The sequence below is a fragment of the Apium graveolens genome, chromosome 1 (genome assembly GCF_009905375.1).
Source record: "Apium graveolens cultivar Ventura chromosome 1, ASM990537v1, whole genome shotgun sequence".
Taxonomy (NCBI): domain Eukaryota; kingdom Viridiplantae; phylum Streptophyta; class Magnoliopsida; order Apiales; family Apiaceae; genus Apium; species Apium graveolens.
The window spans coordinates 114,749,920-114,822,008 of record NC_133647.1 but is presented as its reverse complement, the minus strand read 5'-3'; the positions used below and the strand labels follow the sequence as shown (position 1 = coordinate 114,822,008).

The window sequence follows — 72,089 nt, the reverse complement described above, 5'->3', positions numbered from 1 at the left end:
CACCTGCACACTCCCCTATTTGGTTTTGGTGGATTTTGCAACTGGCATCTTTTAAGAGATACCAGAGGGGGATTTATTTGATTTGGATTTAGAAATTTTTGCTGGTTTGGTAGCTTGGGTAGGCAACTGTTGGGTCATTGACACAGGTGCCATAGCTACACCGGAACTCAAAGAAACTTGTGAGGTTGGGATAGCAGGGATAGATGAACTTAACTCACTTACCTGAGGTGCTTCCATTACAGGGAAATAGAACAGTGGCACTTCCTTGTGATAATTGGCCCTGTTCAAATATCCAATGAGCCTTCTCTCTTGAACCCAACAATCTAATTTGTTGTTAGGGTTCTCAAGCACAATTTCCTCAGAGAGATGGTTAGCTAACATCATAAAGAATCTAGCATAATACACATTCTTACCTCTCTTATTTGACTCTCCTAGTTTGAATCCCAACTCAAATAAAATAAGGTCACTAAAATTATAGAACTTATCTGTAACTAGCATGTAGAGCATGTTAAGCATGGAGATATTGACTGAATCAAAATTACTGACTTTACCTGAAAAGACCTTTGTCACTACATCACACATAAAACTCCATTCTTTCCTAAGGTCCAGTCTCCTAATGTCACTCAATTTAGAGGTAGAAAGAGCATAGTTCATGGAATTAAGCATATTGATTATGTCAGTGTTAGTGTGTGGTGAGGTCACAGTGTTATCAGGAATCTTGAAACATGCTTTTATAACATCACTATTGATACATAATTCCTTACCTTTAATGGTGAGTGTGATTATCTTATTTGTTGAGTTGTATGTAGCAGTGGTCCACATCTCTTCAACAACTTCACAAAAGATTGTGGGTGATTCCAGCATGGCATAGCTAAGCTTGCAATTCTTCACAAAGTCCATCATCTTGTGATAGTCACCAGATTGCTGAATACCCTTATTTACTAGTGCAGTGAAATTGTTCTTCTCATAAATAAACCCAGTTTGAGACATAATCTTGACAACGGGCGCCATTGTTAGAGAATAAGAGCTTGAAGATAGAGGGTAAGTGCTTTGAAAGAGAAATAAATTGGAGCAGTTGATTTGAGAATGATAAAAGAAAAGCAATGGAAATGAAATAAGCTTTTATACTATCTTAAAAATAACTGTTAAAAATAATAAAATAAAATAAAGTAACCAATGAAAATTGCCTAAAATAGCCGTTTAAAAAATAAATTGTAAAAATTCCACCCATTATCCGTCGTGTTATGCTTACAAACTGTAAGTATACTCGATGGATAATGTTCAGGGAATTAACGGCTAAAATTAAGACAATTCGACGGATGAAGATAAACTGTTATCCGTCGAGTCATAAAATATTCCAAAAAATAATTGATTTTTATTAGCAACTTGTATACCGACGGATGATCAAACTCGATGGATAAAGATCATCCGTCGAGATGTAAATTTTAACTTAGCCAAAATTTCATCCAATACTGAAAAATCAATTAAATTTCTGGCTGCACTACAACTTGCAAATTATCTCATAAAGATTTAAGAATAATTAAGCATACCTAACTCACTTACCAACCTTGAAAAGGTGGATTCATCCAGTGGCTTGGTAAAAATATCTGCAAGCTGCTTCTCACTTGGAACAAAATGTAGTTCCACAGTATCATTCATTACATGTTCCCTTATGAAGTGGTACTTGATATCTATATGCTTTGTCCTTGAATGTTGTACTGGATTTTCAGTGATGGCAATTGCACTTATGTTGTCACAGAAAATAGGAATCCTTTCAACTTGCAAACCATAGTCTAGCAATTGATTTTTCATCCATAAAATCTGTGCACAACAACTGTCAGCAGCAATATATTCAGCTTCAGCTGTAAAAGTAGAAACTGAATTTTGCTTTTTACAGAACCAGGACACAAGCTTGTTTCCTAGAAATTGACAGGTTCCTGTTGTACTTTTTCTATCAATTCTACAACCTGCATAATCTGCATCTGAATAACCAGTTAGATCAAAACCAGAATCTCTAGGGTACCAAATGCCAAGTTTTGGTGTTCCCTTGAGATATCTGAAAATTCTCTTAATAGCTATTAAGTGAGATTCTCTAAGATCAGCCTGAAATCTAGCAAATAAACATGTAGCAAACATTATATCTGGCCTACTAGCTGTTAAGTACAGAAGTGAGCCAACCATACCCCTATAACTTGAAATATCCACAGACTTTTCAGTAGTGTTTAATTCAAGCTTAGTTGCAGTAGCCATGGGAGTTTTTGCAGATGTGCAATCCATTAGATCAAACTTCTTTAAAAGATCAAAAATGTATTTAATTTGACTAATGAATATTCCATCACTAACTTGCTTAACTTACAAACCAAGAAAGTAAGTTAGTTCTCTCGTCATACTCATTTCATACTTACTTTGCATCAATTTTGCAAACTTTTTGCAAAGTTTCTCATCTGTAGAGCCAAAAATAATATCATCTACATAAATTTGAACAAGTATACTAGAGCCATTAACATTTCTAAAGAATAAAGTTTTATCTACAGTACCTCTTGTGAAATGATTTTCCAAAAGGAACTTTGATAAAGTGTCATACCAGGCTCTAGGTGCTTGCTTCAGTCCATAAAGTGCTTTCAAAAGATAATAGACATGTTCTGGAAAATTTGGATCTTCAAAACCAGGAGGTTGACTGACATAGACTTCCTCCTCCAAATCTCCATTCAGAAATGCACTTTTAACATCCATTTGATAGACCTTGAAATTGGCATGGGCTACATAGGCTAAGAAGATTATGATGGCTTTAAGTCTTGCAACAGGAGCAAATATTTTATCAAAATCTATTCCTTCTTGTTGACAGTAGCCCTTAGCAACCAATCTAGCTTTGTTCCTGACCACTATGCCATTTTTATCCATCTTGTTTCTGAATACCCATTTGGTGTCTATTGGATTCTTTCCTTTAGGCTTGGGCACCAGCTTCCATACATTATTCCTTTCAAATTGGTTTAGCTCCTCTTGTATAGCTAAAATCCAATCAGGATCCAATAAAGCTTCTTCTACCTTCTTTGGTTCTTCCTTGGAAAGAAAGCTGTTGTATAGACATTCTTCTTGAGTTGCTCTCCTGGTTTGAACTCTAGAAGAAACATCACCAATTATTAGCTCAAAGGGGTGATCTTTTGTCCATTTTCTTTGTTGAGGTAGATTAGCTCTAGATGAAGAGGCCTCATTGTTGTCTTGATGTGTGATTGAGTCTTGATTGTTAGAAACTCCCCCTGAGTTTGTGGATCTTTGATTTGAGAAAGGGGAACTTTCTATAGGTGATCTATCCTGACTTCCTGCTCCTTTTGATAACCCAACGGATGGTGAATTTTAAGTACCGACGGATGAAGCAGGTTGCCTTCCGACGGATAAGGCAGATTGTCTCCCGACGGATGAAGCATTCTGTAATTCGACAGATGTTGAATTTTGTGCTTCATTGGTAGTAGATTTTTCTGCATTATCCTTTGATACTGTTTCTTGATCACTTTCATCATCACCGTCATCACTAACCATCTCCATATTATCGAATTTGAGGCTCTTATGGTAATCTCCATCTTGAAGTCCCTCAATCTTTTTAGCATCAAACACAGCATGTATTTATTCCACAACAATGTTGGTTCTTAGATTGTAGACCCTATATGCATCCCTTTTTGGCAGGCATCACACAATCCATCCTTAGAAAACTCCACTAGAGGAATGCCTCTAACCAGTTCTTTCTTTACTAGCTCATTCATGGTCTCGAAGTTTAAATGAGATAGCTTCTTGTGCCATAGCCAACTTTCATCCTGACTTGCTTTACTGAAAAGACAAGTAACAGATTTTGCATTAGATGAGTTGAAATCAGCTAGGTACACATTTCCTTTTCTCACACCAGTGAGAACCACTTTTTTGCTTCTTTTGTTAGTCACAACACAGGCTTCTGAGTTGAAAGTTATTGAGTTGCCTTTATCACAAAGCTGGCTGATACTCAACAAATTATGTTTGAGACCATCCACTAAGGCAACCTCCTCAATGATGACATTGTCCTTTGAAATCAAGCCATATCCCACAGTATAACCCTTGCTGTCATCTCCAAAAGTAATACTTGGGCCAGCTCTCTCCTTGAACTATGTGAGCAGGGTAGAATCACCAGTCATGTGTCTTGAACAACCACTATCCAAGTACCATAGATTCTTTCCGTTTCCCTGCACACATCAAAATCAAATCAAGTTGATTTTGGTACCCAAGTTTCCTTGGGTCCTGCCTTGTTAGCTTTCTTTTTCTGTTTCTTAGACTTTATCTCATTTGACTTGGTGATATCAGATTCATCCTTAGTCATTTGAGTTGGGCCTTTGAAACCATTCATTGTAACAGAATTATCATGCATATTATAATCAACAGGGAATGGCATGCTATTAGTGAACATGTTATTGCAGTAAGGCATGTTAAATGGCATTTGTGGCATACTAAATGCAGCATAATAAGGATTAGGTGTAAATGGCATATTAGCAAACTGTGCATTCATATTCTGTGCAGACATAGCATTCATAGGCATGGGAGGCATGGCATTCATGTTGGGAAAGTGAGGTGGCACAGACATGGAAGTAGGCATGGCAGATTTGCAATTAACAGACAAATGATTTACACTACCACACTTGACACAGATTTTTCTAGGAGCATATTTATCAGGTGTGTAGTTATTGTGTTTGTTAATCCCTACTTTACCATTTCTATTATTTTTCTTTTTAGCCTCTATTTTCACCTCAATCTTTTCAAGTCTGTCACTTAACTGTTTGACAGTCATGTGACCAACATTAGCCTTTTTCCCTTTCTTAACTTGACTCGATTCTTTTGAAACAAAGTTATTGGAAACAGATCCATATTTTTTATTCAACTTTACAAGTTTGGCTTTACTGATAGGCTTGTTAACAATCGACGGATGAGGATTTTCATCAGTCGACGGATAACCTTTTTGGTTATCCGATGGATGACCCTCATCATCCGTTGAGTCTACATCTGTTAGCACTCCATCCACCAAATTTGGTTCTAGTTTCTCCTTGTTCTTTTTCTAGGCTGCATCACAGAAGGACTCGATTATTTGAACTTTGGTGATTTGAGCATGGACATCTCTAGATGTTTTCCATGCCTTAATCACCTCCTGTTCACGCTCGAGCTGCTTCTTCAAAATTTCTTCTTTCTTCAAGGACTCAGTTAATTCCTCCTTGACAATCTTACACTCAATTCTTAATTTTTCAAAATAAATGAACTGAGACTCTAGCACATTATTTCTCTCACTCAAAAACAAATTGTTTTCTTTGATTTTAGCATTTTCTTTAGTAAGAGACTTAAGTTTAACACGCAAATGATATAACTCTGTAGACATGTCATTTATAGCATCATTACACTCAACTTTAGATAAATGTGCAAGGTTTGTAGTAATTACCTGATTACTTGAAGAACTTGTTTCTGTTTCATCAGACTTGGCCATTAGGGCTAGATTGACATAGCTGACATCTTCATCTTCATCCTGACCATCTGCTGCCCAGTCGTTTTCTTGTGTAATGAAAGCCCTTTCCTTTTGTTTGAGCAGCTCAAAGTATTTTTGCTTATAATCCACAGGCTTAAACTTTTTCTTGATTGAATCTGACTTTCTACACTCACTGACAAAGTGCCCTGCCAAGCCACATTTGAAACATTTGAATTTTGATTTATCCATCATGTTTCTATTTGGCTTGGATGCTCCAAAGTTCTTTTTGAACTTGAGCTTGGCAAATATTCTGGAAAGAAATGCTAAATGTTCATCAATGTCTTCCATGTCATCTTAGCTCAAAGACTCTTCACTTTCTACTACAAGCCCCTTGCCCTTGTTTTCACAGACCCTTGAAGTTGATTCAACAGCTTCCATCTTCATCTCCTTTTCCTTCTCTAACTCAGCAACTAGTGCAATGGACCCTCCTTTCTTCTTTCCTCTCTCCATCCTCTCATCTTGCTCTATTTCAAGCTCATATGTTTTCAGGATGACATACAGTCTCTCCAAAGTAAACTCCTTATAATCTTGTGAGTTTCTCAATGAGACTGTCATTGGTTTCCATTCCTTTGGAAGAGATCTAAGGAATTTCAGATTGGAGTCTTTTGTCTGATAGACCCTTCCATGTAACTTTAGAGCATTTAGCAGTTTTTGAAACCTACTAAAAATGTCAGTGAGTGACTCACTTTCTTCATTATGAAAATGCTCACATTGCTGAATCAGTAGTTGCATCTTGTTTTCTCTAACTTGCTCAGTGCCATCACAGATGATCTGTATTGTATCCCAAACATTCTTGGCAGTTTTGCAGTTGATAATGTTGTCAAACATATCACCATAACCTCCATTAAATACGATATTCATGGCCTTTTTATCCTTCCTGACTTGTTCAATGTCAGGATCAGACCATTCATGCATTGGCTTGGGGACAGATGGCTCATTTCCAGTTGCAGCTCTCATTGGTACATGAGGGCCTCTTTCTATGCAGTCCACATAGGCCTCTCTTGAGAAAGCAAATGAAGATGCATCTTTACCTTCCAATGATGGTAATTATCTTTATCCAGAAAAGGAATCTTGACTCCAACATCCTTCTTGTTCATCTTCGTAACACCCCCAAATCCGGGGTCGGGGATTTGGGTTGTCACGAGTTCCGTTTTCCTTATCAATACTTAATCTTAATAAATAATCAACTACTGCGTACTGTGACCCCACAATATACACACACAAACCACAAGTTACAGTCTCAGAGATGAATATCCAAAAATAATACAAGTCATTTTATTCCATAATTATAAACCATTTCACCATAAAAAGGGTTTCTGAATAATTTATATATTCTTTGCCATTATTACAATTCATAAATATACATAAGTCTGGCACAACAAAAGTTGAAAGCCTAGCCTACTGGTAGCTCCTACCTCAGCTACAACGGCATCAACGCCTGCAGGAAACTGCGGAACGTTTCCTATCCGCTCACGAATTGGGAGATTGGTCCTGTTCATCTTGTCTATCTGTTGTTGTGTGATGAAAGAAAAAAGCAAGGGTGAGCAACAAGCCCACCAAAATAATATGTATAATAATTAACAATATATGAGCATTCTCATAGTACTCATGAAAGTCTTGGTCAAGAAGAAATGAACCAAATTGATATCTTAACGCGACAAGTCGCAAAATATTCAGTATATATATACATATATACTACTCAAAATCTTTGAAATCCTCTGACATGTATAATGTACACAGAGTTCCAGTTTATAACTGTATAAAAATATCGTTGCAAGGTGATCTCATATATCTAACCTTGTCTCAACATTTTTGTGAAAATCTTTGTCATGCATAAGATAATCATTAACCAGATATAAGTTGAAAAGATGAAGTTACAAGATACTCCAATATACTTATATCTTTTCCGAATACTACTTGAACTACCACCGTTCAAGTTATAATTAGTTTCAAAAGTTAATCACATAGATGAGAATACAAGATAATATTTGAATAGATTCAATATTTGAAATATCATTCAAAAGAAATGAAGTTACGAGATACTTCATTAAGTCCCGATATATATCCATATATATCTCTCATACATTTTCTGAAAACCTCTGTCATGTAAAGTATGAACAAAGTTGTAATATCCAATGAATTTGGAAAGAAAAGAATTTTGGCATAAACCCGATATCTTGCTGATCAGGCAAATATACCAATAAATAACCTTTTCTACTAGTAGATGGATCAATCCCCCACCGGTCATCACCCTGGCCTCATTAGGACCTTGTGCTGGACCGCCACCCGGCCTCTTACGCGTTGATGGGCTGCCACCCAGCCACTTACACTTTGATAGACCGTACCCCGGGCTGTCGCTTATGCCGACTCAATTAGATGGACTTACTTCCCGAACGTTGGGTAAGTAATCAATTCATTTATCAAAACAGCAACATCGTTGCGAATATAAAATAAACCATAGAGCCGGATCCCTTAATTTAAAAGCGAGTATTTAAATCCCCTTCGAAAGGAAGATCTTAAATTCGAAAACGAGTTTTGGGATCCGCTCTAACTTTTAAAATCATTTTGAAGACTCGAAAACATTTTTAAGAATGTTTGGAGTAATGCTGATTTAATGAAATAAATCAGTCCCGATATATTAGAAAATATCTGAATATTATTATTTAAATAATATACCCATAAGGATAATCCTTATAAAAACAATTGTAGTAGAAGTTTTAAAAACTCATACTTGAAATGAATAACGAATAACCAAAGATATACTTATACGAAAGTGAGATCTTTATTTGAATAATCGAAAATAAGTTTGATTATCGAAACACTATTCTTTAATAAAATAAAGAATATTATTTAATAAAATAAGCGGAGTCATAAGTCCTTGAATGAATATTCAAAAATATTATTCATTAAATAAAGTAAGCGGAGTCATAAGTCCTCGAATGAATATTCAAAATAATATTCATTAAATAAAGTAAGCGGAGTCATAAGTCCTCGAATGAATATTCAAAATAATATTCATTAAATAAAGTAAGGGGAGTCATAAGTCCTCGAATGAATATTCAAAATAATATTCATTAAATAAAATAAAGTTATCGAATAAACCTTATTCGATTAATAGTTTTGAAAACTATATCAATATATATATATATAAATAAATATATATTATACTCGGGAACATCGACTCCCGGTTTAGAAAAATGTTCAACTTTGGGTCCCCTATACTAAGGGTATACGCAACTACTGCTTATCTCTAGCATTGGTATTATACAACTTATAAGCAATTGAATCAATAATTAGATATCAAGATTACGAAACAGACATGCATATATACCATATCACATGCTCCAATATATCGCAAGATTTGCTAATAACAATCATGCACTTATCACAAGACAATGTATATACATATATTTACATCACAATAACAGTATAACGGGTAGAAAACTTGCCTGAGTGTTCCCGGATAGAATTAAGCTTAGAGTGGGTCCGATAACCTATGAACAACAACATAAGTCGGAATTAAACCCCGGTTGCTTAAGAAACTAGAATTTAACCAATTGAACCTTAATGTTCGCTTATGGTCACTTCTACGCTTAACGAATCACATAAGTCATTCGAGTACCCTCGGCTCCACTATTTTTAAAAAATTAACCATTAAGAATTTTAAGGCAATTCTTTCGCGAGTACCCTACCAACTGCCTAATCCACTTTACATAATTGTTTCATACACCAATTAGTCATTTAAGGGCCTTAACCAAGGTTTCAAAGTAAGGCGAGGGGTAATGGTTCGTTCGCGAAACGCCGTTACTTAAAACGGTCGTTTGTCCTAAACCGTACATCGGATTTAAGCGAACCACATATCAAAACGAAGCTCGTAACATGAACTATCTAATCATGACAATGGTCAAAACCTAACAGTGAGTTCACGGGTCCTGATGTTAAGAACAAAAGCAGTCTAAGGTAAATCGGGCATTACGACGGCTATGTTTACGCGATTACCAAATTTGTACAAGTCCAATTCAATCGACAATCAATCCCACAATCATTAATACAACCAAACTCCATCCATACTCTACTACAACAGCCCCAACATCTCAAGATTTCCAATTTATACTACTCTCAATCATGAACTAAAAGCTTATACTTAAGTTTCATTAACTATAAACAAGATTCAATCATCCAAATTGCTACAAATCCAACCAAACTTTAAACACACAAGCATTGATAAGTGGCATTTTATACCACTTAGAACGTCTTAAAATGGCTTAAATTGGTGTCTTGAAATCAAGTATTTTGTGTATTTGATGCGTTTTTCTAGTGTTTATGCATTTCAGGGTTTTAGTTGCATTTCGGGGGAGGAATCATCAAGAATAAGCCTTGGCATGTGTTCACCATTGCGAGAGGAAAGAAACGGGCAGATTACGGCGAAGAAACAGAGCAAAATCAGATTTTTTCCAGTAGAGGTCTGAGCGCCCGCTCAGCATTGCTGAGCGGCCGCGCAGCAAGCTGAGCGCCCGCTCAGCTATGCTGAGCGGCCGCGCAGGGTCGGGAAAAAAGACAAATTATTTTAGGACTTCTACTTCTGTTTGGTTTCCACTTCTATGTAATATGAGTTTTATGGGACTATTATATAAGTAGATTTGAGACGTTTTCACAAGGGGGGATTAAAAAAGAAGATTGTGTTTTTACGCAAGAAGCGAAGGAGATAAGGAAGAAGACCGATTTAGCACACCGCAACAAAGAGGAAGCATATCTTCTTGTGATTCTTGTTTCGTTGTAACGTTGGATGCTAGTTTTCTTGCTTTGAACTTATTTACTCTTGTGACGTACTCTATTTTAATATAATTAGTTTAGTTATTATTTTCTTGTGTTTGTTTATCATGATTTCATATGAACCCATGATGACGATAAGTTCTATTATGGGCTAATCGTGATCTTGGGGTTGCAACGGATTTATTATGGAATTCTTAGTTAATCGTTTAATACTTTAGTGTGTGATGATTGCATGATATCTAGTATTGGTTGTGCATATTCGTCTTATGTGCGTCGCGAACATATAAGATAGGGTGTTAATCTCTTGTGAAGCGACGGTGGATCTTGAGATTTAGAACTTGCCATGCTAGCATAGGTTCATGTACGTTGTGCATGATTAGTGGGTAACTCTAACAGTTTTATTTGCCCTATATAATCAAAAGGAATAACTTGTGCTTAAATCGTTGTGTTGTCAATTTCTGTAGACATATAGGAACTCAACATAATTGATGACTATTCAACTTCTATCTTAATTGTGGATGCTTGGTAGAATGGTATTAGTACAATGAAAGTTGTCTTTTATCAGTTTCGTGTTATTCGATTAATATCATCAATGTCACATGCTAAAGGTAATAACAATGGCTATAGAAGGAAGTAATAATGAAGTTGTGATCTCATGAGTGTTTTATTATTGATAAATTGAAGTGTTAGTTAAGTGATTAATTAAGTAGTTAATTATAGTTAATATTTAATCAACAATTTTAAGTGTTAGTGTCTTAACATTGAGAAGTAATCATACATTGGTGAGTGAGTTTAATTAGACAATAATTTAGTCTGAGTCTCTGAGGGAACGAACTAGAAAATATTCTATATTACTTGCGAACGCGTATACTTGCGTGAATATTAGCGCGTGTTTTCGCCCTAACAAGTTTTTGGTGCCGCTGCCGGGGACTCGGCGTATTTGTTTAGTTTATGTACTTACCATCATTGGTCATTAGGACTCAGTGATTAGGACGTAGTAGTTACTTATTTTTTCCGGTTGTGTTTCAGGTACTTTAGTAAGCATTTATGCAAACTCGTTCTCGTGCTCGCAAGAGGATTTTAGATACAGTTGAGGAGACAGACGAAGTTCTTGATATTCCGGAGAAGTTAGATTTTGAGGATTCGGATTCAGGAACTGAGCAGAAAGAACCAGTAAACATGGGAGATCGTATTGTTCAAGCTGATCCAGCTCTTATGGATTTTTCTCGGCCTAAAATTGATGACATTCAGTCAAGCATCCTTCATCCGGCTATTCAAGCTAACACCTTTGAAATCAAGCCGGGCACTATTCAGATGGTGCAGAATTCTGTTTCTTTTGGAGGAGCGGCAATTGAAGACCCTAACATGCACATAAGGAATTTTGTCGAGATCTGCAGCACTTTTAAGTATAATGGCGTGACTGATGAGGCTATCAAGTTGAGGCTTTTCCCATTCTCACTGAGGGACAAGGCTAAAGACTGGTTACATTCTGAACTAGCTGGGTCCATCACTACGTGGCAAGATCTTGCGCAAAAGTTTCTGGTGAAGTTTTATCCGATGGCAAAGACTGCTGCTATGAGGAGTGCTCTTACTCAGTTTGCACAGCAACCTACAGAATCTATGTGCGAGGCTTGGGAACGTTACAAGGAAATGTTGAGAAAATGTCCACATCATGGAATGCCGGATTGGATGGTGATCACTGGTTTCTATAATGGTTTGGGGGCCCAATCTCGGCCCATGCTCGATGCAGCAGCTGGAGGCGCCTTATGGGCTAAAAGCTATACTGAGGTGTATAATCTCATAGAGACGATGGCTGCAAATGAGCATCAAAACCCAACTCAGAGGATGACGTCAGGCAAGGTAGCAGGTATTCTGGAAGTTGATGCAGCCACCGCTATTGCAGCCCAGCTCCAAGCGCTATCAATGAAGGTTGATTCTCTGGCTACATATGGAGTTAATCAAATAGCTATGGTTTGTGAGCTTTGTGCAGGTTCTCATGCTACGGATCAGTGTTCTCTTGTCAACGAACTGTTCAGTGTGTGAATAATTATCAGCGACAACAGCAGCCTGTGCCAGCGACCTATCATCCTAATAACAGAAATCATCCAAATTTCAGCTGGGGGAATAATCAGAATGCTATTCAGCCACCATATCAGCAAGGAGTGAGTAAACAGTTTAACCCGCCTGGATTCCAGCAACCACAGCAGTATGCTACAAGGCAATCATATCCTCAACAGGGAAGTACAGCTGCACCTACTAGTGCTGATTTTGAGGAACTTAAGCTGTTGTGCAAGAGTCAGGCAGTTTCTATCAAGACCTTGGAAAATCAAATCGGTCAATTAGCCAATGCAGTGCTCAATCGTCAACCTGGCACTCTTCCCAGTGACACGGAAATACCAGGCATGAAGGAAGCTAAAGAGCAAGTCAAGGCTATTACCTTAAGGTCTGGAAAAGTGGCTGATGCTGAAAAGGCAAAAGAAGTAGAAGCTGAAATTAGAGATGAAGAATCTAAGCAAAAGGAGAAAGCGGCGGAACCAAGGAAGACTACTGTTGAACACACTCTGCCTGAGGCTAATACAGGGGAGAAACAGCTCTATCCTCCACCACCTTTTCCTAAGAGATTGCAGCAACAAAAGCTGGATAGACAGTTCGGGAAGTTTCTGGAGGTGTTCAAGAAACTTCACATCAATATACCTTTCGCTGAGGCTCTGGAACAAATGCCTAGTTATGCGAAGTTTATGAAGACTATTCTTTCAAGGAAGGTGAAACTGGATGACCTTGAAACCGTTGCTCTCACGGAAGAATGCAGCACTGTTCTGCAGCAAAAGTTACCACCAAAACTGAAAGATCCAGGAAGCTTCACCATTCCTTGCACCATTGGCAATCTGACTTTTGACAAGTGCCTTTGTGATTTGGGAGCAAGCATTAATCTGATGCCGTTGTCGATCTTTAAAAAGCTGGATCTGCCTGATCCAAAACCCACATACATGTCGCTACAATTGGCTGACCGTTCCATTACTTACCCAAGGGGCATAGTTGAGGATGTGCTCGTCAAGGTGGATAAGCTCTTCTTTCCTGCAGATTTTGTTATTCTGGATTTTGAGGAAGATAAGAAGATTCCCATAATTTTGGGAAGGCCTTTCTTGGCTACTGGCCGTACCTTGATAGATGTGCAAAAAGGTGAACTTACTATGCAGGTCCAAGATCAGGATGTGACCTTCAACGTATTCAAGGCAATGAAATTCCCTACAGAAGATGAGGAGTGCTTAAAATTGGATGTGATTGATTCTGCGGTTACTTCGGAACTCGATCGCATCCTAATGTCTGATGCATTGGAAAAGGCCTTAGTGGGGGATTTTGACAGCGATGATGAAGATGGCAACGAGCAATTACAATATCTGAACGCTTCTCCCTGGAAGCGAAAGCTGGACATACCATTTGAATCTCTTGGTACTTCTGACCTTATGAATGCTGAAGGAAAGCTCAAACCATCAATAAAGGAAGCACCTACCTTGGAGCTCAAGCCATTACCTGAACACTTGAGGTATGCTTTTTTAGGTAATTCATCTACGTTACCTGTTATTATTTCATCTGACCTTTCAGGTAGTGAGGAAGACAAGCTCTTAAGGATTTTGAGAGAATTCAAATCGGCTATAGGATGGACCATAGCAGACATCAAGGGGATAAGTCCTTCATATTGTATGCATAAAGTTCTGCTAGAGGAAGGTAGTAAGCCAACTGTGGAACAGCAGGGAAGACTGAATCCCATCATGAAGGAAGTGGTGAAGAAAGAAATTCTGAAATGGCTGGATGCAGGCATCATTTATCCTATTTCTGACAGCTCGTGGGTGAGCCCCGTACAATGTGTACCTAAGAAAGGAGGTATCACTGTGGTCGCAAATGAAAAGAATGAGCTCATCCCTACTCGAACAGTTACAGGATGGAGAGTATGCATGGATTCTAGAAAATTGAACAAAGCCACAAGGAAGGATCACTTCCCTCTTCCACTTATTGATCAGATGCTTGACAGATTGGCGGGTCATGAGTATTTTTGTCTTCTGGATGGTTATTCTGGGTATAATCAGATTTGTATTGCACTAGAGGATCAGGAAAGGACTACCTTTACTTGTCCATTTGGCACGTTTGCTTTTCGCAGAGTTTCGTTTGGGTTATGTGGCGCCCCGGCCACTTTTCAGAGATGTATGATGGCTATATTCTCTGACATGATTGGAAATAACGTCGAAGTGTTCATGGATGACTTCTCCGTCTTTGGACACTCATATGATGAATGTTTGAATAATTTGCGCGCCGTACTCAAAAGATGCGTGGAAACTAATTTGGTGCTCAACTGGGAGAAATGTCATTTTATGGTGCGTGAAGGCATTATCCTTGGGCATAAGGTCTCTAGCAAGGGTCTGGAGGTGGACAAGGCCAAGGTGGGAGTCATTGAAAATCTTCCCCCACCTAATTCTGTGAAAGGAATCCGTAGTTTTCTTAGTCATGCGGGTTTTTATCGGCGATTCATCAAGGACTTTTCAAAGATATCTAAGCCGTTGTGCAATTTGCTTGAGAAAGATGTGCCTTTCAAATTTGATGATGAATGTTTGGCAGCATTCGAGACTCTCAAGAAGAGTTTGATCACTGCACCAGTTATTACAGCACCAGATTGGACAGAACCGTTTGAGATTATGTGTGATGCGAGTGATTATGCGGTAGGTGCAGTTCTGGGACAGCACAAGAAAAACCTCTTCCATGTGGTCTACTATGCGAGTAAGACTTTAAATGGTGCCCAATTGAACTACACCACTACTGAGAAGGAGCTTTTGGCTATAGTCTTTGGTTTTGAGAAATTTCGATCGTATCTACTTGGTACGAAAGTAACAGTATTCACTGATCATGCAGCTATTCGCTATCTAGTTTCCAAGAAGGATTCGAAGCCGAGACTCATTCGTTGGGTGCTTTTACTTCAGGAATTTGAGTTAGAGATCAAAGATAGAAAAGGTACTGAGAATCAAGTAGCTGACCATCTCTCTAGATTGGAGAATCCCGATTCTACTTCACAGGATAGGACGTTAATCAATGAATCTTTTCCAGATGAGCAGTTGTTTGCAATTCAGGAGGAAGAACCATGGTTTACAGATATTGTAAACTATCTCGTCAGCAATATAATGCCTCCTAATTTGACATCCGCTCAAAAGAAGAAGTTTCTGTATGAGGTGAAGTGGTATATGTGGGATGAACCATATTTTTTTAGACAGGGAGCTGACCAGATCATCAGGAGATGTATCCCGTTCTGTGAGACGGAGGGGATATTACGAGACTGCCATTCCACGGTTTATGGTGGACACTATGGTGGTGAGAAGACGGCAGCTCGTATTCTGCAAGCAGGTTTTTTCTGGCCTACTTTGTTCAAGGATGCACATCAGTTTGTTTTAAGGTGTGATCGTTGCCAAAGAGTGGGAAATTTGTCAAGGAAGGATGAGATGCCATTAAATGTGATGCTTGAAGTCGAGGCCTTTGATGTGTGGGGAATCGATTTCATGGGGCCTTTTATCTCGTCTTGCAATAATCAGTACATCTTGCTGGCAGTCGATTATGTCTCAAAATGGGTCGAAGTTAAAGCTTTACCGATAAATGATGCAAAGGCAGTGCTAAATTTTCTTCATAAGCAAATTTTCACAAGGTTTGGAACACCTCGGGTAATCATAAGTGATGAAGGATCGCATTTTTGCAATCGTAAGTTCACTTCTATGATGCAGCGTTATAATGTGAATCATCGAGTAGCTACTGCCTATCATCCGCAAACAAATGGTCAAGCGGAAGTGTCTAACAGAGAGATAAAGCGCATTCTAGAGAAGGTTGTTTGTCCGTCAAGGAAGGATTGGTCTTTAAAGCTCGATGAAGCTGTTTGGGCTTACAGAACAGCATACAAAACTCCACTTGGGATGTCACCGTTTCAGTTGGTGTACGGTAAGGGATGTCATCTACCTGCGGAGCTTGAGCATAAGTCCTACTGGGCATTGAAGAAGTTGAACCTGGATTTAGATGCAGCTGGTAAAAAAAGAATGCTTCAGCTTAATGAACTTGATGAATTTCGACTTCAAGCGTACGAGAATAACAAAATGTATAAGGAAAAGGTGAAGAGGTGGCACGATAGGAAGCTACATCCTAAGTTATTTGTGCCAGGGCAACAAGTTCTTTTATTCAACTCTCGGCTCCGACTTTTTCCTGGGAAGTTGAAATCAAGGTGGTCTGGACCTTTTATTATCAAAACTGTGTTTCCACATGGAGCGGTGGAAATTTTTGAGAATGATCTGGACCAAGCATTCAAGGTTAACGGTCAGCGGTTGAAGCACTACTATGGGGACATGGCAAACCGAGAAGTGGTTAGTGCCATTTTGTTGACTACTTGAGAAGGGTACGAAACGTCAAGCTAATGACGAAAAAGAAGCGCTGCGTGGGAGGCAACCCATGAATTGTTGTTACAGGAACCCTTAGAAGTTAATAACCTATCCAAAAACATAAAAAAAAATCAGAAAATAGGGGCTAAAAAAAAAAATTCCAGTGACCCCCTGAGCGCCCGCTCAGCTTTGCTGAGCGACCGCGCAGCAAGCTGAGCGCCCGCTCAGTTTTGCTGAGCGACCGCTCAGGGGTCGAGTACCAGAATTTTTTTTTACAGTTCAGAAAAAAAAACACAAAAACAGTTTTAGCCCATAAACCCACGAATTGTTCCCACTACCCCATCATTTTACCCCTTAATTCCCAAACTCTAATCTAATCCACACCCTATATATACATACACCTATCCTACATATCTCCCACAAAACTTCCTACACTTAAACCCTCTCACAAACATCAAAAATCAGTTCTTACATACTTTTATTCACGAATCAATGGCACCCAAGAGAGCACGCACTATTACCAGCAGCAGCACAGTTCCTACTGCTGATTCATCGAGGGGTACTGCTGCAAGGCCTCGGTTAACTGACAGAGCCGCGGAGGAGGAGTACACTAGGCTGTTGGGGAAGCCGATTCTGAAGGAGAGGGGGTTTTTACCATCGGGGAGGGATGGTGAGTTGCTGCCCATGATTGCAGAGAAGGGGTGGATAGCTTTTTGTGAGTCACCCGAAGCGGTACCGATGAGCGTTGTTTGTGAATTCTACGCGAACGCGAAGGCCGAAAAGAATGGGTTTTCTGTGGTCCGTGGGCTGACGGTTGATTATCATCCTGCGGCGATTCGCCGTGTGATTGGACAGCGAGAGAGGAAACCCGAGGAGGAGAACTGGAATGAAAAGACTGCTGAGGATTTTGACTTGGATTTGATTTGTGCGACTCTCTGTCGACCGGGCACAGTTTGGACCTTCAGGACCGGCACTAATGAGTATCGTCACTTTCTGGCGATCGCCATGAACAGGTATGCCCGTGCATGGAATGCATTTATTTGTGCTAATATTTTGCCTTCTTCGCATGCACACGAGGTCACAGTTGAGAGAGCACAGTTGTTGTGGGGAATTCTGAATGAGGAATACTATGTGGACCTTGGTGAGTTTATCTACCAAGGAATTCTGAAGTTTTTGAGGGGAGCGAAGCATATGAACATCCCTTATGCATCTACGGTTACGAAGCTATGCCGAGCAGTGGGAGTGAACTGGCCGGCTCATGAGCAGTTGCAGTTGCCAGCAGCTCCGATTGATTCTGGCACTCTGAATGGGATGCAGGAGTGGACCGATGGTGAGCCTGAGGAGCATGGGCTGGGTTATCGTCTTCCAGGAGGGCGTCCAGCACGAGGTGCTACTATGGCTAGGCCAGGACGTGATGAGGCTGGTTCTTCGAGAGCTCAGGAGGGTGCTGGGATGGTTGATGCCCAGTATAGGAGGCTTTCACGGAGGATGGATGCCATGTATGAGACGCAGAGCAGGTTTGCTCAGGAGCTCACTCTTGCGTTAGGGACTGCTTTTCGAGGCCTTGGAGCTGATATCCAGTGGCCAGTTTTTGGTGAGGACTCTGCATACCCGCCGCCTGATACTCCACCCACTGAGGGTGATGATGATGATGACTCCGAGTAGGTATACCCTGTGTTCCTTTCTACTACTTTCACTGAGGACAGTGAAGATTTTTAGTTTGGGGGTGGTAGTTAAGGAATATTGTGTGTGTGTCATATAGTTGCATATTCATGATAGTTTAGTTCATATAGTTGCATAATTTATGCCATATAGTTTTTTTTGTTATGAATGTCATGTAGCTCAAGCATTTACCATGATCCCTTTTGTAATGATTTATCGACTGAATTGTGATATTGATGCGAGTGTAGTGATAGCATTAAAGTGATATTAAGTCGTGTAGGTTGATATGCATGCTAGAAACAATTGTAAGTCCACTAAGTCTTAGAGAATGCGTAAGGGCTAGATTGTTGTTATGATTTGGTTGTTTTCAAGGTCAATCTACTTATTATGCTTAGAATTCGATTATAGGTTCTTAGTGATAAAGGCATGAAAAAGAAAAAAAAATTGGAGAAAAAAATATGGAAGTTGTTGCTAGTTGTGGCTAGGCGTCAAATGGCTAGTAGCCGGCTCACATATGGTGCGAGTAGTCTAGGGTTGAGCAAGATGGAGCGAAGCGCACTTGCTCAGAAGTTATAAAAAAAAAAAATTAGTTTATGCATAATTGATCAAGAGTGTGCTCTTTGGTATTCGAGTTATTAAGTTCTTAGGGGACTTTGTGCCTAGTGACCTAAGGCTTTTAGAGTCTGGGATCCGCTAACCTAATGCTCGTTACATGGATACCATTGTATAAGTCTTTTGTGGACCTCACTCATTGCACGGTCAAATAAGCATTTGAGTTGTAAATAAAAAGCACGATTCCGTAATAAGCTCCAGAGTTCTTGTAGTGTTGTATATCACTTTGTGCCTAGAATTTTTTATTCTTTGTATAATCGTAGGATTGCCTTGGGGATAGTCTAGTCATAGTAATTGGTCTAGTTCCGAAGCATATCTGTTAAGCATTTGCATACACCACGTTTCTGGCTGTATGTCCGTTTGCATGAGTTTATTGATCTTTAGTTGTCTAACTGCATTCGTTGAGATGTGGCAATTTGGTTGGTTAATTGTAATAAGGGGGATCGCTGCATTTTCATATAGATTGCATTCATGCATATTTTTATTTGTTTTTGAGTCTGTGACGCTTGAGGGCAAGCATCGATTTAAGTTTGGGGGTGTGATAAGTGGCATTTTATACCACTTAGAACGTCTTAAAATGGCTTAAATTGGTGTCTTGAAATCAAGTATTTTGTGTATTTGATGCGTTTTTCTAGTGTTTATGCATTTCAGGGTTTTAGTTGCATTTCGGGGGAGGAATCATCAAGAATAAGCCTTGGCATGTGTTCACCATTGCGAGAGGAAAGAAACGGGCAGATTACGGCGAAGAAACGGAGCAAAATCAGATTTTTTCCAGTAGAGGTCTGAGCGCCCGCTCAGCATTGCTGAGCGGCCGCGCAGCAAGCTGAGCGCCCGCTCAGCTATGCTGAGCGGCCGCGCAGGGTCGGGAAAAAAGACAAATTATTTTAGGACTTCTACTTCTGTTTGGTTTCCACTTCTATGTAATCTGAGTTTTATGGGACTATTATATAAGTAGATTTGAGACGTTTTCACAAGGGGGGATTAAAAAAGAAGATTGTGTTTTACGTAAGAAGTGAAGGAGATAAGGAAGAAGACCGATTTAGCACACCGCAACGAAGAGGAAGCATATCTTCTTGTGATTCTTGTTTCGTTGTAACGTTGGATGCTAGTTTTCTTGCTTTGAACTTATTTACTCTTGTGACGTACTCTATTTTAATATAATTAGTTTAGTTATTATTTTCTTGTGTTTGTTTATCATGATTTCATATGAACCCATGATGACGATAAGTTCTATTATGGGCTAATCGTGATCATGGGGTTGCAACGGATTTATTATGGAATTCTTAGTTAATCGTTTAATACTTTAGTGTGTGATGATTGCATGATATCTAGTATTGGTTGTGCGTATTCGTCTTATGTGCGTCGCGAACATATAAGATAGGGTGTTAATCTCTTGTGAAGCGACGGTGGATCTTAAGATTTAGAACTTGCCATGCTAGCATAGGTTCATGTACGTTGTGCATGATTAGTGGGTAACTCTAACAGTTTTATTTGCCCTATGTAATCAAAAGGAATAACTTGTGCTTAAATCGTTGTGTTGTCAATTTCTGTAGACATATAGGAACTCAACATAATTGATGACTATTCAACTTCTATCTTAATTGTGGATGCTTGGTAGAATGGTATTAGTACAATGAAAGTTGGCTTTTATCATTTTCGTGTTATTCGATTAATATCATCAATGTCACATGCTAAAGGTAATAACAATGGCTATAGAAGGAAGTAATAATGAAGTTGTGATCTCATGAGTGTTTTATTATTGATAAATTGAAGTGTTAGTTAAGTGATTAATTAAGTAGTTAATTATAGTTAATATTTAATCAACAATTTTAAGTGTTAGTGTCTTAACATTGAGAAGTAATCATACATTGGTGAGTGAGTTTAATTAGACAATAATTTAGTCTGAGTCTTTGAGGGAACGAACTAGAAAATATTCTATATTACTTGCGAACGCGTATACTTGCGTGAATATTAGCGCGTGTTTTCGCCTTAACAAGCATCATGCTTCTCATGAACTATATTAATCAAAACCACTCCTAAATATTCAAAGTAAAACTAGGGTTTGAAGTTTTATACCTTCCTTGAAGCTTTTAATCCATGAAAGATCCTTGGAATGCCCATGGAAGCCTTTATCTATGCTTAAGCTACCTTGACCTTACAAATAAAATAAAGAATCAAAAATTTGTTCTTGAAAGTTACTATTCACCCTAAACTAAAATGATTTATTTAAGATAGAAAACCTTTGATTCAAGCACTCAAACTACATGCTCTTCTTAGTTATGAAATATAGGATCGAAAGAAACAAACCTCTTGAATTATGATTGAGTGGAGCTTGGGTTTGGAAATTTTTCTTCTTGTTTTTCTTCAAAAAACCGTGAGCAAGGAGATGGGGGGAAGAGAAATGAATGTGTTTGCTTGGTTGCTTTGTTTTTGTTGTTAATTAACCTTTTACCATGGTAAAATTTGTGTGGCTTATAATCAACCAACAATTCCTTCCCATTGTGTCATACTTATGTCATCCTCTTATGTCATCTTCCCACACTTGTCTTCTTCTTGTTGGTGTGATGACATCATCATCACTAACCTCTTTGATTAACTCCTAATTACTTGGCTAATGATCGCTGATCTGTTATACGGTTCGCTTAACTTTCGTTTTTGTTTATCGTTTGAGGGATCATACCCGGGATCTTATTACTTGGGTTCGCTTAACCTTTCTCAATACATTATATTCCTTTTATGATCCTCTCTTATAATCCTTGAATTTAAATCATTTTTATCCTGTTACCTTATACTCAATTCTTTCGGTATCTGGTGGATTTTCGGGAAAAATCAAAGTGCTCGAATTTGGATTCTGACGATCTTTACATACACTTATATACCATATAGAGTACTAATAAGATCTCAGAATAACAATAAAAGAACCCCTACAAAGTGTGGTATGAAAAGTTTTCTTATTCAGCATAATCAGCAAAATCACTATTTATAAGGGTTATAAAAAGTTCAAAATTTTTGGGGTTATTACAGTCTCCCCTCCTTAAAAGGATTCCGTCCCGGAATCGGATAGAAAATGAATAGGGATGCTCTCTAAGCATTGCACTTTCTAACTCTCAAGTAAATTTTCCTACATTGTGGTTCTACCATCAAACTCTGACTAGTTTGATAACCCTTCTCCTAAGCACTTGTTCCTTTTCAATCTATAACCCTTCCTGGTTGCTCCATATAGGTTACGTCTGGTTGCATGTCTATGCGCTCATATGCTCCTATTTGTCTGGCATCTGAATTACACTTCCTTAACATTGATACGTGGAACATGTTATGAACTTGCTACAGGTTCGGGGGTAGGGCTAGCTCATATGCTAACTTCCCAATACATCTTAATATCTCCAAGGGTCCAACACTTCGTGGGCTTAGCTTTCCTTTCTTTCCGAACCACATCCATCTTTTCCATGGGAATACCTATAACAACACTAGGTCCCCTACTTCCTATTCCTTGTCCTTTCGTGTCAAATCAACATACTTCTTATGTCCATCTTGGGCTACTACCAGCCGTCCTCTGATTAGATCTATTATATCCTTGGTTCTTTGGACCGCTGCTGGTACGAGCATCTTGCGCTCTACAACTTCATCCTAACATAAGGGAGATCGACATTGTCTTCCCTCAAGGATCTCATAAGGCGACATCTCGATACCTGACATACGATCTATTGTCGTGAGAAAACTCAATCCGCGATAAATGGTCATTCCAAATTCTTTCAAGTCTATTACACAGACTCTCATAATAGCTTCTAACACTATAGCTTTTGCTTCTCAATACTCCTTCTTTTCTTGTTCGTAGTCATTACTATCTTCCGTACATAATACTATATTGGTTACACTTTTGCTTGTTAGTATTCTATAACCTTTTAATAACCGCGTCAACCTTAGTATCATGAACGCGTTAGATTCGGAAAACTACCGCGCTGATACTACTCCTTTCTAGCTGCTTCTATCTTCAAAAGCTTGGTCCTTCATATAGAAGTAAAAGAATTTATTGAGAGATCACTATGATCATGAACACTTGTTATATCGCATAGTTAGTACAGAAGGTGGCCAGCCTTTAGTACTTGACAAGCAATTAAACAACATATGGTATCCTACTAGGCTTCTATCACACATATAGATAGTCATTCGGCAATACCTCCCCTTCTGGAAGGGTTGTTCTTCTCAGCTTATACAAAATGAAAAGGAGAGAAAAGAATGAATTGAAGAGAATTGTATATATATAAAATATACTGCCATAAAATATCTGGCTTGGAATCTACCTCTGAACTATAGAGGTTTGTCATAGGAGAACAAAACATATACGTATATATATCAACATCAGGTATTATAGCATCGCATTTCATGTGCCAGAATATTTACTATTCCGTCCATCATTCCATGGACCCATGCTCTTGCTCGAGCTCATAAACACTCACTTTTTAAACTCCCTTGACATCGAAACTCGAATAAGGGATTTTGTTCTAGATATCATCGTTACTGGAATCCATTGCTACACCGCAACCTTCTTCGTATAGTAATACTACTCTTTATCGATAAGAAGGAATAAATATTCATAGGTAAATAATCGACTTAATTAGTCTATCAATGATAACTTATACATCACCACGACCCGATTAGTGGTACTCAATTTCAACATCCAAACCTGAATACAACTCTTACAGTTGTAATCAACTCATTACTCGCAGAATCATTGATGCATTACTATGGTCCATCGCTGACCTACTGTAGTCATTTGCTTTCCTCGAAATCTTAATATCTAATCATACGGAGTCTATATCTTCCGTATCAAAATCTTTTAAGGAGTTAACATAATCACCATTCATGATTCATGAAGAACACTCCAGATCCTGACGTACATTCATGACATGAAGCAGATAAAATTGCAGAAGAGTTTCAATCAAAGCAACGATAGCAGGTTAATACCATTCTTAATCATATGTCTTTATTAGGAGACATAAATCTCAAAGGTTCATTTAGACCTTTCGTAACATGGTCCTGGCTTATCTCAAGATAGTACCTTCTAAGATAGGTAGCCCGCTCATGGCGATTACACGAATTAAACCTTTACCAAACTACTACTATGGTTGGGTATTGCATAGTCATCAGAAGGAATGTCAATCTTCCAAACCATAATACAACCTTCACGGCTTCAACCATCATCACTGTATTCCTCTGGCACGAGCGCCTATAATTATCCTCTTACATTTAAAGTGTCGGCCACCTCTTTGGCCTTTCCTGATAGTAAACTTTTCTTACAATCAATGTCATTTTAACCACCTCCAACTAAATTTTCTACCTCATTTCAATCACTGTTTATGTGAAAATGCTTTTCTTAAATCCTAGTGAGAAAAAAAATCACCATTTTTCCATAAGTCATTGCCTTAGTCTTTAGATGTGAACATTGTCACGACTAACTCTCGATCATACTTAGGACGTCTCTTATCTTGGGTCCTTCTCATTTTCACCAATCTCGACCTTCATTGGGTCGATCTATACTTTCTTATGGTTCAACACGTGCCCACCTGGCATTATTATAATTTTGTCACATTTCCTTTATCAAAATTTCTATTCTTGAGAACTTTGAATATTACCTTTTTTTTCCTTGTAAAACCTCTAAGGTTATCCTCGAATCGTTCCTCCTGTATTCCCTAGATACAGGGCATATCAAAATACCATTTACTAATACTAGAACCATTGTCTATGTACTTCTGAAAAATTTCTCTACTGATCTTTAAAGGTTGTTGTTGCCTTAATCCTTCATTCCGTATTACCCAAACTCATAATGTCCCTATTAAGGGTGAAATGTCAACATTTATGCATTCTCCCATGGTTCATCTCAAGTTATTGAGGTTATATCCTTAATTCCACCTTTAAAAAGGTACTTACATCCTTCCATGGATAAATCAAGTCATATATCCCTGATAAGGGTATCTTATTCAATCATTTCCACCTCGATATTCCATACCAAATTTCATAATAGTATCCTTATCCAAAATGAGGTCAATCCATATGGCCTCCAAAAGACAATAATGGTTATCCACTTTTCTTGCCTGATTCGGTAATGATCATATGGATGTTCTGGAAGATATTGGTTGTGTTCAACGTGAACTTCTATTTACTAAATCGTCATTTACTTTTGTTGTTTGTCTCAACAGTCATCTCAATGATGAGATATCTTTTATACCTGGAGTCTCCCTTTCTGGGTATCAAGCCACATGTGTTACTTACACTTCACATTCTTGAAGGTCACTTCCTTCATCCAATTTCCTAATTTCTTACTTTCTTGCCTCCTCAGTCTATCCGCGTCTCATTGTTTATCATTCGAACTATCTCAAGGTTTCCTCGAATCCTCCCAACTTAAAGGGGGTACAATATATATATCTCTTATGCCTTCAACCATCAACTTTAACTCATGGTGAATCACCCTCCTCCTGATGATTACATACCTTTTTATTTCTATTACTATGAGTCTTTAGGGTTTCCTCATACCCAACTCCCTTATCATTCCTCAAACTCTATTGTCTTTATATTCCTTTCCACTTCAGTTTCTTTTTATTTTCCTTTCTCTTACAATCATTTCATGAACCAACACAACATAAGCATTGATTTCAAACATCCCGTCATTCTGGGATTCTAGTCCTCAGAACAAATCTTGACAACTTTTACAATCTTAGATTCATAATTTATCATACTTGTCCGCCTTTGTTTCGGCTCTAAAGCTTTTACACTATCTCCATAACCTTGGAAATTACTTTCCCGAAAACAATTGACTGAACTTTAATCAGTTTATTCTAACCTCTGGCTTCGTGCCTTTCTTGGTCTTTCACCAGCGGGTGGCCTCTCTCTTAGGAGGGTAAGTGACAAAAAAAGTCTTTTATGATTCGTCCATCATTTAGAATCTCAAATGATTCCTGTATTTTCTTTAGCCAGGCTCTCGCCTCTACTGGGTTCGCTTGTTCCTTGGAACTCTGAGAGCTTAGCGACTTAAAGGTCCTGAAAGAATTTCCCACCGCACTGTCTCCTCAGGGTGGTGGTTGGGGATAATAGTCTAAGTTCTCTTTAGACAGGTCCATGAATTTCTGTATAGGAGTACCGTCTTGGGTCTCCTTTCCTTACTCGACTTTCTGTTTCCTTAGTATGAAATGCTTCATCCTTCTCCCATACTTGGGGTTATCTTATACGTTAAAATCCTTGTTTTCCACTTCATTATGTTATGGGCTCCTTCTTTCTTAATGGCAACCTCCCTGACTATCACATTCGGGGTTTGCCCTAAATCTTATTCCTCGAGCTATGGATTTCATCTAAGATCCAGTCCTTAAGCTCTTAAACGTTTGGAACCCAAATTTTGTAGGAATACCTCGTTATTCCCTTATCATCTTTCTTGGTATTAATCTCTTCTCCAGTCATTGACTTTCTACCTTCATTCATCACTTTTTCTTGGCACAATATGATCTTTTTCGATAATTCGGGCTGTATTGCAATCTCAAACAGCGTTTCGGTACCGGCTCCGGTTACCTTCACTTCTATTTCCATTTTCTCAAAATCTCTTATCAACTCTCCCAAAGATATTTTCATCTTGAGTCTCTCCTTTATACTAAGGGTATTAGCCACCATTTTGGCTTTCCCTGGATGATAAAGAATCTCATAATCGTAATCCTTGATTAGCTCTAACCACCTCCTCGGGCGCATGTTGAGCTCTTTCTGCGTGAAAATGTACTAGAGCACTTATGGCTTGTGTAAATCTCGCACTTCTCTCCATACAAGTAGTGCCTCCAATCTTTAGGGCAAAACTATTTCCACGAGCCCAAGCTCATGGGTGGGGATATCGAATTTTATATTTCCTTAATTGTCTTGACGCGTACGCGATTACCTTGTTGTGCTGTATAAGAAGCACCCTAATTCCTTATGTGAAGCGTCACTACAATTCACAAAATCTCCTTTTTCATCCGATAACGGCAACATAGGGGCCGCCACCAACCTTTGCTTTAGTTGTTAAAAGCTTTTCTCGTATTTCTCTGTCCATTCAAACTTCTCAGTCTTACGAGTAAGCCGCGTTAAAGGGGCTACTATCTTTACAAACTTGAATGAACCTCCGGTAGTGACCAGCCAATCCTACCTCTGGTAGTCGCCCTGACCATGGTCATCAATTCCTCAATGGTCCTTTATTCATTCTTGTCAGGATCCTCCACGGAATCCTTCTCAGCAATAATCCCTTCTAGGACAACATCTTTAACCGCTACATCCTCAATATGAACATCATCCGGTCCCGTGTTAGGACGCTCTATCGAATCCACAATCTGATCTCCAATAATTAATAAAACATCATCGCGTTGTTGCTCCTCAACCTCAGGGTTCGGAGTCCCGCTACCATATACGATAATAAACTACGCTTTTATCATGATATTTATAAGGGTTCCCATAAGGGTTTTAACTGTCAGTACTACGTTAGGTACTCCGACTATGAACTTGGAAAGAGTTCTTATTTATCTTAGTGAACTTATTATTTTAACGTCACTTCCTCTCTGAGGTTTATAACGCTTAGCTCTGATACCATTTCTGTAACACCCCCAAATCCGGGGTCGGGGATTTGGGTTGTCACGAGTTCCGTTTCCCTTATCAATACTTAATCTTAATAAACAATCAACTACTGCGTACTGTGACCCCACAATATACACACACACACCACAAGTTATAGTCTCAGAGATGAATATCCAAAAATAACACAAGTCATTTTATTCCACAATTATAAACCATTTCATCATAAAAAGGGTTTCTGAATAATTTACATATTCTTTGCCATTATTACAATTCATAAATATACATAAGTCTGGCACAACAAAAGTTGAAAGCCTAGCCTACTGGTAGCTCCTACCTCAGCTACAACGGCATCAACGCCTACAGGAAACTGCGAAACGTTTCCTATCCGCTCACGAATTGGGAGCTTGGTCCTGTTCATCTTGTCTATCTGTTGTTGTGTGATGAAAGAAGAAAGCAAGGGTGAGCAACAAGCCCACCGAAATAATATATATAATAATTAACAATATATGAGCATTCTCATAGTACTCATAAAAGTCTTGGTCAAGAAGAAATGAACCAAGTTGATATCTTAACGCGACAAGTCGCAAAATATTCAGTATATATATATACATATATACTACTCAAAATCTTTGAAATCCTCTGACATGTATAATGTACACAGAGTTCCAGTTTATAACTGTATAAAAATATCGTTGCAAGGTGATCTCATATATCTAACCTTGTCTCCGTTTTTGTGAAAATCTTTATCATGCATAAGATAATCATTAACCAAATATAAGTTGAAAAGATGAAGTTACAAGATACTCCAATATACTTATATCTTTTCCGAATACTACTTGAACTACCACCGTTCAAGATATAATTAGTTTCAAAAGTTCATCACATAGATGAGAATACAAGATAAGATTTGAATAGATTCAATCTTTGAAATATCATTCAAAAGAAATGAAGTTACGAGATACTTCATTAAGTCCCGATATATATCCATATATATCTCTAATACATTTCCTGAAAATCTCTATCATGTAAAGTATGAACAGAGTTGTAATATCCAATAAATTTGGAAAGAAAAGAATTTTGGCATAAACCCGATATCTTGCTGATCAGGCAAAGATACCAATAAGTAACCTTTTCTACTAGTAGATGGATGAATCCCCCACCGGTCATTACCCTGGCCTCATTAGGACCTTGTGCTGGACCGCCACCCGGCCTCTTACGCGTTGATGGGCTGCAACCCAGCCACTTACACTTTGATAGACCGTACCCCGGCCTGTCGCTTATGTCGACTCAATTAGATGGACTTACTTCCCGAACGTTGGGTAAGTAATCAATTCATTTATCAAAACAGCAACATCGTTGCGAATATAAAATACACCACAGAGCCGGATCCCTTAATTTAAAAGCGAGTTTTTAAATCCCCTTCGAAAGGAAGATCTTAAATTTGAAAACGAGTTTTGGGATCCGCTCTAACTTTTAAAATCATTTTGAAGACTCGAAAACATTTTTAAGAATGTTTGGGGTAATGCTGATTTAATGAAATAAATTAGTCCCGATATATTAGAAAATATCTGAATATTATTATTTAAATAATATACCCATAAGGATAATCCTTATAAAAATAATTGAAGTAGAAGTTTTAAAAACTCATACTTGAAATGAATAACGAATAACCAAAGATATACTTATACGAAAGTAAGATCTTTATTTGAATAATCGAAAATAAGTTTGATTATCGAAACACTATTCTTTAATAAAATAAAGAATATTATTTAATAAAATAAGCGGAGTCATAAGTCCTTGATTGAATATTCAAAAATAATATTCATTAAATAAAGTAAGTGGAGTCATAAGTCCTCAAATGAATTTTCAAAATAATATTCATTAAATAAAGTAAGCGGAGTCATAAGTCCTCGAATGAATATTCAAAATAATATTCATTAAATAAAATAAAGTTATCGAATAAACCTTATTCGATTAATAGTTTTGAAAACTATATCAATATATATATATAAATAAATATATATTATACTCGGGAACATCGACTCCCGGTTTAGAAAAATGTTCAACTTTGGGTCCCCTATACTAAGGGTATACGCAACTACTGCTTATCTCTAGCATAGGTATTATGCAACTTATAAGCAATTGAATCAACAATTAGATATCAAGATTATGAAACAGACATGCATATATACCATATCACATGCTCCAATATATCGCAAGATTTGCTAATAACAATCATGCACTTATCACAAGATAATGCATATACATATATTTACATCACAACAACAGTATAACGGGTAGAAAACTTGCCTGAGTGTTCCCGGATAGACTTAAGCTTAGAGTGAGTCTGATAACCTATGAACAACAACATAAGTCGGAATTAAACCCCGGTCGCTTAAGAAACTAGACTTTAACCAATTGAACCTTAATGTTCGCTTATGGTCACTTCTACTCTTAACGAATCACATAAGTCGTTCGAGTACCCTCGGCTCCACTATTTTTAATAAATTAACCATTAAGAATTTTAAGGCTATTCTTTCGCGAGTACCCTACCAACTGCCTAATCCATTTTACATAATTGTTTCATACTCCAATTAGTCATTTAAGGGCCTTAACCAAGGTTTCAAAGTAAGGCGAGGGGTAATGGTTCGTTCGCGAAACGCCGTTACTTAAAACGGTCGTTTCTCCTAAACCGTACATCGGATTTAAGTGAACCACATATCAAAACGAAGCTCGTAACATGAACTATCTAATCATGGCAATGGTCGAATCCTAACAGTGAGTTCACGGGTCCTGATGTTAAGAACAAAAGCAGTCTAAGGTAAATCGGGCATTACGACGGCTATGTTTACGCGATTACCAAATTTGTACAACTCCAATTCAATCCACAATCAATCCCACAATCATTACTACAACCAAACTCCATCCATACTCTACTACAACAGCCCCAACATCTCAAGATTTCCAATTTATACTACTCTTAATCATGAACTAAAAGCTTATACTAGAGTTTCATTAACTATAAACAAGATTCAATCATCCAAATTGCTACAAACCCAACCAAACTTTAAACACACAAGCATTATGCTTCTCATGAACTATATTAATCAAAACCACTCCTAAATATTCAAAGTAAAACTAGGGTTTGAAGTTTTATACCTTCCTTGAAGCTTTTAATCCATGAAAGATCCTTGGAATGCCCATGGAAGCCTTTATCTATGCTTAAGCTACCTTGACCTTACAAATAAAATCAAGAATAAAAAATTTGTTCTTGAAAGTTACTATTCACCCTAAACTAAAATGATTTGTTTGAGATAGAAAACCTTTGATTCAAGCACTCAAACTACTTGCTCTTCTTAGTTATGAAATATAGGATCAAAAGAAACAAACCTCTTGAATTATGATTGAGTGGAGCTTGGGTTTGGAAATTTTTCTTCTTGTTTTTCTTCAAAAAACCGTGAGCAAGGAGATGGGGGGAAGAGAAATGAATGTGTTTGCTTGGTTGCTTTGTTTTGTTGTTAATTAACCTTTTACCATGGTAAAATTTGTGTGGCTTATAATCAACCAACAATTCCTTCCCATTGTATCATGCTTATGTCATCCTCTTATGTCATCTTCCCACACTTGTCTTCTTCTTGTTGGTGTGATGACATCATCATCACTAACCTCTTTGATTAACTCCTAATTACTTGGCTAATGATCGCTGATCTGTTATACGGTTCGCTTAACTTTCGTTTTTGTTTATCGTTTGAGGGATCATACCCGGGATCTTATTACTTGGGTTCGCTTAACCTTTCTCAATACATTATATTCCTTTTATGATCCTCTCTTATAATCCTTGAATTTAAATCATTTTTATCCTGTTACCTTATACTCAATTCTTTCGGTATCTGGTGGATTTTCAGGAAAAATCAAAGTGTTCGAATTTGGATTCTGACGATCTTTACATACACTTATATACCATATAGAGTACTAATAAGATCTCAGAATAACAATAAAAGAACCCCTACAAAGTGTGGTATGAAAAGTTTTCTTATTCAGCATAATCAGCAAAATCACTATTCATAAGGGTTACAAAAAGTTCAAAATTTTTGGGGTTATTACAATCTTGCTGTATTGTTTTGATCTTTAAACTCTTGGTTCTTCAAGAGCTTGCTCTGATACCAATTGTTAGTCCCTTAACAATATAACAGAATTACAGAAGGGGGGTTGAATGGAATTCTTGAAACTTTTTCTTGAATAAAAATTGTTCTAACTCAATTATATATATCAGTGTGAATTGATTAACAGAATGCGGAATAATCACTTGAAATGAATCAAAACACAAGTAATTAAAAACATTAGTCTTTAAAAACTTTCTGGTGGATTTGAATGATTCCACCAGAGATATATAATATATATCGAGAGAACTCTATATGCAAAAAGCTCACAGCTGCTTGCAAAATGATAACACTAAGAATGAGAGAAATGCTAAGAATGCAGCTTACAAATGTTTCTCTCTTTGTTGCTTAGTTCCTTAGTTTATATTCTATTTGCTGTTTCTTGGTTTATATATCACCAAGATTACAAAGTAATTAGAAAGGATAATAAAACAAAAACTATCAAGTTTAATATAATGCTACTTCATTACTCTATTCCAGCATCTTTGAATATCTTCATAATAGCATGGAAATGGCAATGCTTCTTTGTTCTCGAAAACCTAGTTGAATAGGCTACCACATTCCATTTGCATACACTCGAAGCATGTGACTGTATTGTCACTGTCAACAGATATTTGAATTCTTTATCCGTCGGGTTCAAGATCATCCGTCGAGTTAATGATCATCCGTCGGGTTGTTGATCATCTGTCGAATTCATAGTTGTTTATCCGTCGGGTAGCAATCAGGCACTAGACTTCATTTCATCTATGCAGAATTACAAGACATCATTTATGTACAATTAATCAACCTATTCTGCATATCTAGTTAAAGTCAACATGACTTAAGTACTACTACAGATTCTAAACAATGTGTATGCAGAAACGTGCTACAGACTTATTGTTATATAAGCTACTCACTCGATGGATAATAAATCATCATCCGTCGGAACGATATTGAGTCATCCGTCGGGACTATAATCCTTATCCGTCGAGTGCTACAAAATTCACTAAGTAAAATATACCAAGGTATTTTGTTAAAGAAATCATCAAATTCACAACATATACACAACAGAGCGAATCTATTAGAGGTTACGCCAGAATTTAGAAACCAGGATAAAATCACCGTGTGGTATTTTCTTTCCTTGCACTTTATTTATACATATTCTTTAACTTCCGTGTCCAAACCAAATTTCGTGCTCAAACCTAACGTAAAAATTTGAGTGGGACGTGTGGAATATATATTTAGAAAAACAAATACAAAAAATTGTTTGGGTGTTAGATATATTTACACATCCTATAAAATATTGACAAAAATATCTTGAATCTATCAAAAGGGAGTGCAAATTTATTCAACTAGTTACCATTGTTAAGATCGACAATTTTTTTTAAAGAATCTGAAAGTGGCCGTTGATGAAAACTAACGGAGCACGATAGGTTGCGTTGCTAGAGTTTTGCCTCTGTAACTCCATGGCCACATTGAGCTGTCTTTTCTTGGAAGTTTCCACATTACACTATCACATATTCTAATGATTTTTCTTATATCTTGTATGCATCAAACAATGTACACACCGGCGGCCGATTTGACTTTCTTGTGCTTTGTACAAGTTCGTGTTTCGAAGATTCTGCACATGGTTGACTGTTTTTTGATACTACAAATATATAAAATGAAAAACATGCAAGTATGATCATCCGGCTAAAATAAACATGATGCTTCGCAATATCTTTGATCTTCACGAACTCAAGATTCAGCACCGTATTTCCTTCATCTTCATTTTGCATTTCTCTATCTTCTCATGTGATGCTCAAATTTCTTTTAACTACACTACATTCAATCCAACACACCAAGGGGATAATTTATGATGGCGATGCTGCACCTTCTGATCCCGTAATCCAGTTAACTCTAAACCATAATGATGAACGTATGAATAATAGTGCTGGTCGAGTCACATATATTGACACGATGCAGCTCTCGAACAACGGGAGTGTTGCAGATTTCTCAACCTATTTTTCATTTAAAATCAATTCACAAGGTCGGGCTAATCTCTCCGATGGGATTACAATTTTCATTGTGCCGGTTGGTTTTGCCATGCCTAGTGTTCAGGAAGGCGCTGGCCTTGGTCTTGTAAGTGGTGACAATGTACTTAACTCGTCGTTGAATCAGTTTGTAGCAGTGGAGTTTGATACGTACAAAAATTATTGGGACCCGACATTTGATCATGTTGGTATTAATATCAACTCAATGGCCTCTGTTAAAACAAAGCGATGGGGAAGTCGTATTCTAGATGGACAAATCAATGAAGCGTGGATCAGTTACAACTCCACTGCCAAGAACTTGACTGTTTTCTTCACATCTTTTTCTAAGAATAAAACTTCCATAAAATGTCTCTGGCATGAAGTTGATTTGAGCTTATACTTACCCGAAAATGTTAGTTTTGGTTTCTCAGGTGCAACAGGACACCGCTTTTGGGAAATACATACAATTCATTCGTGGAATTTTACCTCAAGCATTCATATCAATCCGCTGAACACTAAGCCATTAAGGCCAGGAAAGAAAAACAGTAAAAAGTTAGTAGTAGGGCTTGTTGTAGGTGGCTCGGCTTGCATTTTGGTCATAGGGATGAGCTTTCTTTTGTTCAGGTTCAAAAGGGAAGGAAAAGCAGTTAAAGAAGAAGGAAAGGATGTTTCGTTGGTTAATTATGAATTTGAAAATAAAGCTGGACCAAAGAAGTATTCATATGAAACTTTGTCTACTGCAACAAAGAACTTTGCAGAATCAGAAAAGGTCGGACAAGGGGGTTTTGGAGGTGTTTATAAAGGCTTCTTGAGTCATTTAGACTCTTATGTTGCTGTCAAAAGGATATCAAAGGGATCCAAACAAGGAATAAAGGAGTATGCATCAGAAGTAAAGATTATCAGTCAATTAAGACACAGGAATTTAGTTAAGCTGATCGGTTGGTGTCACGAAGAAAAGGAACTTCTACTTGTTTACGAGTTCATGCCTAATGGTAGCTTAGATTCTCATATATTCAAGGACAACATATTCTTGACATGGATGTTAAGGTATAACATTGTACGGGGATTGGCATCATCTTTGCTCTATCTACACGAGGAATGGGAACAATGTGTCTTGCATCGGGACATTAAAACAAGTAATGTCATGTTGGATTCTAGTTTCAAAGTCAAACTTGGGGATTTTGGGTTAGCTAGACTTGTGGACCATGGAAAAGAAATGAGAACAACAGTTGTAGCCGGAACAATGGGATACATGGCACCAGAGTATGTCATGACAAGCAAAGCCAGTAAAGAAACAGATGTTTATAGCTTTGGAATTGTTGCTTTAGAAATAGCCTCGGGAAGAAGACCAGTTAATCCAAAGGTAGTACTGGTTGAGTTTGTATGGTCGCTTTATGGACAAGGAAAGATTGTTGAAGCTGCTGATCATAAACCCTCTATGGAGTTTGATGAGAAACAACCGGAAGGCTTAGGCCTTGCTCCCGAGTTTTAATTAGGGAAGGAAGTAAGTGATAGGGAGGTAAAGTACTTTCATCCCAAAAATGGGATGAAATTTTTGAAGGTAAAGTATGTAAAATGTACATTCATGACCATTTACTTTCGTTTCTTTTAGGAACTCGGGAGCACGATTAGAAATGAAAGTGAAACTATTTTACTTACCTTGTACTTGCTTTCCACCCTTTTAATGATTGTCGGGCTATGGTGTGCTCACCCTGATTACCAACTCCGACCTACAATAAGGCAAGCGATTCAAGTACTGAATTTCGAAGCTCCACTTCCTAGTCTTGCATCTACCATGCCTAAGCTTAATCATTTAACAGTTCCACCAAGTACATGCTTTAACTCTCATACAGGGTCATCAGGCGTGGTAAGCAACGAGGAATGTCAAGTCATTCTTTAATTTGTCATTCTAGCTCACTCTTTTTCAAGAAAATAGAAAATATACAATTGGTTGAACCTGAATTTGTGTAAAAAAGAACATGGTTGTTTTGCTTTATTTTACTTTCAATATCCATGTTTCGTTAACAAGTAAATCAATCACTTGTTTGTCTCTTAGATTAGATTATTTTTAGGTCATTACTTCTTTCTTCCGATATAACTTGACCCAAAGAAGTGAAATTTCAGTAATCATATTTTTTTCGGTTTAAGATGATTAAGGCAAGTGTGATTGAGTGGTAAAATTTGTATTGGCTGAGATTTTTTGTGTAGGGTCGATAATTATTAATGAGTTTCCCATCAATATTTTGTGAACATCTCATTAATGAGGCATGTGTATGTATACCAAAAAAATCCTTAATATATTTTGCAATTATAATTAACTAAATCCAATTTTGTATATTCTATATGAAAAAATCGTGTTGTCAATATGATACTCCTCCGTCCCATTTTAATACCTCATTTTGCAAAATAAAAATTTACCAAAACTTTTGTTATATTCTTTAACTCATACAAATTTTATAATTTCAATATTAACTAAATTAATCTTCCTCATAAATATTCTTGCATATAATTTGGAAATATGCAATATTTTATAACTTTTGTATGTGTATATATACACTTACTTATTGGAGTAAAGCTAGTTGGAATTATAAAAAATTTATAAATAAAAAAACATACAATTTATATTTTAATTCATAAAAAGAAATTGACGAGTAAACCCCATAAAAAAGATTATGCACTTTTTTATTTAAAATTTGCAAAGCTGACTGTTAAAACGGGACAAAAGAGCAGTAAATTGTATGTAACTAAAATTACTACATCAGTATTAGTTTTAACTAGAGCTTTGCAAATTAGAAAAATGATTGAAACTTTTGTTCACATGTGTACAATTACCAAGACTACATCAGTATACATATAGACACTGGTAGAAAACAAAGAGGCAATTCGAAAGTTGAAAGAGCCACTTGTATTTATTGCAAGAGTTAACAATTAAACTACTAGTAATCCCTATAAAAAAAACTACGGTAGGTGTTTTACTTTCTTAAGCCTGAGTGTTCTATTTATGAAGTTATACCATATTTCACAAAGTATAGAGATTAAACTACAGATATGGGACTGTTTGGGTTATTCTATTTTGTGTTGAAATGCATCAAACTTCTTGCCTGGTAATAATTTTTCAATGTCGTTTACATTTTCTTTTATTTAATTTATTTAAATATTATCAGTTTTTAGTATGTTTGTACTTGAACATGCAAGTGCATGCATATCATAGTTTTATGTTGATTTTTGGGTTTCTTGTTGATTAAAACTTGCAGGCCTTCCCTTGCTCTGGGCTATCCTCTGTAAGTATTTTCAGGACTTCCTTAATATTGATAGACATGGTACATTGGTATTAGAGTATTTTAAACAATTCTCTTATGCGAAGGCCTCTTGGTCTTGCGGTAACCCTCGCTTCCTTTACGGGAAGTCAAGAGTTCAAATCATGTCAAAGATGTTATAGTCATATAGAACTATATTTACCCTTGCTTATCTAATTTGACTTGATGTGGTGTTTGACAGATGTGCTTCAATACAGGCAATAGAGACAAATTCTAATTATCACATGAGGAAAATGGTTAACTATTGGATTCTATTTTCTTTGATTTGTCTTTTTGAGCATACTTTCAGTGGACTTCTCCAGTGGTAATATGTTGTTATCTTTTGAAATCTTATTGTTTTCATACCTACATTATTACAAATGAAATAAAGAATCAAATGTGAATACTTGAAGTTACTCATATTTTTCAGTCTTAACTATATTGAAATTTGGGTGCTTAATATAAACTCAGGACTTAGGCTTACCTTTTCCTATTTGTGCTTAATATTCTTCTTGTCGTATCTATTTGTGTCAGGCTTCCAGTGTGGTCTTATGCAAAGCTATTAGCTATCTTTTGGTTAGTAATACCCTGCTTCGACGGTGCCATTATTGCCTACGATACTCTTGTTAGTCCATGCATATCTGCACAGCTACTTCAAGTTGTTCTCGATCTGTTAAATAAGAATCAGAATCTCTCTATCGAGGGAGAACCCTTTCTAGCTTTGGAGAAACTTATCTCTCTCAAGGTAATATCTAATTTCGGTTTCTAAAGAAATATTCTGCTCATGTGTTAGAATTCTTTACTTGTATTCTAATAACACAAGTATTTCAATCAGGTCATTGCATACATATACAATGTTTGATTATGCTCTTTCATAGGAATAACATCTCTCTCATTTCCTTATCATGTTTTTCCGCGTTTAAAACAGCCAAAAAATATAGAGCCAACATTTGCTGAAGCTGATATCAAACAAGTGGAAAGTCTGATTGAAAGTGCACCAGCGCCAGAAAACAAGGTCAGTTTTCTTATAATTTTACCGGTCTATCCATTTCGAAGTATAAGGTCACTAATGATTGCTAGATAGATTCGAGGCATTTTCAATTAACATTAACGGGTTGAGTTGTAGATGGTATTCCTTGTTGGATCCTTTGTGACGTTCGTTAGTGTCACTAATTGGATTTGGATTCCATTAGGATTGATTGTGGAAATACATTATTACCTGTTGCAATTGCTTTAGTAACTTCATATTTTTAGTTTCTGGTCAAGAACTAAATTCTTGACATGACATTTACATGAGTAATGTGCTCAATGAACAAGGAGTACTATGTAACTTAATTGTATATAGAACTAAGACCTGAACAAATATGTGCATCACCCAAATGAAAGAACCAAATTTCTTGGATGATGTATACATTTTAATGCTGCAGCTAGTTTTATCTCTCTATAGTAGTTTGATTTTTGGTTGCCTTTCTTCATCAGCTTCTTCCACTTTGCGCTAACTTCTCCCTTCCTTGCCAAATCTTTTCTCTCAGACTACAGCGAAGCTGAATGCTAATGTCGAAGTTAATAATATGACATTACCATCACCTCTGGAAGATAATGTACAGAGGGAGTGGACTTGTGCGGTGTGTTTAGTAACTACTACTAGCAAGGCAACACTGAATTCACATCTTCTAGGAAGGAAACACAGGACCCGATGCGAGGAATTAAAAGCAGGAAAGCAGACAACCGAGAAAGTAGTAACTGTTGGTGGACCAAACAGAGCGAGGTACTGCACAATATGTCAGGTAAAAGCTCAGAGCGAGGCAACATGGAACTCACATGTTCAAAGCAAGAAACACAAGTCTAAGTGCATGGAGTTGAAAGCAATAGTGAAAGAAGCAAAGAATAATAACTTCTTGAGTACTGCAACAAAGTCATATCAAGCTAATGAAGCTTCAAAGAAAGCATCGTCTCATGGTGGACCAAACAACAAAATTACCAGTGCTAATACAGATCCCAAGAGAACATCATCTGATGGCGGAGTAAATTACAGGTTTGGTTGTGATATATGTGAGGTGACGGTACAGAGCGAGGTGACGTTGAAGTCACATCTTCAGGGGAGAAAACAGAAGTCTAAATCTGAAGAGCTAAAGGCAAGAGAGATGACAGAGAAAGATGTAAATGAAAGTTTGAAGGCCATCACCACATCATCTGCGCCATCAACTGATGAAAAGAATGGGGGCCTAAACAATTCAGAAGTTCAGAAAATCAACAAACTCCACGAGAACCAATATAACAGCAACAAATTGCAGCAACAAGATGGCCCCCTTCCAATCTCCTATTTGTCCATTTTAGCGAGGAACCTATCCGTATGACCTTGAAATGAAGCTCGTAACTGTCAGGAGCACAAGGTTCTACAGCAACTCAGGTCATTCAGAACAATATATGGGTGGTGTTTGTTGAAAAGTATATTAGTTTTTGAAGAAATTACATTCACAATTCAAATGAAATCTCTACTGTTTTTTGAAAGTAAACCAAATGCATTTATTCCCCTTGAAATTTACTCTGATTAACCACAGACCATGAAGATATCTGCTAGACTGGAGTTTTTTTTCTTGTCCAAGCTTAAAACATAAGAAACTTAATTTGCAGCCCCTTCATTAGATTAAAACAATCTTTAGTTGCAAGATAATGTGTCATCAGGTTGACTTGTTTCTTTATATATCAACTGAAATTCAGTATACTTATCCCCGCTTAATTTGAGACGTTTTTAGCAATTTTCGATAATCTTTTGTCACAACAAAGGCATGAACTCATGATTCATCACCATACTTTTTGTAATCGTTTTGCATTTCTCTGTACATGTGATGCCTTGTAAGTCAGGAAATGTGATGCCTTGTAAGTCAGGAAAAGATCCTCAACACTCCTCGAATCAATTTGTGTTTTGATATTATTAGCTTATATTAGTGCGCTGCATCCTTGTTTTAATTATTAATATTTTAACATGTTTTTAACTATACTTTTTATTTAAAAAAAAAGAAGCAAATTTATAGTATTTTCATCAAAATTAGTATTTATAAACCTCAAGAGTTAAAATCAGAAGGCACAACTGGGAGTGATCCATGTAATATCCGGGATATATCGTGTAATTATGTTGTTAATAAATGATTAATATATGTGTTCAGTATCCATTATGTGAATTAATTGTTAAGTGTTATCTGTGTTTGGATATTTAAAAATAATATTAATTGAGTATTTTAATTTTTATATGTCTAAAATAAAATATAGATAATTCTCATATCTTCCTAATTATTTTTAAGTTGATTTATGGATTTATAAGGATCATATGAAATTTATAAAATCTTTTTCTGAGTATTTAAAATCTATTTTATAAAAACGGGAACCAACCGACGTTATCCGTTGTTACGTTTTTGGAACCCGAAACTCTTCCGAGAACTCCTTCCTAACCTAATTGTAATATTCCGAGCATATTCCATGTTTCGACTTTTTCGATCTGGCGTACGGTTTGTTCTGCGCGGGTCCCGGCGCAACATTTTCGATACTATATTCGTTTCGGTAAATCAATAAAACCCGTATTTTCGATAAACGAGAGCTTTTTATTAAACTATCTCAATTATCACCTTGTAGTACGTGTAACCAGGCGCTGAGACCAAGACCGTAGTACAAATTGTACTGGTTTGGATAATTATCCCGAAAACCGATACAGTTTGGATCAGTTTTTATAAATAAACGTACCGTTTTATATCTGGAATGATCCAACGGGATACTAATTTTCCGTAATTATAAATAGTCTTTTCCCGTATTTTATTTCGTATCAAAATCATTTGCAGATAGTAATTATAAATTTTTCCAGAGAAAAACCCTAATTACATAAACTGTTCTAAGAATTAAACCGTAAAACGAACGCGTTACCGATTTCTATTTTCAAAGCTTGAGTACTCAATCCAAAGGTTTTGAAGTGTTCTTACAGATTCTGAGCTTCGTTTTAGTGCAGAAATCAAGGGTATTTTTCTATATTTTTATTTATTTTCGAATTAATTTTATTAAAAATATGAATTTCTGTTCGGATGATTGTTTGTATGATTTGATGATTGCATGTTGTAGAGCTTGTTTTCCTGATGATTTTGATATATTATACGTCTAATTTGGAGTTCAATAACATGTTCAAATTTGAGTTTTATTTTCGAATTTTAAAATTAGGGTTTATAACCCGTATGAATATTCTTAATTGAAATTTGAGGGTTTCTTATTTTGGAATAGATTGATGTTGTGGTATAGTGGGTTGTGTTCTCTGTAAAATTTGCAATCCAGCCGTACAAGTTTCATGAATCAACGAGGTCTGTAGAGAAGGTAGTTGTGATTTTAAAGTTACGTCGAGTTCGCCGGAAACCGGCGAACTTCCCGGCCATTTTCCGGCCAACTCAGGGATTGTTAAGATGAATTGATTGCATGGTTGTGTTCCTGGTGTTGTGTAGATGTGATCTGGAGGTGGTGGTGGCCTGAGCATCCCTGGATCGTGTTCTCCGGCGAGACAGGGTGTTTTCCGGCGACCCCCCTAGAAAATTACAGTTTGGTACCTGAACTTTTGGGGACGATGCAGTTTGATCCCTGAAGTTTCCAGAGTTTGCAAATTTAGGATTCCTGTTTACAAATTATTTAAAAATCATATTTCCTATTTATTTTTATTATAAAAATTCGTTTTTAATTTCTGAAAATTTCAAAAATTATTATTTTAATTCCGAAAATTATTTTTAATTCAAAAATAAATCTGAATTAATTAGTTAATTAATTTCAGTTAATTTTTAATTGATTAATTGGTCAATTAATTCGAAAATTAATTGATTAATTAATTTAATTAATTATTAATTGATTTTAATTAATTATTTAATTAGATTTAATTATTTAATAATGATTTAAAAATTCCGAAAAATAATTTCAAACTTTAAAATATTAATCTAAATTATTTCCAAGGCTAGATAATTATTATAAAATTATTTTGAAGCTAGAATTGGCCAACCAAACCCTATTTATTTTTGCCGAAATTGATCCAACGACCCGTTTTAATTCAGAAAAATATTTTAAAAATCATTTTAAATACCTGAAAGCCTGTTTATGACCCGAGACTTATTTATAAATGATATATCATTGATTATGTGACGTGTTATGTGTTATATGTGACTTGTTGGTTGACTGTCGGTCTGTATATTCGATGTTTACTGGTTTATTGCGTAACTTTCAATCCGATAATCGGATTTGGGTAAAACGAAGGGTAAATAGGAGTATGTGTTGAATAGAATCATATGAGTTGAATATTGATAGATGCTTATGATATGTGAGCAGAAGAGGCAAGACGTAGGAAAGGGAAACAGGTAGTTGAGGAGTAAGACGATTATGATTGGAAGCGAGTGCAGTGTAGTAAGCTAATACCAGACAAGTGTTCTGAACTTTCTCGAGATATTGTTGTGATTGATATTCCTGTTTTATATTGCAAGTGCTTGGAAGCACTAAACCCTAAACTTTGATTCCAGTTATTGATCTTGAGCCGTAAACCTGATTCTTTTTAGACCATCAATTGTTGTATACCCAAATATGAACCTCAAATATACGTTACTACTCCACAAATATATACAAACTAAATATCAAACACTGAACCAGATTGCTTACACATTCAAACCATTGTATCTTATGCTTGAAAGACCAAATCCTTGAACCCTGAAACATTGATTCATTGTTATCCAATTCTTTCATTACCTAGCATCCAAACTTTGAAAATGCTCTTTTGATCCTTATGCAGATAAAAACCATTTCATTATTAAACGTCCAATGTTGTTAATGATTCTGTTTATTGTTTATTATTGCTTATTCTGTTATTATGGTAGAATTGGATTGTTTTTATAAAATTATGGACCAGATTCGTGGTCAGACCATATAATGGTCAAGTTAGGCCAATGTGTGCCTTGGATCCAGTAGTTAGAGCAGTGCTGCGTGCTTTGCTCGGGGTTAGTGCGTGACTGATCAGCAGCCTAACCTTGGTTTTTAACATGAAAATATAATATCCAATTCTATATCATAATCCATTGTTCACTTGATATCATAACCATGTTCACCTGATGATCATTATTCTCAGTTTTGTCATTGTGACTTGCCGATCTAGTTAGCTCATTTGTGCGATATTGTTTCTGTTCTTTTCCAGTTAAGAAAGAACCGGTTGGTACCGAGGATCCCCAGTTCAGTGCGAGAGCTAGGGGTTCAGGTTGATTGAGCTGAATTAGTAGGTTTCTTTTGGGATAATTTAAGTCTGTAAAAGTTTGTACTAATGTTTAGTACTCAGTTTTGAGTTGGAATATTTGGGATTTGAACGTTTTGTAATATAATAGTGTGTTTGGCTTGTATGCAAACTTTAACCTGTTGCGGTCCGTGGTGGTTGGTAAGTAGGGTCACTGCATATTATTATTATCTTTATTATTGTTATAAGCAGGTTATAAATAAGATGTGTGTGTGAACCCCAAACTTCTGACCCGGGTTTGGAGGACGCCACAATCCAGGTGTAAGATTTTTAGGTATCACTCACTAGTCACTAATCTCCACCATCAGCCAACAACGATGGAGCCCAAAACAACTCAGGTGGCCGAAACAACAACAAACGCATCAACAATTGCAAAATTCTCTCGGACCACAGCAGCAACAAACTGCTACTTATGGCCTACTCTGATTCCCCAGCTCATGATTGGTCAAGCCTTTATCAATACTATTCACAATATCCAACTCTTGATGTGCCACCTTACTTGTACCCTACAGCCTCTCCTCGGACCTGCACCAAGTGTACCTGCTTCTACTGCTCAGGCTTACCTAAATGCTGATCCACAGCAGTTAAGTCGAGGGCCAATGCTTGCTTAAAAATGTGAAAAACTGAATTTATGAAAGCAATGCATTCTGAGCTGTTTAATCAACTTGAAAGAATATCCCACAGACTCTGCTGATTAACATGAAATATATAATTCTGTTAGCAAATTCAAATTTTACTGCAAGTACACAGAGTTAGCTACACACTAAGGGCTCATTTGTTAAATCTGAACATCATTTTCTGAACCAGTCAAATTCTGAACAAATACAAAATCTGAATACTAATGAACAATGAACGACGTCATTTGGTAAACAAAATGTAAAATTATCTGAATGGTAAAATTTCAAGTTGATTAATATTTATTACGAGAAAAATGTATTTAGGAGAATTATATGAGTACACGGTGTATATTTAACGGTAAAACTCTAATTTTTTAATCATATAATTACAAAAATTACCCCTACATTCACATTAAAAATTCCCTTACTCACCTAGTACGTACTTAAAAGTATATAGCTATACTAATTCGATTATAAGAAAAAAAGATTGTATTTAATCTATATGCATGTATTTATAAAATTCAAAATAAAAATCCAAGTTACCGGCTTCAAAGCCTTATTTATTTTCAATTTATTATAATTATTCTTTTATGATTTCATTTTTTTTTTGCTATTTTTTATGATTCTAATTTACTTCATTGTTCAAAAATAAAATTTAATTCAGCTAATATAACGAACCTTCTCTTTGCAGATACTAATAATATTTTTATGCAAAATTGATAATATTTATTTGTGAATTGATATTAGGAGTATTTTTGTTTACAGAAGACATTTCTAAAATTTTTAATTATAATAAAATATAATTATATAAAATATGAATAAGTTACGTGGAGGAATTACTTTTTAAAGAAATTGTGTGCTAATGTTAGAGGGTACCAACTAGTTTCTGAACGACACAACCTAAATATTTTGAAGGGACTCGTCCAGCTACTTTTTATGTCGTCCAGATTAAAAAGAGTGTTGACAAATGATCTTAACCATGAAACAACGAGTCATCCAGTTCAAGCTGGTTCATTTCCTTGTTAACAAATGGACCCTAACTGTTTGTTATTGAAAAGTCTGTAGCAAGGAAAACTCGTAAGAGGGTATTGAAAAGCAATCAGTTACAACTTACAACAGAGAAAACTTCACCTCTTCTTTAAAATGTGAGCTACTTTAAACAGAAATAGAATTCTGAAATCCGGTATTCCTCCTTTTTTCTTGTAGCGAGCAATAAACTTGAATTGCCTGGAAAATCATTAGATATATAAAAATCAGTAGAGTTTGGTTGAAGCATTGAGCTAAATCCAATCTGTTCCCCAGTTGACATTACCTTTAAAACAAACGTATGTGAGGATCGAGAGAGTAAAAGAGGCAGCTGCCCGAACAACCACAATGAATGTGCTGTTAAGACAACACATATTTATAAATTTTTAAATAAACAAGAACCGACAGAGTAGAAAATAACATGTGGTAATTTTTAATTGAAATGGGCCCCCTTATTTACATAAGTAGCACCAATTAAAGTATTCCACCTCATTTGCTATGTCAATTTGTAACTTTTTTGTGAATAATTTTGTGCATGTACCACTACTTTTCTTCAAAAGCGTGGATAAATTTACATGACAATAGTGATTGGCGTTAAGGTTTAAAATGTGATTCCGGGAGATTATACATTGTTGGGAAATGCAACAATTGAATTTAGTATGATTATGTTTTATTGGGTAGTAAAAGTACAGTACAATAGTACAGTTGAAATATTTAGATATAGTCAGAAGAGTGAACTATCCAACAAGAACAAATCTAGAAGAGAACCAAATTGTTAAATTCCATATAACAAAAATCTAATCAAAATTAAACGAACCAAGTAACATTTTTTCCATGAGGAGGGATGACCTTGCAGATGCTTATGATGATAAGTTGTTCTTTGCAGTCTTGCAGATTTCCATCATGACATATCAAACAGCAACACTTGATGATCTAGTACAAGAATTCGAGCATGTACTTGTTGGAGAACTTGGATGAGTTAACCTAGTCATTTTAGATGGAAGCGAGGGAAGTGGAGCAACTCAACGCTTGAATTGCCTGTTTTACTGAAGAACGAAGCTCCTGATCAGAGGTGAGTGCACCACAGCCCGACAGTCATCAAGCATGTTCTTCCTGAGGCTATTTTTAAAAGCAACAATCCCAAAGCTATAAATATTTGTTCTTTTGCTGGTTTGCTTGTCATGACATACTCTGGTGCCATGTATCCCGTTGTCCCAGCTAGAAGAGTTGTTTTTATCTCCTTTCCATGGTCCACAAGTCTAGCTAAGCCGAAATCCCCAAGTTTAGCATTAAAATTTAAATCCAAGCATTATGTTACTTGTTTTAATATCCCTAAGCAAAACACATTGTTCCCATTCCTCATGTACATAAAGCAATGCTGATGCCAGTCCACAAGCAATGTTATACCTCAATTTCCATGTTAAGAACATATTGTCCTTGTAAAGATGAGAATCCAAACTACCATTTGGCATAAAATCGTAGACAAGTAAAAGTTCCTTTTATTCGTGATATTCCTGTGTCTTAATCGACTAATAATCTTTATTTCTGATGCGTACTCTTTTATTCCTTCTTTAGATCCCTTTGATATCCTTTTGACAGCAACATAAGAGTCCAAATGACTCGAGAAACCTTTATAAACACTTTCAAAACTCCCTTGTCCGACCTTCTCTGATTTGGCAAAGTTCTTTGTTGCCTCCGAAAATGTTTTGTACGAATACTTCTTTGGTCCAGTTTCATATTTATATCCATAAGAAAGCATCGAAACATCGTTTTCTTTGTTCTCAAGTGCTTCCCGCTTCTTCTTGGACTTGAACCAAAGAATGGCCAACCCAGTAACTATGTAAAGTACTTCTTACGCAATGCAACAATAGCAGGATTCTGTTCTTTCGATCCAAGCAAGTCCAGTAACATGGAGGTGGTAGATGCATCTGCTTTAAAGTAGAGCACGCATCTTATCAATGAGGGACCTGCTTCACTGTACGTCTTACAGTGAAAGCAACCGCGGATAAGTGTGTTGTAGGTAATATCACCTGGCAGGCAATCATTAATTTCCATTTCCACAAACAGTCCATTCGCTTCATCCATTAGCCCCTCTTGGCAAAACCCTTGGAACATCATTGTGTATGTCATGACATTAGGCCGCAAACTTTTAGAAGGAAGGTTGTGAAAAAGAGATCTTGCCCTCTCAAATTATCCATCCTTGCTTAATCCGTCAAGGAAAATACTGTAAATGCGTATATCATGTATAAAGCCAACGGATTCCATCATGTGGAAAAAGGACGGTGCTTCAACAACATAATGGTTCTGGCAAAGACCATGAAATATGATAATACATGTAACGTCATTTAGTTTGAGACCTTTGTTCAGCATCATCTTCTCCTTCAAAAATTTACGTGCTTCCAGATGTCTGCCCGTATGAATAAGACCTTGCAATATTGTACTATAAGTCTCAGTAGTTGGTGTCAAACATTAAAGGGGCATTCGTTCAAAGAGATCTATTGCCCTGTCCACTTTCAACTTCTTACAAAATCCACTAATCAATATATGATAGCTACGACTATCAGGCATTATCCCATTCCTCGTCATGGTTTCAAGTACTGCTGATGCTTCATCAACTTGTTCCTGTAAGCATATATATCCATGAGTGCACTATAAGTGATTACATTAGGATGGTGGCCTCTTTGAATCATCAACTCTTTCAAATATTCTGCATCTTTAAGCATTCCTTCTTTTCCATATGCATCAACCAATATACTAAAAGTATGCACATCATGACAGATGCTACTAATATCCTGTATAAGTAACCACATCAGGAAGAAAAATGTGCTTAATGATTGCAGCCAACAAAGAAAAGGCATGATCGACACGATTGAAATGACAAAAACAATTGATGGCAGTATTAAAGGTAAAAATATCAACAGGAATGTTTTTAACCCAGATATCCCTAAACACGGAGAATCCTACGCCATATTGTTTCATTTTGACCAGGGCAGCTAATAGCTGATTAAAGTCAATAACAATTAGGAAGAGATTTCAAGTGGAGCATTTTATCAAATAGAAAAAGAGCATCATCGAGCTTATCAAAACCAACCATGGATTTCTCGAGGAGTAAATGTCGAAGTTTCACATGAGCCGGATTAGATGAATAAGGAAAATGGGGTTTGGGTTTAGAGGGAATAGGATCACGATTAGTTGACAAGTGAGAATGTGAAGTAAAATCAGTGGCAAAAGGAGTGACCGAATGTTTCAATAATGGACGACTGACTCTACAATTCTTTTAAAAATCTTAAAAAATTAGAAATATAATGTACCTTGGCATTATCTCTCTTTGTTGAAACTATGGCAAGAACTCTTTACGCAAACTAAGAAGGGCAGGTTCCTGTTCTTTTGATTCAAGTAAGTCCATGAACATGGAAGCGGTAGATGCGTCTGATGAGAAGCCACGAGCACGCATTTCATGAATGAGTACGCCTGCTTCGTTGTACTTCTTATTATGAAAACAACCGCAGATAAGTGTGTTGTATGTGACATCATTAGGAAAGCAATCATTAGCTTCCATACTCACAAATAGTTCTTTCGCTTCATCGAATAACCTTGCATGACTGCTTGGATCATGACTGTGTATGTCCTGACATTAGGTCGCAAACCTTTTAAGGGAAGGTTGTTAAAAAGACTTCTGGCAGCTTCAAGATGTCCGTTTTTGCTTAATCCATCAATCAGAATAGTGTATACGTATGTCTCAGGAATTAACCCACGACTTTCCATTATTTGAAAAAACAATAGTGCTTCAGCAATGTAACCGTTCTGGCAAAGACCATGCAACATAATATCGCAAGTCACTTTATTTATGTTAAGACCTTGGCTTAACATCTTCTCCTAAAAAAACCTCCGTGCTTCCACATGTCTACCTGTGCGAAAAAACCCTTGCAATATAGTACTGTAAGTCTCAATAGTCGGTGTCAAACCTTCACTGGGCAATTGTTGAAAAAGATCTATTGCTCTGTCCACTTTCAACTTTTTGCAATAACCATTGATCAGGATATTATAGCTAAAAGTGTCGGGCTCTAATCTCCTTGTCTTCATGGTTTGGAGCACTGTTAATGCTTCATCAACTTCTCCCCGCAAGCAGTATCCATCCATGAGTGAATTGTAAGTGACTACATTAGGACAGTGGCCTCTTTGGATCATCAACTCAATCACATATTCTGCATCTTCAATCATTCCTTCTTTGCCATATGCATCAACCAATATATTAAATGTATGCACATCATGACTGATGTTGCTAGTATCCATCTCTCTTAACAATCCATTGACATCCTGCCATCTATTAAAGTCGCACATGCCTTTGATTAACGAGTTATAAGTTCTAACATTTGGCATTATACTTTTCTGAGTCATTTGACGGAGGAGAGCCAATGCTTGATCGACTAATCTAAATTTACATAAACAGTCAATGATTGTGGTATAAGTTACTGTATTAGGCTTGCAACCTTTCTTGTCCATATACTTGAACAACTTAACAGCCACAGAAGGATGACCTCTCTTGCAGAGACCGTCAATAATAGTGGTATAGGTGACAACATTGGGTTGAATAACTTGAAATCTGATGAGGTTGGTAAACAAAAGCTGAGCCTCCATGGGGTTATCCTGGGAAATAAGGCCCCTAATGAGAGTAGTATAAGTAACCACATCAGAAAGAAAACCGCGCTTGATGATTGCAGCCAACAAAGAGAAGGCATAATCAAGACGATTCAAATGACAAAAACAATTGATAGTAGTGTTAAGGGTAAAAATATCAACAGGAATGTTTTGAACGCAGATAATCCTAAACATGGAGACGGCTACGGCATATTGTTTCATTTTGACGAGGGCAGCTAATAGCTGATTAAAATTAATAACATTAGGCAGAGGTTTCAAGTGGAGCATTTGATCAAACAAAAAAAGAGCATCATCGAGCTTGTCGAAACCAACCTTTGATTTCTCGAGGAGTAAATGTGGAAGTTTGGCATGAGGTGGATTAGGAAAATGAGATTTGGGTTTAGAGGGAATAGAATTAGGATTAGTTGATAAGTGAGAATGTGAAGTAAAATCGTTTGCTAAAGGAGTGATGGAATATTTTAATAATGGACAACTGGCTCTACAAATCGAACAAGTGAAGGCCCTCTTCTTCAGCATCTTTTTATCGCTTTCTATCACTTTCCGACACCGTTCTCAATACCTCCTCAACCCCTCCTATGCTGTAAACCTGAATCGCTCTCTATCACACCACACCGTTCTCAACTTTCTTCAACTCCTCAACTCCTCCTACTATGTTGTAATGCGCTTTAACTCTGTATTCCAGAAACTTTTTTTGGAGATAAAAGAAAAGAAATGTAAAAAATATATTTCTTCAGCTTGTTCCCGAACAACTTTTATGAAAGAAAGGAAAAGAAAGTTACAGATTTGGGAAGAAATTTTCTTTATTTTTGTCTCCAAAATCTTCTTCTCACTTTTGGAAAGATTAGGAGAGAAAGGAAAATTGGTTATTTTCTATTCTTTTCTTTTCAACCCTAGATTCGGGAACACAACCTAACTGAATCTCGGCTGTTCAGAGATGAAAGATATCGGGACTTACGCCCTAAATGTCACTGTTTAAAGCTGTGCTCCCGAGGAGTTCAAATCAGGAGAGAAAAGAAAAGAACGGAAAAGAAATTTTTTTATTTTCCATCACAGTCGTGTTTTTTAAGGAGAGAAGAGAAAAGATTGAGAGAGAAAATTTTCAAAATTTTCCACCCAAAAGTTTCTTCCCCAAAAATGGGATGATTTGGGAAGAAACTCTCACATCCTTTTCAATATATTTCCCTCCAAATCAATGTTTTTAAAATTTTCTCTCATTTACAAGAAATAACTTGGGAACATCTTAAATAAATTTTTTGTTTCTCTTCTTTTCCTTTCTCTTCTCTTCCGTTCTCTTCTTTCATAAAAAACTTGGGAGCACAGCGTAAGGGATAACGATGGTCTTGGAAAATATGACTATAAATGTCAATTCAAAATTGAATGCACCTTTCCGTTTTTCTATTTAACCAAAAAACGGAGTTACATATTTCGTTTTCATTTTTTTTAAAAATACTGAAAATCCAATTTCAAAACTCAGTTTAGGAGAGACAGAACTCAGTTTCAAAACTGTTTTTTAGTTTTAGGCATGTTGGTTTGCGTTTTATTTTTTATTTTCAAAATGTCGGATAATATTATATTTTCAAGTTCAAAACTTTATTCTAACGGGTATTTTGTATCATATTTTATTTAGATTTATATTTATTTTAATATATTTAAAACTCAAATTAAAAATTGATTAACTCTAAAATATTAAAAACAATGAATAATTAGATTTTAGTTACTATGGTTTAGGCTTTTATCTTTTAATAATTTATTTTTAATATTTCTAAAACCCAAAAGGGGATTGTTGAATCTTAAAATATTAAAAATTATTAAATTAGACGTATTTTTTATTTAATTTTTTTATCGTAGGTAACCCGCAGCCGCTACCCTTCGGGTGCGCACTGGGTATACCCTACGAGCTCACTCAATAGCCTACAAACCACGTGAACCAAGGTAAACCGACAATTATTAAATACAAAAGGGGATTATTAAATTCTAAAATATTAAAAATTGTTGAATTAGGGCCCACGTTTGAATTTTAAAAAATTAATTTAAAATTTTATAGTTTTTGAAAGCCAATAAAAAATATAAAATATTAATTAACAATAATTGAAAATGTATTTTTAATTTATGTTTTATTATTAAAAACGTAATATCAAGTGTTGTTTAGGGTCTCCAAGCATGACTTGAAGTTATGTAAGAAATTAAAAAAAAAATGTTGAAAATATGAAACGAGAATGAGTTTTTATATTTAACAAAAATGTGAATCGAAACTGAGTTGGAGTGACAATTAGAGATAGTTTTTCGAAAAATGTCATTGAGGACCATTTAAATTTAAAAAAAATAATATTTGAGGCCTTTTTCCCTTTTTGGCCACCTCATAGGTCAGGTCAGATTTATTATAATAGGCAACCTCATAAGTCAGGTCAGACTTATAAATTATAATAGGCAACTTGCATCCTTTGTTATTATAATTTAAAAAATGTCAGTAATAACCACTCATTTTAATTTTTGGATTTTTTTATTAATTTTATTTTTAAAATATATATTTTTAAATATGAATATAATTTAAAATTCATAATTTAAAAATAATTATATCCAAATTTTATTTATTTTATGTAAAAAAAATATGAGTTATACATAAAATTAGTTTACTAAGCTGCGCTTTATAGCGGCCTTCTAAAATAATGTTCCGTTTTTTTGTATGTTTTATCAAATCTTAATCATTATGAATTTATGGATAATAAATCTAAGAAGTTTAAAAATTTGTTCTCTCGTTAAACATGTTTACTCCAAAAAGTCGCTCTCTCATTATTCACAAATCTAATATCATAAAATTATATTATTTATTAGTTAATAATCAATATAATTTTTTTTTTCTATTTAATAATATAAAATTTTGAGAAAACTACAATAATAAATTGAAATGACGCGCTACCTCACCGTCCTCATCTTCTCCTTCACATCAGTAAAATATTATGATTTAAAAAAATATTAAAATATTATAATTTAAAAAAATATTGAGTAAACATAGTTATAGATACTTGTCTTTTTTGTATTTCATTGGCTAGAAATTAAGCAAAAAAAATTGAAAAATATAATATAATAATTTTATATTAGGAGAAAGAGGATAAATGATATTAAAAAAAGATAATTATGACAATATCATGATAGTAAATTGATTTAAAAATAAAAGAGAAGTTATAGGAGAATATTACGATAATAATTTAATTTTATAAATCTTAATGAAAGATGTTGTAGAAAACTTAGCAGAATATTTCGAATGATAATAAATACTAGCGTAAATGCCCGTGCGAAGCACGAGCCTGTATATATATCGAAATATTATCTCGAGCGAACTTGCATCTATATAGAAATGACTTTTGAATATTGAAAAAATGTTTATTTTTATTTTATCTTATATATTATATTTGTTAGTATTTGTGCCCTATAGACAATACTATGATGTTTTAGTTTAGGACATTTAGATTATTAATGTTTATGTTCTATCAATTATTCCCTTTATAATTTATTAATTCTTAATTTACTGCGATATAAATGTTAGATTAATAAATGTTCTTGGAATATGATATGCAATTCTATATCTCTAAGTACGTGACTTAGAAATGAGATTATGAGAATAGTATCAATATTTCTAAAAGTCCCTAGTCGAGTATTATTATTAAGGGACAATAATAATGCATTAAGACTAGTGTGTTTGTTGACTGATGATCACATCTCATTGATCCTAGGTATAGTGATACTAAAATAAAAAAACATAGGCTGATGTATATGTACATGGTGCTGGACAGACCCGATGTGAGATTCTACATGTCTGTTGTGTCATAAGTAATTCTCACAGTGATAATGATATAGTGGTTCTTAGACCTGAAGTCATTATATTTCTATACGAGAATTAATATACATTGATTTCATTAAAAGTTATCCTTGATCGGGTAATGATAAAAGTGGACATTGGGTATATTTTGAATCGTATGAGAAATATGAATGATCTAGATGGGATTTAACCCTCCGATTTTAGGAGTGATATTATTGGCCTCTTGTGTGAGCTAGACTATGAAATCCGTGGACACGCTCAAATATTGATTTGATATGATAGTCTACTCATTGATCAAGAAAACTTGGATTAAACTATGATGAGGATGACACATTACATGCCTCTAGTTTAATCTATAATATTTATTTAAAGGAATTATATTACATTGTACATTATTCAGGAAAGGTTTAATCGATCACCGATTCAATTACTATTACTTGGTTAGCAATGATGTATTGTTAGTCGCAAAACACGCGCTAATAATTCACGCAATTATACGTGTTCGCAAGTAATATAGAATAATTTCTAGTTCGTTCCCACAGAGACTCAGACTAATTATGCTCAATTAACACTTACTCACCAATGTATGATTACTTCTCAATGTCAAGACAATAGCACGTAGATTTGATTAACTAATTATTAACTATAATTAACTACGAGAATTAAACACTTAATTGACACTTGAATTAACAATGTTAAACACACATGAGATCATAACTTCATTACTACTTCCTTTAATAGCTATTGTTATTACCTTTAGCATGTAACAGTGATGATATTAATCGAACAACACGAAACTGATAAAAGACAACTTTCGTTGTACTAATACCATTCTACCAAACATCCACAATTAAGATAGAAGTTGAATAGGCATCAATTATATTAAGACCCTATATGTCTACAGAATTCGATAACATAATGATTTAAGCACAAGTTATTCCTTATGATTACACAGGGCAAGTAAAACGGTTAGAGTTACCCACTAATCATGCATACACATACATGAACCTATGCTAGCATGGTAAGTTCTAAACCTCAAGATCCACTGTCGCTTCATAAGAGATTAACACCCTATCTTATATGTTCGTGACGCACATAAGACGAATAAGCACAACCTATACTAGATATCATACAATCATCACACACTAAGGTATTAAACAGCTAACTAAAGAATTCCATAGTAAATCCGTTACGACCCCATGATCACGATTAGCCCATGATAGAACTCATCGTCACCATGGGTTCATATGAAAATATAATAATAACACACAAGATAAACTAATAAAACTACTTATATAAAACCAGAGTACGTCACAAGAGTAATAAGTTTCAAAGTAAAGAAAACTAGCATCTACTGATACAATGATTAAAAGAATCACAAGAAACTATGGTTCCTCTTCTTCGTTGTGATGAGCTAAAACGGTCTTCTTCCTTCTCTCCTTGCTCCTTGATTGATACCATGACACACCGTGAAACGTCTCTGAAAACTACTTATATAGAAGCCCCACAAGTCCCAACTATCTCAGAAGTCGGAAGTCCAGCGGAAATAGAACTCTAAAAATCAGGATTTTAATTCACGACCCTGAGCGGCCGCCCAGCAATCCTGAGCCGATGCCCAGCTTCCTGAGCGGCCGCCCAGCCAGGCTGAGCGGGCGCCCAACACCTCACTGGAAAAATTATTAATTTGCTCCTGTTTTCTGCTGCGTTCTACTCCTAACTTCCCACTTACAATGCCAAGCACTCCCCTAGGCTTATTCTTGATGAAATCCCCCCTGAAACGCAAGTTATACCCTGAAATGCACAAACACTAGAAAACGCATCAAATACACAAAATACTTGATTTCAAGACATCAATTCAAGCCATTATAAGACGTTCTAAGTGGTATAAAATACCACTTATCAGACCCCCAAACTTAAATCGATGATTGTCCTCAAGCGTCACAGACTCAAAAACAAAACAAAAATATGCATGAATGCAATCTATATGAAATGCAGCGATCCCCCATACAATGACTGAACCAACCAACTCATGACATCTCAACAAATGCAATTAGGCGAATAAAGATCAATCAAATCATGCAAACTAACATACAAACGGAAACGTGGTGTGTGCGGATGCTTAACAGATATGCTTCGAAACTAGATCAATTATCATAACTCGACTATCCTCAAGGCAATCACATGATTATACGAAGAATAAATTATAGGCACAAAATGACTTGAACATTTCACGATTACTGGAGCTTATTACGGAATCATGCTTTTATTTATACAACAACAAATATTTATTTGACCGTGCAATGAGTGAGGTCCACAAAAGACTTATGCAATGTCATCCATTTAGCGAGCGTTAGGTTAGCGGATCCCAGACTATAAAAGCCTTAGGTCACTAGGCACAAAGTCCCCTAAGAACTTAATAACTCGAATACCAAAGAGCCCACTCATGATCAATTATGCATTAATTCTTTATTTTTTTCTCTTTTTTTGTCTCTTTTTTTTCCATTTTTTTCTATTTTTTTTCAAATTTCTGAGCAAGTGCGTTTCGCTCAATCTTGCTCAACCCTAGACTACTCGCATAAAAATATGAGCCGGCTACTAGCCATTTGACGCCTAACCACAATTAGCAATGAATTCCAATTTTTACTCCAATTTTTTTCTTTTCATGCCTTTAATCATTAAGAGCCTATCATAAATTCTAAGCATAATCAATAGATTAACCTCAAAAACCATCAAATCATGACAACAATCTAGTCCTTAAGCATACTCTAAGACTTAGTGAAATTACAGGTGTTTCTAGCATGCATGTCAACCTACAAGACTCAACATCACTCTAACGCTATCACTACACTCATATCAATATCACAAATCAATCGGTAAAGCAACGCAAAAGGGATCATGGTATATGCATGAGCTAAATGACATGATAAATAAAGCTATAAAATAAAATAAAAAAACTATATAGCAAAAATATGCAATTATATGAACTAACTATCATGAATATGCAACTACATGACACACACACACACAAATATTCCTTAACTACCACCCCCAATCTTAAAATCTTCACTGTCTCTAGTGAAGGTAGTAGAAAGGAACTCAGGGTATACCTACTCGGAGAAATCATCATCATCACCCTAGGAGGGTGGAGTATTAGGAGGCGGATAAGCGGAGTCCTCACCAAAAACGGGCCACTGGATGTCAGCTCCAAGGCCTCTGAAAGCAGTCCCAAGTGCAAGGGTGAGCTCCTGAGCAAACCTACTCCGCGTTTCATACATCGCATCCATCCTCCTCGACAACCTCCTATACTAGGCATCAGCCATCCCAGCACCCTCCTGAGCTCTAGAAGAACCTGCCTCATCACGAACCGGCCTAGCCATGGTAGCACCAGCTGCTGGAGGTCCTCTAGGAAGATGATAACCCAACCCATGCTCCTTGGGCTCTCCACCCGTTCACTCCTGCATCGCATTCAGAGTCGCTGAATCAATAGGAGCGGCCGACATCTGCAACTGCTCATGAGAAGGCCAATGAACTCCCACTGCTCGGCATAGCTTCGTGACAGTAGATGCATAAGGGATGTTCATGTGCTTCGCTCCCCTCAAAAACTTCAAAATCCCTTGGTAGATAAACTCATCAAGGTCCACATAATACTCCTCATTCAAAATACCCCATAACAACTATGCTCGCTCAACTATAATCTCATGTGCATGTGAAGTAGGCAGAATATTAGCACAAATAAAGGTATTCCATGCACGGGCATACCTATTCATCGCAATCTCCGGAAAAGAACGATACTCATTAGTTCCAGTCTTGAACTTCCACACCGTGCCTGGCCGACAGAGAGTAGCACAAATCAAATCCAAGTCAAAATCCTCGGCGGTCTTCTCATTCCAATTCTTCTCCGTGGGCTTCCGCTGTCGCTGCCCAATCACACGGCGAATCGCCTCTGGATGATAATCCACAGTAAGCCCACGCACAACAGTGAACCCATTCTTCTCAGCCTTTGCGTTCGCATAAAACTCGCGAACCACGCTCATCGGAACCGCCTTTGGCGACTCACAAAAAGAAATCCACCCTTTTTCAATAATCATTGGCAACAACTCACCATCCCTCCCCGATGGTAAAAATTCCCCTCTCCTTCAAAATCGGCTTAGACATAAGCCTAGTATACTCCTCCTCAGCAGCCCTATCAAATAAACGAGGCCTCGCAGTAGTTCCCCACGAAGAATCAGCAGTAGGAACAGTGCTGCTGCTATCAATAGTTCGGGATCTCTTGGGTGCCATTAAAACTGAGAAAAAGTGTGTAAGAGTTGTGTTTGAAGGTGGGAGAGAGTTTTAGAGTTGAAAGTATATGGGAGTGTAAATGGAGGAGTTGTATGTATATATAGGGTAGAAATTAGGGTTAAAAATTGAATAGGAGTGGGTTTTGTGGGTAAAAAAATGTGGGTAGTGGGAAAAGAATTCGTGGGTTGTGAGATATATTTTTGTTTTTAATTTTTTTGATTTTTTTTGGATTTTTTTGAAGGCAGATTTTTTTTCAGCAGTCGGGGTCTGAGCGGTTGCTCAACAGAGCTGAGCGGGCGCCCAGCATCCTGAGTGGGCGCCCAGGGGATTTCTGGAATTTTTTTTCTTACCCTGGTTTTTCTGATTTTTTTTTGTGGTTTTGGATAGGTTACTAACTTCTAAGGGTTCCTATAGTCATAAATCATGGGTTGCCTCCCAAGAAGCGCTTCTTTTTCATCATTAGCTTGACGTAGGGTACCTCGCTCAAGTTGACAATAAAATGGCACTAACCACTTCCCGGTTTGCCATGTCCCGATAGTAATGCTTCAAACGCTGACCATTAACCTTGAATGCTTGGCCCGAATCATTCTCAAAAATCTCCACCGCTCCATGTGGAAACACAGTTTTGACAATAAAAGGTCCAGACCACCTTGATTTCAACTTTCCAAGAAAAAGTCAGAGACGAGAGTTGAATAAAAGAAATTGTTGCCCCGGCACGAATGACTTAGGAGATAGCTTCCTGTCGTGCCACCTTTTAACTTTTTCCTTGTACAATTTGTTGTTCTCGTATGCCTGAAGTTGAAATTCATCAAGTTTATTTAACTGAAGCATTCGCTTCTTCCTAGCTGCATCTAGATCAAGGTTCAACTTCTTCAACGCCCAATAAGCCTTATGCTCAAGCTCCGCAGGTAAATAACATCCCTTACCATAAACAAGTTGAAACGGGGACATTCCAAGTGGAGTCTTGTATGCTGTTCTGTAAGCCCAAACAGCTTCATCGAGCTTTAAAGACCAATCCTTCCTTGAAGGACAAACAACTTTCTCTAGAATGCGCTTGATCTCTCTATTAGAAACTTCAGCTTGACCATTCGTTTACGGATGATAGACAGTAGCAACACGATGATTCACATTATAGCGCTGCATCATTGAAGTGAACTTGCGATTGCAGAAATGCGACCCCTCATCACTTATGATTACTCGTGGCATTCCAAACCTTGTGAATATTTGCTTATGGAGAAAATTCAACACTACCTTCGCATCATTTATTGGTAGAGCCTTGACTTCTACCCATTTTGAAACATAATCGACTGCCAGCAAGATGTACTGATTATTGCAGGATGAGACAAATGGTCCCATAAAATCGATCCCCCAAACATCAAAGACCTCGACTTCAAGCAATTCATTTAATGGCATCTCATCCTTCTTCGTAAGATTCCCCACTCTTTTGCAACGATCACACCTTGAAACGAACTGATGTGCATCCTCAAACAAAGTAGGCCAGAAAAAACTTGCTTGCAGAATACAAGCTGCTGTCTTTTCACCACCATAATGTCCACCGTAAACTGTGGAATGGCAGTCTCGTAATAGCCCCTCCGTCTCACAGAATGGGATACATCTCCTGATGATCTGGTCAGCTCCTTGTCTAAACAAATATGGTTCATCCCACATGTACCACTTCACCTCATGCAGAAACTTCTTTTTTTGAGCTGTATTCATATTAGGAGGCATTATATTACTGACAATATAGTTCACAATATCTACGAACCATGGCTCTTCCTCCTGAACTGCGAACAACTGCTCATCCGGAAAAGATTCGTTGATCAATGTCTTTTCATGTGAAGTAGAATCGGGATTCTCCAATCTAGAGAGATGGTCAGCTACTTGATTCTCAGTACCTTTTCGATCATTGATCTCTAACTCAAATTCCTGTAGCAAGAGCACCCAACGAATAAGTCTAGGCTTCGAATCCTTCTTTGAGACTAGATAGCGAATGGCAGAATGATCAGTGAATACTGTCACCTTTATCCCAAGCAGATAAGATCGAAATTTTTCGAAACCAAAGACTATAGCTAAGAGCTCCTTCTCAGTAGTGGTGTAGTTCATTTGAGCTCCATTTAGAGTCTTACTAGCATAGTAGACCACATGAAAAAGATTATTCTTGCGCTGCCCAAGAACTGCTCCCACCGCATAATCACTCGCATCACACATCATCTCAAAGGGTTCTGTCCAATCCGGTGCCGTAATAACTGGTGCAGTTATTAAACTCGTCTTGAGAGTCTCGAATGTTGCCAAACATTCATCATCAAATTTGAAAGGCACATCCTTTTCGAGCAAGTTGCACAATGGCTTAGATATCTTCGAGAAGTCCATGATGAAACGCCGATAAAAACCCGCATGGCCAAGAAAGCTACGGATTCCTTTCACAGAAACAGGTGGTGGAAGATTTTCAATGACTCCCACCTTGGCTTTGTCCACCTCAAGACCCTTGCTAGAGACCTTATGCCCAAGAATAATGCCTTTGCGCACCATAAAGTGACATTTTCCACACACCTTTTGAGCACCAAACGAAGATTATTCAAACATTCATCGTACGAATGTCCAAAGACGGAGAAGTCGTCCATGAACCCTTCGACATTGTTTCCAATCATATCAGCGAATATAGCCATCATACATCTCTGAAAAATGGCAGTGCACCACATAAGCCAAACGAAACTCTGTGAAAAGCAAACATGCCAAATGGACAAGTGAAGGTAGTCTTTTCTTGATCCTCTGGTGCAATGCAAATCTGATTATACCCCGAATAGCCATCCAGAAGAAAATAATACTCATGAATAGCCAACCTGTCAAGCATCTGATCAATGAATGGAAGAGGAAAGTGATCATTTCTCGTGGCTTTGTTCAACTTTCTGTAATCCATGCATACCCTCCATCCTGTGACTGTTCGAATGGGGATGAGCTCAGTGATACCTCCTTTCTTAGGTACACATTGCACGGGGCTCACCCAAGAACTGTCAGAAATAGGATATATGATTCCTGCATCTAGCCACTTCAGAATTTCTTTCTTCACCACTTCTTTCATAATAGGATTAATTCGTCGCTGTTGCTCAATAGTTGGCTTACTACCTTCCTCTAGCAGAATTTTATGCATGCAATACGAAGGGCTGATCCCTTTGATATCTGCTATAGTCCATCAGATATCCGATTTGAATTCTCTTAAGATCCTCAAGAGCTTGTCCTTCTCACTTCCTGAAAGGCCAGATGCAATAATAACAGGTAAAGTAGATGCATCACCTAAAAAAGCATACCTCAAGTGTGCAGGCAATGGTTTAAGCTCCAAAGTAGGTGCTTCCTCAATAGATGGTTTGAGCTTTCCTTCAGCATTCTTGAGATGAGAAGTACCAAGAGATTCAAATGGCATGTCTAGCTTTCGCCTCCAGGGAGAAGCATTTAGATATTGTAGTTGCTCATTGCTATCCTTATCGTCACTGTCAAACTCCCCTACTAAGGCTTTTTCTAAGGCATTAGACATTAGCATATGATCAAGTTCTGACATTACCGCAGAATTAATCAGATCCACCTTTAAGCACTCCTCGTCTTCTGTAGGGAATTTCATCGCCTTGAATACATTGAATGTCACATCCTGATCCTGCACCCTCATAGTAAGTTCACCTTTCTGTACATCTATCAAGGTATGGCCTGTAGCCAAGAAAGGTCTTCCCAAGATTATGGGAATCTTCTTATCTTCCTCGAAATCCAAAATGACAAAGTCTGCAGGAAAGAAGAGCTTATCCACCTTTACTAACACGTCCTCCACTATACCTCGTGGATATGTAATAGAACGATCAGCCAATTGTAGAGACATGTAGGTGGGCTTTGGATCAGGCAAATTCAACTTTTTGAAGATAGACAGCGGCATCAGATTGATGCTTGCTCCCAAATCACAGAGACATTTGTCAAAAGATAACTTGCCAATGGTGCAAGGAATGGTGAAGCTACCTGGATCTTTAAGCTTTGGAGGTAATTTTTGTTGCAGCACAGCACTGCACTCTTCCGTTAGAGCAACGGTCTCAAGGTCGTCCAGTTTCACCTTCCTTGAAAAAATACTCTTTATGAACTTCGCATAACTAGGCATTTGCTCCAGAGCATCAGCGAAAGGGATGTTGATGTGAAGTTTCTTGAACACCTCCAGAAACTTACCGAACTGCTTATCCAGCTTTTGTTGCTGCAATCTCTCAGGGAAAGGTGGTGGAGGATAGAGCTATTTCTCCCCTGTATTACCCTCAGGAAGAGTGTGTTCAACAGTAGTCTTCCTTGGTTCCGCCGCTTTCTCCTTTTGCTTCTATTCTTCATCCACAACTTCAGCTTCTCCGTCCTTCACTTTTTCAGTATCAGCAACTTTTCCAGACCTTAAGGTAACAACCTTTACTTGCTCCTTAGCTTCCTTCCTGCCCGACACTTCAGTATCGCTGGGAAGTGTGCCAGGTTGACGATTGAGCAAGGCATTGGCTATTTGACCGATTTGATTTTCCAAGGTCTTGATAGAAACAGCCTGACTTTTGCACAACAACTTGAGTTCCTCGAAATCAGCACTAGAAGGTGGAGCAGCACCTCCTTTTTGAGGATATGATTGCCTTTGAACATAATGCTGTGGTTGCTGGAATCCAGGTGGATTAAACTGTTTACTGATAGGCTGCTGATATGGTTGCTGAACAGTATTCTGAGTATTGCTCCAGCTGAAATTGGGATGATTTCCGTTGTTAGGATGATAAGTAGCTGGCACAGGCTGCTGCGGATGCTGATAATTGTTCACATACTGAACAGATTCATTAATGAAAGAACACTGATCCGTAGCATGAGAACCTGCACAAAGCTCACAGACCATAGCTATCTGATTGACGCCATAGGTGGCTAAATAATCGACCTTCAAAGACAGCGCTTGGAGCTGCGCTGCAATAGCTGTAGCTGCATCGACTTCCAGAATACCTGCTACCTTCCCAGGCATCATCCTTTGAGTTGGGTTTTGATGCTCATTTGCAGCCATAATTTCAATAAGATTATACGCCTCAGTATAGCTTTTGGCCCACAAGGCGCCTCCAGCTGCTGCATCGAGCATTGGCCGAGATTGGACCCCCAAACCAATATAGAAACCAGTGATCACCATCCAGTCAGGCATACCATGATATGGACACTTTCTCAACATCTCCTTGTAGCGTTCCCAAACTTCGCACATAGATTCTGTTGGTTGCTGTGTAAACTGAGTCAGAGCACTCCTCATAGCTGCAGTCTTAGCCATTGGATAAAACTTCACTAGAAACTTTTGCGCAAGATCTTGTCAAGTAGTGATGGACCCAGCTGGTCCAGAATGTAACCAGTCCTTAGCTTTATCCCTCAGAGAGAATGGGAAAAGCCTCAGCTTGATAGCCTCATCTGTCATACCATTATATTTGAACGTACTACAGATCTCGACAAAATTCCTGATGTGCATGTTGGGGTCTTCAGTCGCAGCACCTCCGAAAGAAACGGAATTCTGCACCATCTGAATAGTGCCCGGCTTGATTTTAAAATTATTGGCCTCAATAGCCGGATGCATGATGCTTGACTAAATGTCATCAATTTTAGGCCGAGAAAAGTCCATAAGAGCTGGATCTGCCGAAACTATACGATCACCCATGATTGCTGGTTCTTTCTTCTCACTCTCGTTATCCGAATCTTCAAATTCTATCTTCTCCGGAATATCAAGAACTGAGTCTGTCTCCTCAGCAGTATCTAAAGTCCTCTTGCGAGTACGAGAACGTGTTTGCATAAATGCTCGCTAAGGTACCTGAAACACAATCGGAAACAATAAGTAACACTTCTTAATCACTGATTCCTAATGACCACTGATGGTAAGTACATAAACTAAACGAATACGCCGAGTCCCTGGCAACGGCGCCAAAAACTTGTTAGTCGCAAAACACGCGCTAATAATTCACGCAAGTATACGCGTTCGCAAGTAATATAGAATAATTTCTAGTTCGTTCCCACAGAGACTCAGACTAAATATGCTCAATTAACACTTACTCACCAATGTATGATTACTTCTCAATGTCAAGACAATATCACGTAGATTTGATTAACTAATTATTAACTATAATTAACTACGAGAATTAAACACTTAATTGACACTTGAATTAACAATGTTAAACACACATGAGATCATAACTTCATTACTACTTCCTTCAATAGCTATTGTTATTACCCGTAGCATGTAACGGTGATGATATTAATCGAACAACACGAAACTGATAAAAGCCAACTTTCGTTGTACTAATACCATTCTACCAAACATCCACAATTAAGATAGAAGTTGAATAGACATTAATTATGTTGAGACCCTATATGTCTACAGAATTTGACAACATAACGATTTAAGCACAAGTTATTCCTTATGATTACACAAGGCAAGTAAAATGGTTAGAGTTACCCACTAATCATGCATACACATACATGAACCTATGCTAGCATGGCAAGTTCTAAACCTCAAGATCCACTGTCGCTTCACAAGAGATTAACACCCTATCTTATATGTTCACGACACACATAAGACGAATAAGCACAACCTATACTAGATATCATACAATCATCACACACTAAGGTATTAAACAGCTAACTAAAGAATTCCATAGTAAATCCGTTACGACCCCATGATCACGATTAGCCCATGATAGAACTCATCGTCACCATGGGTTCATATGAAAACATAATCATAACACACAAGATAAACTAATAAATCTACTTATATAAAACCAGAGTACGTCGCAAGAGTAATAAGATTCAAAGTAAAGAAAACTAACATCCACTGATACAACGAATAAAAGAATCATAAGAAACTATGCTTCCTCTTATTCGTTGCGATGTGCTAAAACGGTCTTCTTCCTTCTCTCCTTGCTCCTTGATTGATACCATGACCCACCGTGAAACTTCTCTGAAAACTACTTATATAGAAGCCCCAAAAGTCCCAGCTATCTCAGAAGTCGGAAGTCCAGCAAAAATAGAACTGCAAAAATCAGGATTTTAATTCACGACCCTGAGCGGCCGCCCAGCAATCCTAAGCGGGCGCCCAGCTTCCTGAGCGGGCGCCCAGCCAGGCTGAGCGGGCGCACAGCCAGGCTGAGCGGGCGCCCAACACCTAACTGGAAAAATTATTAATTTGCTCCTGTTTTCTGCTGCGTCCTGCTCCTAACTTCCCACTTACAATGCCAAGCACTCCCCTAGGCTTATTCTTGATGAAATCCCCCCCTGAAACGCAAGTTATACCCTGAAATGCACAAACACTAGAAAACACATCAAATACACAAAATACTTGATTTCAAGACATCAATTCAAGCCATTATAGGACGTTCTAAATGGTATAAAATGCCACTTATCATGTATTACTAGATGCCGCTCATTGTTTACGATTTTAAATTAGATTTAAAATCCGTTTCCAACGTAATAATAAACTATAGGGTCACACACAAAGAATTCTTAAAGGATTATTTAATTTAAATTGATTTAAATTATATTAAAGTAATTCGAATTATTTATAATATTAATTAAGTATGACTTAATTAATTAGATAAATAATGATATTCGAATTTACTAATATTTATTATGAAATTCAGTTGTTAAATAATTAAGTGTGACTTAATTATTATACAAATAGGAATTTTGAATTAATAATAACTCCTAATTAGTTAAGAGTTATAATTCTTTTTCTACTCTCTATATAATATGTCTTGTGTGGCTGATTTTTTGGTGGGCAAGACTTTTACTAAAACCCTAGCCACCAAAAGAGAAGATGGAGAGAGCAAGAAGAAACGAGTTTGTGCTAGTACATATCCGATCCTTGAGTTCAAGCATTCGTGTCGATACCGATAGAATGTAGATCGCGAGAGCGGGATGCGTGGTGGCTGAACAAGTTTTGGATCTCCATTAGTCAATCAATTTGTAAATCTTCTTAAGGTAAACAATCTGATCTATGAATTGAATATCTATTTTTCGCATGGATCCTGCGGTGGGTTTCGAAAATTCTGATTTTTACGTTTTTAATTACTGTTTCTGTTGCGTTTATGTGCTCGAAACCCAAAAATATTCGTATAGCAATTATGTAAAAATTACTATAAATTTTATAAATTTGATTACATCTCATAAAATTTAAATATATAAAAATGTGATGACATAAAGTTCATTACTGGACTGTCTTACTTCTTTTTCTTTTAATGCATACTCTCAAAGTAAGAATAGACAACTTAAGCGGTGAGAGCTTACTTTCCTTCTGTCGTAGAGTTCGATTCTCGCTATCCCGAGAACTTTGAGATTAGATACTTATTGTAAAGTATATAAGCTTAATTACAAAAAAAATCAAATTATATTATTAAAACAAAAATATTTGAAGTTTGTTTATAGGGATATGCATCGGGTCACTTTGGGGTCGAGAAGTGTTATTCTCGTCCCCGATCTACGAACTCACCCCGAACGGGAATTCTTTTCTCTTCGATCCCCACCCGAACGGTAATTCCCGCAAATATTCGGGAAATAATTAAAAGTAATACTTTTATATTTTTAACAAATATTTTGATATAAACAATCTACTAATTCGTATTGTAATGACTAAGATTTATAGTTTTTATTTTTCTTAAATCATTCATCGAGAAATTAGTTAATATATGGTTTTATGATTCGTTGAGGAATTAATTGTTAATGCATGTCGATTTTAAATGATTTTAGAAAATTTCTGAATTTATCTTTTTGTTTAATTCGATTTTTTGTTAAAGATTCGCTTGATTTTTGTTAGGTCCCGAAGTATCGTAGGGGGGGCTGAATACGATACTCACTAAATTAAAAAATTCTTCGAATCTTTTGCAGATAAATAATTTAGTGTTCGATTAGTGGTTCCGTGTTATTGAGGTGAATAGGGTTTGGAACATTAAAACGAGGAACACAAGATATTCGAGGAAATATATATTCATATATAAATCCGCGAGGGGTTGCTACACTTCGGTAAATAAATTAACCGGCTACAATCCAAGAACAACAAAGTTCCTAGCTACTACAAAGATCAATAAATTAAATCCTATACAATGATTTAGCTTTTGTTTGTTTAAAAATTTAATTATCGAGTAACTTTTATAATAGCCCCTATGAATATACAAGAGTTAAACCAGGCATTATAACGTTACTCCGGTGAGAAGATTAACAGATATAGATTTGAGTGTGTATCTCCTATGTCTCTCTTTACTTCAAATCTTCAGCTCTTGTGGAGAGAAGATGAACAGAACAATTCTAATTGAACTGATAAATCTTCTGCTGCTTGAGTGTAGACTTATATCTCAATTGAAATATGTGGCTAAAAATCAACCATATAAATTAATTTATTAATCAATAAAATTGTGGCTGAGAAGTGACTTACGACCAGAGGTACTTTCTTTTACTTGCGACCAGAGGGAGAGTATTTTCCTTGGTTTTCCTGAGTTGCGACCATCACCTAGTATACTATTACTAGTATTTGATTTCTTTTGTTTTGAATTTAACTTGCGACCAGGAACAGGAGGCTGCCTTGGAATGAATATTACTTAGCCAATTTGTATACCTTCTGTTACTTACGACCACTACTAGTAATAGTAGTTGATTGACTTAGTTTAAATTTGGCCACCTTTATTTTCTTTTTTTATTTTTTATTAAGTTTAAATTGTAACTAAATTAATTTATAAAATAAACTTAAATATAACTTATATAAATAAACTAATTTGGATTTATAAAATAAACTTATTTAAAGTTTATGAAATAAATCATTTTAAGTTTATTAAATAAATTATATTAAAGTCCATTAAATAAATTTATTTAAGTTAACCGTTAAACTTTGAACTTGGCCAATTCCTCGAGCTGTTTAGCTGTATACCCTGCACACCTCTTCTCGTACTTTAATAGATAAACGTTCAATCCAAGTACGTTCCTCAACTTAACAATTCTTCTATAAGTAATACCCATATTCCTTTCACGAGCTGTTAGGTAATGAATCACACACAGGGGGGGTGAATGTGTTTTTCTGATTTTAGGCTTTTCTAGAAAGATAATGGTTGAACAAAGTAAATTAAATCTTGTATAGAAAAGTGTTCTTGCAGAAATTAAACTTGCATAAAATAAAAAAACACAGATTTTCAAAACTCACTTAATTTTTGTATTAAAAATTAAGATGCTTTGCTACAAAATTTCTAAGCTCTTCGAAGTTAAAGAGCTCAGCTTCCTCTCGAGAATGTTACAAGAATTTTGATCTAAATTGTTACTTCTAACTAGAGGAATAGTGTTAACTTTATAGCTCAGTTAACTGCTGGTTTACACAGTGGATAATAAACATGATATTATCTTTTCAAAACTGTCACTTGTCATTTCTATTTATAGAAAAGCAAATCTTCCATTTCTGGCTTAGCATATCTTTAGCATCCCGTGTTTACTTTAATCTTTCTCTGTCAGTTAATCTTTGCCATTGATCTTGCACACTCTTCAAGCTGCTTTTTGTAGACTTGTTAATCCAGCTGTTGGATTATTTGTTGATTGTTTATCTTGGATATTAAACTGATCTGCAATTCTGTACTTTGAGACTGTACTTCGAGATCGCCAGTTTGATTCATTTGAACACTTGATATCTCGATAAGTATAAAGGCTTATCGAGATCCCTAGTACTCCATAATGAGTTTGGCTTGTAGAGGTCTTAGCTCATCGAGATCTCTAGTCTTCATAACTTCACTTGACTTGTAGATATCTCCGAGTTCTCGAATGGATATAGACTTGTCGATAACTCTGAGTTCTCTAGTGAAGGAATGACTTGTCGATAACTTTTTAAGTTCTCGAGTAGCTTTCCTGACTTCTCTACTCCCGTTGGATATTTCTTATCCATTGAGTAGATATTGCTCATCCATCGAGTAGATGTATAACTTATCCGTCGAGTAGATATAGCTCATCCGTCGAGTAGATGTATAGCTTATCCGTCGAGTAGATATTGCTTATCCGTCGAGTGGATATATAGCTCATCCGTCGAGTAGATGTTGCTTATCCGTTGATACTCTCTGGAGTTTGAATGACTTCTCGATAAGTCATTCTGGAGTTCTTGAATGACTTCTCTATAACATTAAATCCGTGACTTGTAGAGATGTTGACTTAAAACATTTTTCTCCAAACAGATTTATTCAACTCCAAGCTTCTTCAAAATCCTTCTGAGGCATGATCTTCTTGATCTTTTTCCAGATAGAATCCTTAGGCTTGATACTATTTTAGGAAAAAGATTCCAGTCTGCTCCTTTGCATTTTTACAGACTTTAAGTGTTACAAGTGCAGAATACAGATTTAGATAACAATACAACTTACTTAGGGTTGGCCCCAAGCTTAACTGATTGCTAATGACATTGTCAGCTTCATTAATCTTTGACATCATCTATTATATATTACAATCTCCTCAACTTGTTCATTATGAAATTATGTACAAGTTCCGGTTGATTATGTCAAAACTTTATCTAAATGCAGAACCCAAGAACCCAATTTGATCTTCTTTTGTGAGTTGCGTTTCGATTTATTCTTCCTTCTCCCCCTATCAAGAAAAGAATATTATTATCTGGCAACATCCATTAGCTGTTTTGGCAATTAGATATATTCTCCCCCCTTTTGACATTATCTTCAGGAAGAAAGATCTAGCTAGATGCACATTGTTCAAGCTTTTGTCAATGCTCATGTAGAACACTGTCAGCAGCTTCAAGTTTTAGTGAAGTCTGTAGTGATGAGTTTACCAAGTAGGTTAGAATAGGAAAAACCTAAGCTCTCTGTTCTTTTGAATAAGTAGTCTCACTACTTCTCACTGCACTAGTCTCATGACTTTTAAGAGTCAGAGTTACCTCGCAAGGATTGCTAAATCCAGACACTCATTCAACCTCTCCTTTTGCCAAGAAGGATCCCGCCTCTCTTATTTTCTGTTTTTCTCTCAATCTTTTCTCTCATTCTCACATGAAAGGCTCAATTGTTGTTTTTCCTACAGAAATAAGAGGTGCCTGAGAAGAGTTAATCTGTGATCATATGATTAGGGGAAGACTATATAGGGCTAATGATACTCATTTCACCAGAAGTGAGTGCACAAGCATCTATGACTGGGGTCACAGTTTGACTCAAAGATTGCTCTGTGGTTATGACAGTGTGTTGTCCTCCACTTGTAGTGGGAACCTCCAATTAAATTGGAGGGGATTTGACTGGGTTACTGCCATGTGCACCAGCCTCAAACCCTTGTATGTCTTGCAACATACTGGCACTTGAATGTGCTATGCTTGCGTTTCTCATGACATTGTCATAGGCAATTGTTCTTCTAGCTTTGACTGCTAAGGCAGCTTCTGCTTGAGTTATGAGGGGAGTTGTTCCTTCTTGAGGAACCTCCAATTGAATTGGAGAGGATTTAGATAGCTCCCCCTCAGGAGTACTACCCTCAAACCTATCAGTCTGTTAAGACTGTTTTGCATATGAAGGTGCATCAGTGATATTCATGAAAAACTGATAAGTTTCCATGTTTGTGATACCAATTCCTTTTTCTCAAACAACAGAACAACTGAAGAACATTTTTAGGGATTTTGTCCTTTTGTAAAACAGGTTCCTTTTGAGAGTTACCTGAGTGAGATTGTGTTTGAGTTTGTGTTTGTGTTGATGTGCCTGGGTGAACTGCAGTTTGGTTTTGAGATGTTTTAGCTACAGTTTTAACACTAATACCTGTGAATTGATTATTTGAATTCCCTGTTGATGTCTTGTATTAGACCTGTAATGCATTGAACAAATGTATCTTTTTGGATTTTCATTAGACAAATACATTGTAAGATATTTTATTTGCAAGCATTATTGCAGAGAAGGCAAAATTCAATATAGATATAAGTACACATGAATCATTACACAAACAAAAGAATACTTAGAGAAGAATTTGGATTTTCATTAATAATAGAAACTGAGTACATGAAGACATAGATTTAACAAGTAAATCCTAATCCTAACTACTCTAGTTTTGAATCCTTCTTCTTTGCCTCCAATATCCTTGCCCTGCGCTCGTAAGCCCTGAACATGGAGTTTGCAAGAGAGATGATTCTCTCCTGCAGCTCTAGAGCAGCAAGTCGTTGCTGCTCAGCCACCCTGGCTCATCTCTCCTGCTTGAGAGAGACTTCCATCTCGAAGAAAAGAATACCAAGTTGATCATCCTATGAGATTTCATCAAAAATCTCTCATGGAAGATCAAAAGGGCTGCATACGATCCCCTTGATGCAGATTTGAAGTCCAAAAGGATCATAATAGACCTTATTGTCGGTCAAGTTCCGAGCTGGAAGATAAACACCGTGGTGGAGTGTGTGAAAAACGGGGGCAGCCATTGGAGCGAAAAAAACAATAGGTGAGTTTTGAGGCTAAAATAGTTTATCAGAAAGAGTGTGGTGATGAATGATAAAGAGGGAGGGGTTTTTAATTTATAGAGGGAGTAAAGACAGAAACCAATAGACTCTTGAGTTGCCCGATAATACAAATAATAAACACATACGTATATTTGACAGTTAGAAATGACTAGTTACTATTCCCCATGCAAGTACTCAAGAATATTAGTTACTTTACAAAGTGACTATTCCCCATGCAAATAATCACGTACTCCTTACACAAAAAGTAACTCCTCCTATCAGCATTCAGTCAAATAAATTAACCACTATCAGCATACTCAAAACAACACAAATAATGTACTAGTCTACTAATATTGGACTAACCTATTTTCACGTAAACAAGAAATCATATAAGCATGTAAATGTGTCAATAAGTCAGAGAAATTAGAGACAAAGTATGTCAAAAGTATTTTTCCGAACATAATTTATGAATTAAATTTGTTTAGTTTTTCATACTTTTTGCTTCTTTTGATATGTTATTTATTAAGTTCATATACCGAGGATATGAAGTAATAAATATTCAGTTTACTTAGAAAATTAATCGAGAAGTCTGGGTATTTATAATGAAAGTAGATGACTTGTCGAGAACTCAAAAATAGACATTTGGATTTGTCTATCGAGAAGTCATTTAAAGAAGTGAAGTGCATGTCGAGAAGTCATTTTAAATTACTCTTATAGAGAACTCAACCTTGACTTGTCGAAATGTCAAATAAATACCCAGTTTGTCTAAAAAGTGGAGTGAATTAATTCTAAATTTTACTTGAATAAATTCAAAATAAAATTAGAATAAATTTTCCAAAAGTAATTTACCAAAATAATTTATCAGTTTAAATTATTTCAGTTCTGAATCATTGATAAGTCAAGAATTGTACTTGTAGAGAACTCTGTGAATGAACATTATTAGAGAACTCTGCAAGGACTTGTCAATTAGTCATT

The 72,089-nt window shown here is 36.6% G+C and overlaps 1 protein-coding gene, 1 non-coding gene and 1 pseudogene across 4 annotated transcripts; 1 reads left to right on the top strand and 2 right to left on the bottom strand.

The window, feature by feature from the left end:
* Positions 1-11,875: 11,875 nt before the first annotated feature.
* On the bottom strand, positions 11,876-11,982 carry LOC141683058 (small nucleolar RNA R71). Its single transcript, XR_012560089.1, has one exon. It is a non-coding gene; the product is annotated as a small nucleolar RNA R71 (small nucleolar RNA).
* A 21,418-nt stretch (positions 11,983-33,400) lies between these two features.
* LOC141703418 (L-type lectin-domain containing receptor kinase IX.1-like) lies at positions 33,401-39,362 on the top strand (annotated as a pseudogene).
* A 4,067-nt stretch (positions 39,363-43,429) lies between these two features.
* Positions 43,430-50,237, bottom strand: LOC141666074 (uncharacterized). 3 transcript variants are annotated; one of them, XM_074472067.1, is made up of 5 exons: positions 48,249-50,237; positions 45,787-47,729; positions 45,224-45,294; positions 45,026-45,138; positions 43,430-43,984 (listed from the first exon to the last, which is right to left on the bottom strand). In XM_074472067.1, the coding sequence occupies exon 1, from the start codon at positions 50,110-50,112 to the stop codon at positions 48,814-48,816; it is 1,299 nt and encodes a 432-aa protein (XP_074328168.1). In that variant the 5' UTR covers positions 50,113-50,237; the 3' UTR covers positions 43,430-43,984; positions 45,026-45,138; positions 45,224-45,294; positions 45,787-47,729; positions 48,249-48,813. The 3 variants fall into 3 exon arrangements, with proteins under 3 accessions (XP_074328168.1, XP_074328159.1, XP_074328164.1); XM_074472058.1 differs by having other exon boundaries at positions 45,043-45,138; XM_074472063.1 differs by having other exon boundaries at positions 43,430-43,981; positions 45,043-45,138.
* Positions 50,238-72,089: the final 21,852 nt, after the last annotated feature.

Bases quoted from the DNA above. Each gene is read 5' to 3' on its own strand.
- LOC141666074 (XM_074472067.1), bottom strand. From the start codon at position 50,112: ATGCTGAAGAAGAGGGCCTTCACTTGTTCGATTTGTAGAGCCAGTTGT.